Below are 70,140 nucleotides of genomic sequence, written 5' to 3'. Positions count from 1 at the left end.
CATTTAAACCATTCATAAGCTTTTACCTTTAATCTCTTTCCAAGGCCTGAAATACCAGCTCATTAGGCTGTTGGGAAACAGAGGGGATAGGCAATGTTGCATTGCTTCTATTTTCTTATTTCTTTTCCCCCTTTTTCTCTTTTCTCTCTCCTTCATTTTCTGCTATCTTTCAAGGTAAAGGATCAAGCACGATGTCAGAAACATTACAATCACTCATGGCATGGTAGCTGTCATAATATACTTTTTCTAATCATAAGCAACACTGCAATGAACATCTTTTTAATACAAATGTTTGAGTACATCTATGATTATTACTGTAGAGCCAAATTTACTGATTCAAAGAGTGTCAGTTTTTCAAAACCCACTTTTAATTTGTGTTCCAGAAAGATTCTATCAATAACAGTCCTTCAATATATGCATAGCACCTCTCAATTTATATTCATCAGCCACATATTTTTTTCTTGGACAATTAGTTGCAAAATGGAAAGTCACTATTATTTCATTTATTTGATTATAGACCATATTCATGCTAATTCAATAGAGTTACGACCGAGTTCTCTAATATATTTCTTATTATATATGTATTATTTTCTCCACTCTTTCTAGTTCTTTTTGGCTCAAACTCAGAATAATATCTTTTCATCCATAAAAGGGAAAATGTGTCTCCTCTTGAATAGCACCACAGTTGGCTTTCTGTAATATAAATCCGAATTAGCTCTATTTTCTGATACATTCTTAACACTACAGACCACAAAATAATTTTTTTTCTGGAAATTCCAATTTTCCTAGAGAATTTTCAAGTTGTTTGTTCCCCTACAACATAACAAAGATCAGTCACAACCCCCAAAATTGTCTTGGGAGCCACAGAATTCTCCTGTCCTCAACTACTGCTAATCAAGTGTCTGCTGAAATTTCCCTTACCTCCTTGGATCATCTACCCATTTTCCGCAGGCCTCTCTAAGTGTATTAAGCATGACTCCTTCACGCATTCAGATGTCCTCTTGGATGTCTGTGGCTGCCGAACAATGCTTATAACACCACACGCTGGCTAGCTTAATCAATCACTCCAGAAGCTAAGACGAGAGAGAGTGGTGGGTTTTGAAGTAAAGAAGGCCTAGGTGGACAGGAGCTGACATTACGGTTATAAATCAGAAACAAACGCAAAAATCCAAGTAGAAATTACCTGTGTAGTGCTGATGATTCTGAAGTTCTCCAGCCAGTAGGTGGAAGCAGACTCCTGTCTGTGAAGATGAATACTGCTAGTACGAACAGTTCACAGCTGAGTGGCTATTTAGTACTTTGCAGCAAAAGCAGCGTTCACTCTTCAGGAACCAGCGATTTCTGGCACACTATTTATGCGGTTACTAATCCCTAATCAAAGGAGATTAGGGGCCTTCACAAATTTAACCCATGCCTAGGACATGACAATATTTTTCCATGCAACTTCAGCTTAGGTGAAGTAAACATAATAACTAAAGAATAATACCTTCTCTGAGTAGGTTTTTCATTGCTAATAAGTTAATCATGTTACATGGTAAAAATGAATTCCGTTCTTGCCCCATTCTCCCAGAAAGACAGTGCTACTTGGCTTAGGGCCAGGAGGACAGGACTAGACTTGGAAGGGAAAATCCACAGGGAAAAGAGCAGGGTGTGTGTGTGTGTGTGTGTGTGTGTGTGTGAGAGAGAGAGAGAGAGAGAGAGAGAGATGCATTATTTAGTAATGGGATAATGTCCACTGAATTTCATGAGAGCAGAGATATATTTACAATGTTTGCTTCAAAGGTCAATACAATTGTGCTGGTGTAGTGGGTACCCCTTGAATATTTGTTGAATAAAATGGTGAATGATTAAATAGAAGGTGGAATTGTATCTCTTCTCAGGATTTGAGATTTCAGCAGTGTCCCTTTGTCAAATTAGGTAATATATAAAAGGAAGTTGAAGGGCAGTGGAGAATGATGATGTGGGAGGTGAATAATGGTCCCAAAGATATCCATGTTCTAATTCCTGGAACCTGTGAATGTTACATTACTAGTATATGGCAAAAGGGACCTTGCAAATGTGATTAAGAACTTAAAATGGGGAAAGTATCCTGGACAATCTGGATGGGTCCTAAATGTAGTCAGAAGTATCCTTTAAGAAGGAGGTAGAAGCAGATACGACTACAGTCAGAAGAGGAGGCGATGTGATGATAGGAACAGAGATTGGAGCTGTATATTTTGGACAGGGAAGAAGTGGCCCCTAGCCAAGGAATATAAGAGGCCACTAGAAGCTGAAAAAGGTAAGAAAAGAGATTCTCCTCCCGGAGCTTCCAGAGAAGGAACCAGCCTTGCTGACCTGTTGACATTAGTCTAGTGAAACTGATTTCAGACTGTGAACTCCAGAGCTGTAAGATAATACATTTGTGTTGTGTTAAGCTGCCAAGTTTGTGATACTCTGTACAACAGCAACTGGAAAATAAGACAAGTGGGAACTGCCTTCTCCATCACTCATCTCTCTTCTTGAGCCTAGAAGTTGGAGGAAGGGAGGTATGGGAACATCAGGTAGAAGGAAGAATGCAAGATTGGGGGGCACAGTAGCAGCAACTGTTGCCCCAGGCTGTTTGGGACATTTCTAGAGATTGTAGAATGTTTTGATGAAGGCAGAGAATCAAGGAGCCCCTGCCATGAGAGTGACTGGATTCCCTCTGGTAGGGTAAAGCGGGCATGAGTGTAGGTGACGTCCCAGCCCAGATGGGGCACTTTGTAAATTCCAAGCCCAGATTGAGAATTGCAAAGACTCCATTTGAAAGTGTACAATAACAAGCAGTCATCACAAGCAGAACTGCAGTAAACTACACACTTTCGAAATGGCCAGGGTTCTGGCAAGGTGGTATGGTTGTTGGTGTTGTTGTTTTTTAATGTGTGTTTCTGAATAAGGCAAAACAGATGCACTTGTCAGCCTCTTGAATACTTTTCTGTCTTGGGACTGGAATCTTTCACCACCAAAGTATTTTGTTTATGAAGCATGGAGTGTGTTCCAATCACATTGGCCTTAGGCATGAAATAAATCAATGCCTGGATTTTTAAAATATGGATTTAATCCAAGCCAGACCTGGCCTAAAGCACTGTAAAACCTAAGATTGAGTTTTACTGATGTTGGAGGATGAATGTTAGAAAATTCAATTTATTAAAGAGTCTTATGTGTAGATGCACCTGAATGACCTTGGTAGTAAAGTCCAATTAATTGTAAATAATACCTTAATAACGCCTTTCTATAAAGAGCCACTCATGTAACACTTGGGGTAGAAAGTTCATTAGCTTTTAGTCTGTGACATTTATGCACACACATTTTTTTAGGGATGTACTGATTCTTTCTTAATAGAGACAAAGCCTTCAACACCTCCAGTTACTGTCCTGCCTCTCTCAAATCTGGGATATTTTCTTCAGTCATTGGGTGTCTACTCTGTTCCAGGTTCGTTACAGTGGGGAATAACAACTATTTTTTGACACGGTCTAGAACTTGCAGACAGTGAATAAATCAGTAAGAAGATATATATTAAGGAGATGATAACTGCTATTGAGAAAAATAAATAAAGTTAATGGGATAGAGAGAGGGACAGCAGATGCTATTTTGGAGAGGGCTATCAGAAAAGGAAGGGTCTTCGAAAGGCTGATGTTTGAACAAAGGGGGAGTGAGGGATCAAGTGCTATGGGGCAAAATGTTGCAAGCAGAGGACTGAGGAAGTGCCAAGACTTTATATAGGGGTTGCTTGGTGTGTTGGGGAAACAGAAAGTAGACTGGAGTGGAGCAGAGTGAGTACAGGAGGAGTGGGAGGAAATGACATCAGCGAGTTAGCTGTGTTTCGATTAGGCAAGGCCTGGTAAGGCCATGGTAACATTTGATATATATAATTCCAAAAATTATGTGCTATATCATGTGAGCATTTGAATGCTTTATTGGAGTTCTTCAGACCTAGTTTTTATTCTAGGTTAGTCTACCTTGAACTTCACAGGCCTTGATTTTCAACCTAGTGTGGTCAATGACAGGTCTCACTGGAGAGGTCACAGGATAAGAAGTCAGGGCGTCCATCTAGCAATCGCAGCTTAACTAGTAAGTAATTTGTTTTTGTGGTCTAGGAAACTTTTCACTTCTGAAGTCTGGATCCTCTAACCTGTTAATTTATAACTTCTGAGATCTCCTGTGGGGTGATACTCTGATCACTAGGACAGCAGGGACTCTGTGTGCCTCAGTTAGAGCAACTGTCATTATGGAGTTATTAGCAAGGTATGAACTACCAAACTTTTTTATTCACAAGTCAATCATTTTAGCTAGCCCTGGGGCTTTAAGAAAGTTTCAACCAGATAAGGCGAATGAACAATGGACTAAGACTCCTGCTCTGTCAATAGCTGATTCTCTGACCTTTGCAAGCCAGGCTAATTCATATAATCCTTTTATGGTCTCAGATTATTCACATATAATCAGAAAAAAAATATTGATCTTTTGGATTATATAGAGAATTAAGAGGAAAAATGTATATGATTTAGATCCCCCACGTGATTCATAGACTCAATAAAGTTTAAGAAGTCCTAAACTGGGTAAAAGGTGAAAGAAGGAAACAAGTAAAGTGTTGTCTAGGTAGACATAGTAGCAGGTATGAACAGCAGCTTTAGGAAATTGCACATATTACAATGTGGCCAGAGGATCCAGGTGAATAATTTGAATTAGGGGTGTTGTGGGAGATGGAGCTGAGGAGACTGCCAGAGACCAGATCCTGAAAGGTCACACTTTATCAAAGAATTCGGAGGTTTCCTGAAAATGTTGGGAGTTGCTGGGTGATTTGAATAGTAGAATGTCATTAGCAGATTAAAAAAAAAATGTTTTTATTGATTTCAGAGAGATGTAGGGAGAGGAAGAGAGGAATAGAAACATCAACGATAAGAGAGAATCATTGATTGGCTGCCTCCTGCAGGCCCCCTACTGGGGGATCAAGCCCGCAACCTGGTCATGTGCCCTGACCTGGAACTGAACCATAACCTTCTGGTTCATGGGTGGACGCTCAACCACTAAGCCACACTGTCAGGGCCATAAGCAGATTTTAACTATAGATACATGATATAAATATCACTGGGTTTTGTAATATACAAGAAAAAATGGCAGAAAACGTATCAACTTTGAAAACTGATCTATAATAATAAAAGCACAATATGCTAATTAGACTGGATGGCTGAACGACCTTCCGGATGACCTTCCGGATGTAGCTGAGGCAGCTGCCACGGCTGTGAGGGCCAAGCCCCTTGCATGAATTTCGTGCATTGGGCCTCTAGTATTCTTATAATATTGAGTCTTCTCATCAGGAATATAGTTTGTGTTCCTCAGTAAAATGTTATCTTTAAATATATATATATCAATTATTTCTCATTCTAGTCCTCATAGTTGTGTTATTATAATTTGGAATGTATTATTCTATTTTATTTTCTAAAAAGGTTATTTAATATTTTTCATTCCATTTCATGTATAACAGATTTAGCTAAGTAGTTAGTTGCTTAATGTTTATGTTGTAACTAGCATTCTTTACCAAAGTCTGGTTTAGTTTGTTCAGCAGGCTCTCTAGATGTTTCTCAGGAGGTGATGGGAGTACCTGTGAATGATTATCATTTGACTCCTCCTTTTCAAAGTTGACACTTCTTTTTTTAAATTGTATTTATTGGTGTGACATTGGTTCACAAAACCATATAGGTTTCAAAAGCTGATACTTCTTATGTCATTTTTTTTTGTCTGTTACAAAACTCAGTGATATTTATATGTACCATATATTTTATGGTTTCTGGTCTTAAACCCTCAATAAATTTCCAAAAGGATAAATTGAGTAGGCTACACTACCACATTATAAATGTGAGTAATCTAAAAATTAAAAGATAAGCTTAAATTGAAATATCCACACATAGGGATATTTTAAATCATTCTTTTAGAGAAATAGGAATTTTGAAGCAAATAGGAAATCAAGGATGAATTTGTAAACAATTAGAAAAACATCATTGGTACTGCAGCATGGCAAACTTTTTGTGTTATAAACAAAGCTGCACGTTAAAGTATATTGTTTTCATTACTAAGCTAGAACATACAGTTATAAGAAAACAAATCAACATTTTAGGTAAATACTGTTTTAAGCATGCCTCAAGGAAACAGAAGGAAGAAAATAATTAAAGCAAAAAATAATCAGCAAAGAAACAGAATCCAAAAGCCATTTCTTTGAAAATTCCAATGATATGTTTCTGATAAACATAATACACAAAAAAGACAAACCCAAGTATACAATATCCTCTTTCTCTAAAATCAATAAAAACATATTTTTAAAAAGCAACATAACTAATCAAAACTTTTCAAGGTATTTCTTAAAAAGGTTAAAAACATTCTTTCAATTGTTAAAGGAACAGATAATTCCTATGCTATAAAATCTTTTTCAAAAACATTAAAAGAGAAATAGTTTTCTAGTTAATTTTATAAAACTGCATAATCCTGATACCAGAAGCCAATAAAGACTGCAAAATAATTAAAAAGGAGGATAAAATTGTGTTTTCCAAATACTTTCTTGCATCGAAAATTAATTAGATCCAAGACTTGCTAATAAAAAAGTGGATTTAATGCCAAATAAGTTTGAGGCACACATCCTCTTTAGGAGAATGTCATTGTATATCATCATAGTAAAGATTCCGAGAGATTCTGAAGTCATATGAGAGCATCACTAACTCAACATGTTCTAAAATTGTTTAAACATAAAACATATTTTACATCATATCTATTAACATTTAAATACATTAATGTACCTCTATTGCCTGATTCAGAGGAGGTCCTCCTTAATAAGTTTTTCCCCTTCTCTTATTCATTCTTTTTTATGTCTTTTTTATTCATTTTTTCAATTGCATTTTACATTCAATACTCATTCTTTTTTCTAATGGTGAAGTTTTATGGCTCCAACGGTAGATGGAGTCAATCTTAATCATAACCATTCAGGCTTTTCCTAGATCTAATGTTTACAGGGTCGACTAAAAATTTTATCATTGTTTCAGGCCTTTCCTAGATCTAATGTTTACAGAGTTGACTAAAAATGTTATCATTGTTGACAATGTAAAAGTAAAGGTAGAACTAACAGAAAGAGGGAGATGAACACAAGTTTGGACACTGGGAGGTAAGAGAGGGAACTCTAAGAACTTTATTTTTTAAAGTGAGAAAACACATGATACTTTTCATGCTTATTAAATAGGAAATGGATAGAGGTATTGATGTGACATTTGAAGAACTCATACTAGTGACCTCACTGTGTGCAGATAACAGAGGAAGAACAACAAAGGATGAGTGACATTAGTTGTAATCTATCAGAATCAATAGATAGTGCCCAAAATTAATAAATCAGAAAATGGTATGTGCATATTATTTAAAGATATGTAAGTAACCATCAGAAAAAGCTAACAAACCAAACTGGTTAGAAGTAATTGCTTTTGAGGAACAGAGAAGTTGGGGTAAAGGACTGTTACTTTTCGTTTTAAATCTTTTTGTACCATTTGATTTCTTTTAAAACATGGGTATGTTTTAGTATGCTAAAACATTTCTAATGTAGATATATAAGATTAACACTTAGTAAACTTAGAGGAAGACAGCAAATTTGGATATAGATTAACATAGACATAATGTGGCTATTTGGATGTGATAAACCTCAGTTTAAATCTTTGCTCTACCAACTACTAGAACTTGTTGACTTAGGACAGTCACTAAAACTCTCTAAGCCTCAGTTTCTTCCTCTGAAAACTCAGAAATTACTAGTATACCTAACACATAAGATTCTTTTGATCCTTGAAATTGAGATAATGTGTCTAACGCTCTCAGCACATCAGGAAAGTGCTTAATACTGTTTCATTGAAGAGTTGCTATAAAAATTATAAAAGCAATTATTATTCCCAAGAATATGTTAGAGTCAATTTATTCTTTCAGTCTCCCTTTATGGATGAGCGTATAATATGTAATATTTAAGTGGAGATTTCTTAAATGCTAATGGTCACAAATGTTCCTCCAGTTGTTTTTAGAAGTTTCAGATGATTTGTTTTTATTACCTGCTTTAGAGGCATAATGATGTAATGGAAGAACCCAGCATTAGTTTGACTGCCTCCACCCTGGGCAAATCATTTAACCCAATTTAAGTCACTCCATTTATAAAATGATATTGCTGGAGCCTTATTTGTCTGAAGGTTGTAGTGAATCAGATGTTCATTTGAGGCGCTAGTCAACTCTAGGGACCATGGCTATAGAAAAAGGAAATAAAGTGGCCCATTGAACATGGAGCAATTGTGGGATCCCACATGTCAGTCAAGGCCTGACCTCTAATGTTTGGCTCTGGGGCTGAGGGAATATTTCTGACCTCTGAAATGGGTTTGGTTTGTTAAAAAAAAAATCATGTGCTTTCTGAGGCATAATAAGCCTGCTTGCTTCTGTCAGATGAATTTACTCATCTAAAACATCAAGGTCCCGTTCAGTAAATTCAATTCCCCTCTTAGGCCACACGACTGAGTTTAGAATATATTTAATTCCACTGGTGAATTAATGGTTATGCATAAAATATGCTTTCTTTTCATTGACATTCACTGCTTTTATGAAAAAATATCATTTGATCATCCTTTATGCCAATTTTTATTTTTTTAACTTATTCAGGAGTAAATTGGATAGAATCCTGTTTAGAAATTTACTTGCAAAGTAGTTATTTTGCAGGATATTGCTACAAAAAGCTTTGAAAAATAAAGAGGATGTGGGAGACAGGATGAGGAACCTGAATTTTAATTGCACCTCTACAAAGCAAACTCTTGACAAGTGTACTCACTCACCCATTCAGTAAATATTTGCTATGGGTAAGATTGATATTCAGATGACAAAAAGGATTCCTGCTTGCAAGTTATTAGGGCAACAGCCGGTGTGAGGTAGGCCTGCTGGAAATAAAACATAAGTCTATTTTCATCTCAAAAATAGTAAAAATATGAAAAAAAAACCCTTGCATCACCAATTAAAATAAAATGACAAAATTAATAAATATTTAAAGGACATTTTTCTGCTCTTCATCCCCAAACTTTCCATCTCCAGCTTTTTCCGTTCATATTCACAGGACTGGTATATAAAAGAAAAATTAAAAGACCGCAAGCTGTTTCGTTTGCATTTAATTCTCCCAGTGTGTGAGTAAGGCTACTGTGTTTTTGAGCTGGACCTTTTTGTTGGATTTAGGCTCCATGACACGCCTCAAAAAGACTCCTTGTTTATTGTTCTATTTGTTCTAGAGGCTGCTGAGACTTGTACAATTTCAAGACTCCACTGGGGTAGACTCCACGTTAAGGTCTGCTTTTCTTGGGAGGGCCAGGCCCTCTTGTGCAGTAGTGATGGAGAAAGAAAAACACAGCACAGAATTGAGCACAAGATTAAAGATGGTGGACAGCCATGGCGACTATATCTAGTCAGAGAAGCACCGGGAAGCTGGCAAGGAGGAAATGCCTGGCTTGACTTTTTCATTTGCAGAGAAACAGAGAGCTCTCTGGCAGGCAGTACCGGCAGCAGCCCTCTGCCCAGAAGCCCTTAGGCCCTGTGATAGGTGCCAGGGAGAGCACCAAAAAGAACCACACCAATCAACCCATCCCTCTGATTCCTGTTATAACACCTACATTTACTGTACACTTTCAGAAATTCGACTTGCAAATATGTGTTAGGATGACATCATGTGCATAAGTCTGGAGCTGCTTACATACATTAAGATATGAGCAGGATTGTATTTAACATTATTTTTTAATTCATTGAATTCATAGAAGAACAATCAAGCATATGAATTTTAATTTGATTACTTTACAACCATGGTCACTTGAAATGTTGCACATAAAGCACAGGTAATGAATGGTAGAAGAGCTAATAATCCAAAATTTAAATCCCCCAAGATCATTTGCCTCTATACATTTTTAAAAATATATATTTTTATTGATTTCAGAGAGAGAGAGAAACATCAATGATGAGAGAATTGTTGATTGGCTGCCTCCTGCACGTCCTCTACTGGGGATTGAGCCCGCAACCCAGGCATGTGCCCTTGACTGGAATCGAATCCAGGATCCTTCAGTCCACAGGCTGAAGCGCTATCCATGGAGTCAAACCAGCTAGGGCACCTCTACCCATTTCTATATCAATTATTGCATTTCAAAAGAAAGGAGAAGCTTAAAATGAAATTTTCTTTTACATGTTTTGACTCCATCCAACATCATCATGATTAAGGTGATATTTGAAGGATGCCAAGATATGGTTCAAATTTTAACAGTATTCTCTTATCCTAGACAAGTATCTCCGTTTAAAAATTACTTTGCACATAGCTTTTACACTATGGGGACAATTGTTATACTAGTTATATAGCTAATATGTCAATGGGTATAAGGTAAAATTAAGCAGAATGACTAACGAATATAAGCGATTTGTATATACATTAAAAAGTTTCACTTCATCACCTATATTTTCTATAATATGATTAATCATATTCATTATCAGATGCATTATCTAATACCTAGGATAAAAAGCAAAGTAGACATTTTTAGAAAGGATAAAGAATGTTCACGTTGATTAAACTTTGCTTGCAGAATTTTCAGAAAATAGAAAAGGTGGCTCAAGGCATCATTTTTTCTAAAGCCGTGTTTCCTTGCCTGGCCAGCAGTTGGGCTGCAGTAAATGATCACTTGTGGTACAATTTTCCTTGCTGATTCTTGTAGACACCATTGTTCTTTCTCTCTTAGTTCTGAAGATTCTGTGTTTTGAAACATACTTTTTCTTCAAAGTGAACAGTACTGCAATACTTAAGAAAATGGACATTATTCCCAGCAGGAGAGTTAGTCCCAGATAGATGTGTCTAGAAGAAGACAGAATCAGTCTTAATTATTGTAACTATCCAACTTTAAATACAATGTGAAAGAAAGGTCATAATAGCATTTAATAAATATTAATACCAATGAAATCCATCAAGATCCACAAACATACCATGAGAATGGTTTCTTTAAGAATGCAGATTCAGTCGTTATAAAAGGCCTTTCTTTGAACATATGAGACTATTTAAGGCAGTATGCTTGCATCAAGTAACTTTTTAGTAGTATTGTCATTTTCAGTTACTACTAATTTCCTAATCATTTACATCCTCTCTGTAAATTAGTTCCTTAGACCATATCCCTATTTGCCAAAAACAGTGCCAATTTATTGCAAGGTTGTCCCAGGGCAATTTTTAATAGTGCCCCCTTTCACTCTCAAAAGTGTCTGGGTTGGAATAATAAATCACGTGGTTACTCTTGAACCTTGCCCAAAATTCACTTCTACAGAAAAATTGCAAAAAGCAACGTTAAGGGGGAATCAGAGCTCTCAGTAGAAAAATAATGGCGTAAGAATAAACCAGGTGTTTAAATCTATTTCTTCCGTGAGAAGCTTGGAGTTCTACATTCTGTCATAAGACGTGAGGGTGTGGAAGGACAGGCTGAATGATCCATTCGATCACCTTGTACAGACACTCACAGTCTCTGATTGAATGACACTGTCTTTACATTGAAATGAATATAGCCTGAGCAAATGTGGGTGAAGCTGAACTCTACTTGCAGATCAGGTCCCTTTCAAAGACCAAAGTACATTCTCACATGACATCAAAGCCTGTTAAATCAAACAAACTTATTTAAGAGGATTGGCTCACACATCCAACTTCCAACTTCCATGGCTCAGCACCAGGTTTCTTTCTCTAGAAAATGCTCAGATTTTAAATCTTAAAAAAAAAAAAATCCCTCTTGCTTCTAAGCCATTGAAGCATTGCTTTAAGCAATAAGGGGACTAAATGTTTGATGAATTGGACTGAATGACGCCATAGTGAAAAAGCCATGCCCCCAGCCCCATACACACTCACACTCAAAGAGAAAACCTTTTACTTTTATGCATTTCAAGTACTGGAATAATTGAACATCAGTTTGGCAATAAAAGCCGGATAGATTTAGAGCCAAATCCAACTCTGGCCCAGGGGGATGATAGCTGACGTAAATGGGACAGTTTGGCTCAGTGTGAAAAAGAATGGAAATAAAACCAAAATATGACCTAAATTTAAATGCCTCTGAGTTTCAGGGAATTACTCATTTGTGTGCATAAACTTTCAGAATTCTACTCTATTCTGGAATCTTATGTCATATTTTTTTTTAGTGATTACTCATTAAAAATGCAAGTTAAGATTAGGAATGGGGAAAATTAAAAGTATAGCCAAGTAATTAAATGGTAATAGAATTATTCTGTAAAACAGGCTCCTTGATTAGGCTATCCTTTTTCTTACAAGCAGTGAAATGACATAAGGAAGTTAGTGCTGATTGCCTGTGCAGACCTGAGAGGTGATAGCAGTAAGATGTGGGAATGAGTTTGATACGGTACCTAAATGCATGTGAATCATAAAATCTGCAGGATCCTCTACTTCCACATCTTTTAAATCCCCATTTGAGGCACGAAGTGTCAATCAAAACTCCAAAATATACGGGAGCTGGGATGCCTGCTGTGAGAAAAACAAATAATTGCTGCTAAAAATATATGCACATTTTTTTGATTACCCTAAAAATGAATGACTATCTGGAACCACTTCCTTTCAGTCCATAAATTACTGCTTTGGAGATACCAGGGCATCTGAAAGTGACCAGAACATGCCACCCCCAATATGCCTCAGGTATAAAGATTATTTTGAGCTGGTTATTTTGAGACACAGAAACACAGGAGAAGCTCTGAAGATAGAGCACATTTATTTTTTCCTTTTTAAAGGGAAATTTACATTTATAAGGAAATCTCCATTTGTAAGGGAATCTCCCTTCCTGGGAAGATAGGAAGAACTCTAGAATCTAGAAAGAATCTAGTGATTCTATTATGCATAAAATCTCATAAACATGAAGAGCAATTCGTTAAATATAGCTAACAGCCAATTTGGATTATTTGGTGTTTTAAATAAAATTTCACTCTTTATATGTATTGTCCAATTTAATAGGTTATTTACTACTTAAAAATACTTAGGTGATACCTAACTTCAATTGCTCTCAATAATGTAAAGAAAGGCCAAAAAAATCCAAATGCTGGCAAACTTCTGTATATGTTTTAAAATTTTCATAATAGCAAATTTTCAAACATTCACAAAATTAGAGAGGATGATATAATAAACCCTCATGTGATATCAATAACTTCAACAAAGCTTAATATTTTATCATTAATGTGTAGTCTACCTCCAGACCCACATCTCCCCTAACCCCCCAAAACTGTTTTTGTAAATATTTTAAGAGAAGTCTCAGACATCATGTCAGTTCCCTTCTATGTCTTTCAGTATGTATCTTTAACTGATGACATTTTTAATCATACCCCTTTACAATAACTCTTTAATCTTATCAGAGATTTATATTCATGCTAAGAGATATTAAGTCAGATCAGACAGAGAAAGACAAATACTGTATGATCTCACATGTGGAATCTAAAGACAACAACAAAAAACAAACAAACAAAAAATCCCCAAACTCATAGAAAAAGAGATCAGACTTGTGGTTATCAGAGGCAAAGATGGGGGAGGGGGTTGTTTCCCCAATTTTATCAGGATTATATTGTATCTTCATATATTATACCCACTTTATGTTAAGATTTATATAAACCAAAAAAACAGACTTTTTTTTTTTAAAGCTCTGAGTTTGTTTTTCTCCCTGGTAATTCTTTTCTGTTAAATTACAGAGAAGCATTTAGGATTGTTTCACTTTCTTCTTACTAAGAACAGAAAACTTATCTGACTCATTCACATTATTTCCTATGGGTTTTAATTAATGTATATTGAAAAATCTAGTAGTCAGAAAAAAGTTCCAAGTACATTTAAAAAACTGCTTTGATTGAATGATCTGATCTTTCTACCAAAATGATATATCCTAGCATTGAGAGTAGCCCAAAATAATTCCTTCCATTTTAATAACTGATAAAATTACATTTAGGCTTTAGCTTTTCTTATTGATTCACATTTTGGCTTTTCTCTCAGAGGGATCTTCCTATAACAGCAGTGTTTTTTGTTTGTTTTTGTTTTGTTTTGTTTACAATAGATCACTGCTGGAAGAGACAATATCGCTACACAAAAAATGGCATTATCTCACAGATTCATTTTATTATAACATGGTCCCAAGCACTGGCTCTCCATAGATACTTCTGAAACAAAGGAAGAGAGAAGTCAAGGAAAGAAAGGAGGGAAGGGAGGAAAAAAGGACGAAAGAAAGTAAAAAGAATAGGGACCTAACCACCTATATCATTCAGTTATGTGTGATAATTCTTTAAAAATATTTAGAAAAATATTCCAAATACACTTGTGATGGCCACCATACTTAAAACATAGATTATACTTACCAAGAACTCTTACTGCTAAGGTGTAGATACCCAAGGCAAAAGATTTAAGTTGTGGCTTAATGCACCTAAAAGCAAGAAAAGCACTATTACAAATATATATGTGTATTCCATTAAAGCAAGTAATAATATTAGTGACAATCTACTTAGCATATGTAAAGTGATACTGGAATTCAAGTAGCATTTATGGCGATCCCACTAGTGTCCTAGCATAGGGAAGGCAAATTAGGCAAAATTAAAGGCAATGCATCAAGGAGTTTATAGTTAACATTCCTAGAAGGTAAATCAGCCCTACATGACATATTCAAATGGTGTTGGGTAAAGTAAAATCATGTTTAATCAGAAAAATAATAAAGACACAAACCACACACCCCCCCACAAACTTCTAAGATAGTGCAAGAATTTGAGGTAACAATAAGGACTTAATAACCTACAATTAGTTTTTGTGGTTTTGATCTAAAAGCAAAGGATCATATTGATCTGGATTTATACAATCACAATCACTGTGGCATGTATTTGTGCTCAATAGTGGACACCTGAAATTTTCAGCCAAGGTCAAGAAAATCTAAAGTAACAAGAGCATCTTAATATGACTGAACAGCTTTAGCTGATTGGTCTGTGGTTTTTAATAGTAATAAAAATTATATAATAACTATTGAGTGTTAACCATGGTACTAGGTTCTTTATATGTATAATTTCATTTAGTCTCTTCTTTAAAAGAGGCAAAACCCACAACTTTTCTCCTTCAATCCAAGGACATCCATCTCCTCCTTACGTCAAAATACTGAGTGGTTCATTTGAGGAACTGGCAGTAAGGAAAACTCTTCCTCTAGTAGCCTGATTATTCGTTTAGCCCATTAACTACTTGGCACAGTATAAGAAGATGTTGAAGAAATAGCCACCCATGAAGAAAAATCCTGGCCTGAGAACTCTGGCTCAATGATTTCCCATCTTTTCGAACCCATGCTCCCATTTGAAAATGCAAACATCTCATGTTGTCTTTAAACTCTTTTCCAAAAAAACCTTTGTAGATGTTAGGTCCTATTTTCTATTTATCTTTTAAAATCAATTTCTATAATATAAACTGCAGGAAATTAAAGATGTATACAATCCCTTTGATTAGTTTCATTTTATAAAAACTAAATATTCATTTTCCTATATATTAGTCAATGTAAAATGTAAAATCATCTAATCTATCTCATTAAAGAATTGTTTCTAATAAAATTTGAATTTTGTTTAATAATTGTATAAAATTTATAATATTTTTAGGTTAGTTTGATTAATTGTATATTAGTAATATTTGCGAGGCTAATTAAATTAGGAAGAAAATTTTCTCATAGAATACTGGTTATAAAACATTTTAAAATTTGAATTTATGTACATTATAATGGAGATCTATGACAGGAGAGTAAATAACAAGTGTTTAAATATCTATATATATAAAAGGCTAATATGCAAAGTGTCCCCTTGGGAGTTTGACTGGGAGACTGGGAGTTCAATTGCTCGCTATGATGTGTGCTGACCACCAGGGGGCGCCCTGGAGAATTTCGTGCATCGGGCCTCTAGTAAATTATATTACAACAGAAAGAGAGTCTATAGGGAAGTTAAATGATGATATAAATTCAAAAAGAAAGAAATATGCAACATTTTGACTATTAAAAGATTTTTCATATGATTTTAAATTAGGTGATATTGGTTATCTAATTCATGTTCTTTAGATCCCATTGGTTACATTTAACAGAGTGACCTACATTTAAAATCATTATATTTTTAAATGCAAATATTTACAATATACTGGAAATCAATGCTTAGTTACTATTTGAACTTATGATAACAAGCTAGTGGCCTGGTGCATGAAATTCGTGCACTCAGGGGTGTCCCTTAGCCTGGCCTGCACCCTCTTACAGTCTGGGAGCCCATAGAGGATGTCTGACTGCCACAGAGGTGGGAGAGGCTCCCGCCACTGCTGCTGCGCTCACCAGCCATGAGCCTGACTTCTGGCTGAGCGGTGCTCCCCCTGTGGGAGCACACTGACCACCAGGGAGAGCTCTTGTGTTGAGTGGGATTGACCCGAAACTGGCTCTCCAAGATCCCCCGAGGGGTTCCAGATTGCAAGAGGGTACAGGCCAGGCTGAGGGACCCCACCGGTGCACGATTGGGACCGTGGAGGGACGTGGGAGGTTGGCCAGCCAAGGAGGGACCGTGAGAGGGCTCCAGGGTGTGTCTGGCCCATCTTGCTCAGTCCCAATTGGCCGGACCCCAGCAGCAAGCTAACCTACTGGTCAGAGCGTCTGCCCTCTGGTGGTCAGTGAACATCATAGCGAGTGGTTGAACGACCTTAGCATATCATTAGCATATTATGCTTTTACTAGAGGCCCTATGCACAAAATTCGTGCATGGGGGTGTGTGTCCCTCAGCCCAGCCTGCACCCTCTCCAATCTGGGACCCCTCGAGGGATGTCTGACTGCCCGTTTAGGCCCAATCCTACTGGATATCCCTCTCACAGTCCAGGACTGCTGGCTCCCAATTGCTCGCCTGCCTGCCTTCCTGATTGCCCCTAACCGCTTCTGCCTGCCAGCCTGATCACCCCCTAACCACTCCCCTGCCAGCCTGATTGATGCCTAATTGCTCCCCTGCTGGCCTGATTGCCCCTAACTGCCCTCCCCTGCAGGCCTGGTCCCTCCCCAACTGCCCTCCACTGCATGCCTGGTCCCCCCAACTGCTCTCCCCTGCAGGCCCGGGTCCCCCACAACTGCCCTTCCCTGCAGGCCCAGTCGCCCCCAACTTCCCTCTGCCAGCCTGGTCACCCCTAACTTCCCTCCCCTGCAGGCTTGATCGCCTCCAACTGCCCTCCCTTGCAGGCCTGGTCCCTCCCAACTGCCCTCCCTTGCTGGTCATCTTGTGGTGGCCATCTTGTGTCCACATGGGGGCAGCCATCTTTGACCACATGGGGGCAGCCATCTTGTGTGTTGGAGTGATGGTCAATTTGCATATTACTCTTTTATTAGATAGGATTGGTTAAAGGGATGACCAGATGACTGGATACTTAGCATATTAGGCTTTTATTATATAGGATTTTTTAAATGCCCACTTGAAATATGCAGAGGGGTGCACAGTATTAAAAATTATTTCAGGGTTTTAAAAGCAAAAATGTTTGGAGTCATTAGCACCATATTTGTGGATTAGAATCCACATACAAACACACACAGATATGCCAGTTAGAGTAATATTATATAGAAAAATAACCTACATATCAAAGTAATAAATATAAAACATTGTGAGCCTTTATAAAGCCATTAGATGAGCCTTTAAAGAGTCATATAAATACTACCATTCATAATTCAGTGAAACCACATTTAATCTAAAGCACATTTAGTTTATGCTGATTAATATCAATAGCATTAGAAATAGCAGACTGTATTGATTTAGTGGCTACAGTGATGCAGGCACTAACATTTCTTTCTAGACCAATGGTTTGCAAACATTTCTCACTCGGAAAACTTCTATTCAACCACATTTTTGTATAAGAACCTAATGTGGGAAAAGTATGAAAGTGGAAAGAGGATGTAGGATGTTTCCTGAGAGAGCTATAAGAAATCATGATGATTCCACTGTTCTAGATGACTACAGCATGTCTTATATTAAAATTGAGGAAGGAGAGTCAATGTTCACCTCAGAAGCAATATATATCCAGGTATGCCACCTAGAGATAAAGTATAGGACGTGATGACTGATATTACAAGGAAATACAGAAACATTTTGGGACATTCATTATCTTTTTGGCATCTGCCCACCATGCCTGAGGAATTTCCTGATATAGAGGCTTCAATTCCCACACAGGTGCAGTTATGAAATATCTGTAACAAGACAGGGAAAAGTCCAATTACTGAAGTTAAACTTAAATAAAGTTAAAAATAAATATTTATTTAAAAAGTCTTTTCAGTATAGTATACAGATATTATGCAAACAATAGGGAAATATTCTTCTATTTTTCTGTGTTTGAATATATCAAACAAAGCAAAATTTATAGAGATAACATTTCATTATCCCGACAGCTGATGGTTGGTCTACAAACTACTGACCCTACAGAATTATCTCCCAGCAAATCCTACTAAATCCAATTGTACCTTATCTCCTTCTCTGCCACTTCCAAGTCTAAACCATCACTATTTCTTGCCTTGATTATCTCAATGGTCTCTTTATGCTCAACTTATGTCCACTCTTAGCCAACTATTGTGTTTTCCACACAGTAACCGAAACGAGCCTTTAAAAAAAGGCAGTCAGATTGCATCATTGTTCTTAGCCTTCCAATGGCTTCTTATTATCCTACTAGAGGCCCGGTGCATGAAAATTCGTGCACTCGGGGGGATCCCTCAGCCGGGCCTGCATCCTCTCACAATCTGGGACCCCTCAGGTAGGGTCCTTAGGCCTGGCCTGAGATCAGGGCCTATCAGGGCATTCCTTCCCCTGGCTGCAGGCAGCTGGTCCACCCCCACCGTTGCCACTGCTTGCCATCTGTGCAGTGCTGCCCTCCACTACCCTGCCACCGGTGGCCTCCCTCTGCAGGCAACAGGTGTGATGTGAGATGGCTTGGCTGGCCTGAGCCTCCCTCTGTGGGGCGATCACTGGACAGCCGCACACCTGCCACAGAGTCACCGCTGGTGGCCTAAGCCTCCCTCTTTCTTTGCTGGGGGGCGGGGCCAGCCCTACAAGGGGTCATCTGCCTACCTGGTCACCCCTAACTGCTCGCCTGCCTACATGATCACCCCTAACCACTTGTCTGCCTACCTGATCACCCCTGGATCCCACTCAGAACTGACTGCTCAATGATTTTTCCCTTCTCCTCCTGCTTCAGCCACACACATGGGTTTCCATCATGCCCTTGTCAAGCCTCAAACATGGCGAGTTTACCCATGCTTCATTGCTGTTTTCTCTGCTGGGCAGCTCTTCTAGGTGGCTCCAGGGCTGGCATATACACCGCAGATCTCTGCTCAGATATTTCATTAAAGAGAGCTTCCATGATCACCCATTCAAAATAATACCCCCATCTTTCTACCCTTTTATCCTCACTCCTCTTTTCCTCACAGTGCTTATTGCTCCCTGTTAGAACATTATATAATCATTTATTTTCAACTATGTATCTTCACTAGAATGTCACCTTTGACAGAAACTGTCTGCTTTGTCATCATTTCACATCTACAGCCCCAAATAGGTTCTTCAGCACTCAATAACAATTTGTTAAATAAAGAGGCAAAATTTGAGGATATGACCTCATTTATAGTGGTTACTAGCAAAAAATCTTCTGAGAAATAAAACTCAACTTAATTGTGGACAGAAAAGCAACTTTAATAACCTCTCATCAGTTTATTTCTGTAAATTCATATATGAATGTATACATATAAGTTGTAATTTTTATCACAGAAAAGTTTGAATTTTTAGATAAACAGTAAAATAAAGATGGCATTTCCTTTTCAAAAAAGAGAAGTGATAGAGATTTTCTTAATGTCAGGTAAAAAGCTTTTTAATCTTGACTGTCTCTCACTAGATATGTGAGTTTTAGGCATCCCTTGTATTTCAGTGCCACAGTTCTCACATGAGGAAAACAAATAAAATAATACCCGTCTACTTGAGGAAATAATGTTTAAATGCGAGTTTGTTTTTAAAACACCTCTCTTAGTCCCTGGCATGCAATGTCTTCAATAAATGAAGCACTAATTAAATAACTGCTTTTGCTGAAGCAGTTGTTTGCAAAAAGTAGTGGCTGAAAGAAAAAAAAAATTAAAAGGAAAGAAAGATGAAAAGGGAGGGAAGGTAAAAACTGAGATTTCAGAAGGGAGGGTAGTCTTACTATTGCTAGAGACCAATCCTTTATGTTCTGAATAAAATGTCAAAATAGCAATAACCAGAGAAGAAATCAAAGTGTTACTCTGTGTCTGCAGAAGTGTTTGCCTAAGCATTCTCCTATTGTTGACAAGCATGTGTAAAAAATATATGTGTGTTTATTTTCAGCCCTCTAGGACTGTCAAATACAGGCAGATCTCATCAGCTACAGTACAAAGCCATCTGACCACTGTGCAGTATACACAGCGGATATGAGGAAGAGTCTGTGTTTGAGTAGGAATGTGAAGGTGTGACTAGGGGGATGAGTCTGTTAATAATGAAGTACATAAAACCCTTGATTTTCTATCTATAGTTCCAACCTCATCTTCCTCTTCCATCCTAGAGGAACCCTTCATTCCAGTCACCAACTCTTTATTACACAAATTGGCTTGATTTCTCAGGAGGAGCAGTCCCAGAACCATCAACCTTCTCAAAAACAGATTCCTGACCTTTGGGTCTAGACCTTGTAGGCTCGCCTTCCTAACACTGGCCTCTATTGGTCCCGTCCCTAAAACCATTGGTGGTGGGGTCAGCAGACATGGATCCCAATACAGATCTTATTATATGATCTTACGATTTAGACTTTCTCATTCAAGAATAATATTCCTTAAAAGCAAAATGAGAGAATTAGACTACATAACTACCAAGCTAATCCAGCCCATTCCATGATTTTAATTCTTAGCCTAATTCTTTCAACAGCTCTAGTTTCTTTATGATGATAATATTTCCTATCTCCACCCAAGAAAACAAGGGCACAGATAACAGATCTCAGTGAGGAGGTGGGTGGAGGGGACTGGAAGAGATTAACCAAGGAACATATACTCATAACCCATGGACACAGACAATAGTTTGGGAAAGGCCTGGGGTGGGGGGTCGGGGGGCAAAATGGGGAAAAATGAAGGTCATCTGTAATACTGTCAACAATTAAAAAAAAATAAAATGAATTAAAAAAAAAACAAGGGCAGAGTAAGAGCCAGGGTTCCTACCAGTGTGTCTCCATCTGGGTTGGCCCCTGAGCCCTACCCCCGTAGACTTGTATAGTTACGTATTGTTTCAGGCCCATGGGTACACACTTTAGAGAAGATTCCTTACAATAGTTTTGCCACTCCTGGTGGAGGTTTGACAGCCAGCAAGACAAGCTGATGCATATGTGATTCCATTTTCACCACACATGGGTTCCCACTTTGTCTCTGAACATTTGCATCTTGAGTTGCAATCTGAAAAGAGAGCTCGTTCATGATAAGAGACAGGTTTGGTTCTGAAAAGAAATGTAACAGTATAAAATATTACCTCTTAGCAGACAGTACCCCAATATTTTTAAAAATCAATGTTCTGGAGTGATATAAATGGCACTGCCGACAACGTTTCCCTTTTGGAAAAGTAATTCTCATTAGAAATATTAGCTTCTGATCATTAAATGTGAGTCCAGCCACTATGAATAGCATTCTTTTGAAAGTTATCTATAGAGATTTTTAACTCTACATAATATGGTTTTTTATTAATGTCTATTGCCTCTAGAATCTTCTCATATATTTCTATGCAAAGACGTATGAAAATGGCTACAAGGCAGAAAAGTAAACTTTAGAGCAATTTATGATAGTACTTAAATGCATTGTAAATGGAGTGTGTGTAAATTTCCTTCAGAGTTGTTTAAACATCAGTAGAATTGGCATTGCTAATGGCATGGTGAAGAAAACAAGAGTCGGGCAGTGAACATTTCAATAGACTTTTGACATCTGTAGGAGCTGCATATCTTATTAGTGTATATCTGACTAATAAATGCATGGCCAATTCATCTAACTTTTCTTTCTCCCACATATCCTCCCACCGTTTGGAGCTCTTTCAAATCTTTTGACTTTATTTCACATGCTTTTATAAATGACTTACCCATTCATTTATTCATAAAAAATTTATCGGAAGCCTTCCAAGCACTTGCTTTGGGAGAAGATGACTAAAAATATGAATGAGACGATCTCTGCCTCAAAAAGCTGGCTTTTTAAAAACAGTTAACATGACCTAATTTTTATTATCATCTCTTATTTTTCTCCCTCTCTTTTTTTCTCTCTCATTTATTGTATTTCCCCCTTAATCTCTCCCAGAATTCCTTCTCCCTCACTTCTATTTCTTCTCACTTGAATTACTGAATCCTTCTATACTTATTCTCCTTACCCTATTCATTTCTCTTTATTCTTCTATGGGTATACTTATACAACGGTATGTCTCTTCTATCTGTTCCTTAATTAGCATCCATTGGGCCTTCATAATTCATTTCTTCCTCTCCCAATTTGAATTTACTTATTTGCTTATTCTCTTCCCCCATTTTTTTTTTTACAAAAAAAAAAAAAAGATCAGAAACTTAAAAACACACACATAGGCTGTCATGTACACTCATTGATAACTATTTGTTTTATTCACTTCTATATCACTAACACCAAAAATAATTCCTGGTACATAGTAGGCTAAGAAACAAGATTTTGGTAAATCAGCCAATTAAAAAACTGGTAATCTATTTTGGAGAAAGAATCAATCATTTTGACCCTTCCCTCTGAAAGCTATTTCCTCTAATAATTGTAATCATAATTTCTTAATGGATGTAATATTCTATCTAGTAGGACTGCTATGGATTTGGTCACTTCAAATGTAAAAAGAGAGACCTCTGAGATGTCTCAAACAAAATGAGTTTTTAACTAGATCTCCTGACAAGTCATACAGGAATATTTCATTCTATTCCCTTCCATAAGGCATCACTTGTTAACTGAGACTGTTTGGTAGTATCTGAAAGTATAAATATGTGCCTCTGAAAGCCCAGAATCAGGGACTATCAATCCAGAGATCACAGAAGGATGGAGCTGAAAGGAATCTGGTTGAGATCTAGGACAATTTCACTTTTGGCAGATCAGAAAGTCAGGTCCACAGTGGGCAGATAATTTGCTCAAATTCCAAGGTTTATTAGTGACAAATTACAACCCTTACAAGTCTCTGGATTCTAAATTCTTGTCTCACAATAGATTTATTCTCATTATTGCAAAAGCAGCTTTTTTCCTTCCACTACCTCATCTAAAGGTTCTTGACAATGTTCCTGTTGAGTGTGCAGAATCACAGTGATTCAGAGTGATCCCTAGGGAGAAGGTTGTATTTTATAAAGCCAATTATTTTATACTAGAGGCCCCATGCATGAAATTCATGTACGGGGGAGGGGAGGAGGTCCCCTCAGCCCAGCCTGCACCTCTCGAATCCAGGATCCCTCTCACAATCTGATGGCTCCTAACTGCTCACCTGCCTCCCTGCCTGATCGCCCCTAACAGCTCCCCCTGCCAGCCTGATCACCCCTAACCGCCTCTGCCTGTGTTTCTCCATCAAGATTACCCTAGGTGATAAATTTAACCTACCTTCATTAATCTATACTAATAAAAGGGTAATGTGCAAATTGGTCAGGATGCCCTCACAGTAATGACTGAACAGCAGGCTGCATGGGGCCACCAGGCTGGCAGGGGCTTAGTGAGGGGCGACCAGCCTTAAATGAAAAGTAATAGATTCCACTTTGGAGTATTTATCTGAAGAAAATGAGAACACATACAGTAAAAGATATAAGCACCCTTAAGTGTATGGCAACATTATTTACAATAGCCAAGATTTGGAATCAACTTAGATATCCATCGATAAATGAATGAATGAATAAAGAGAATGTGAGATATATGGGAATGTTACTCAGTAATGAAAAAATAATGAAATATGTCATGTCTGACAATGTGGATGGACCTACAGGGAATTGTGCTAAGTAAAATGAGTCAGACAGAGAAAATAAATACCATATGACTTTACTTGTATATGGAATCTAAAAAAAAAAACAAACTCCATCAGAAACAAATGAACAAATAAAACAAAACAGAAATAGACTCATAGATGAGAGAACAAACTGATGGTTGACAGAGGGGAGGGAGGTAGGGAAATGGGTGAAAAAGGTGAAGGTGAAGGAGAATAAAAGGTAATAAATTTCCAGTGTTAAAATAAATAAGTCACAGAGATGTAATGTACAGCACAGGGAATATAGTCAATTATATAACTAGAGGCCCAATGCACAAAATTCATGCATGGAGGGGGGTGTCCCTCAGCCCAGCCTGCACACTCTCCAATCTGGGACCCCTTGGGAGATGTCTGACTGCCAGTTTAGGCCAGATTCTAAACCAGCTGTCGGACATCCCTCTCACAATCTGGGACTGCTGGCTCCCAACCACTCACCTGCCTGCCTATCTGAGGCCTGAGGTCCCCTGTCAATCCCTGCCGGGTGGGGCGGGGGGTGCAACCGGAGGTCCCCGTCAAGCTCCGCCAGGTGAGGGGCAGCCTGATGTCCCTGTCAAGCCCCACCAGGAGGGGGGTGTGGCCTGAGGTCCCCCGTCAAACCCTGCCAAGCGGGGGGCACAGCCTGAGATCCCCTGCCAAGCCCTGCTGGTGGGGGCCATAGCCTGTGGTCCCTTGCCTGGCCAGGTGCCATGCAGCCTCAGGTCCCTGTTGTTCAGTCGTGATGTTACCGCGTCCTGGCTAATTTGCATATTCCTCTATTTTATATATATAGATGACTTTGTAGGGTGACAAATGCTTACTAGATTTACCATGGTGATTAAATCATAAGGTATATAAATGTTGAATCACTATGTTGTACACCTGAAAACATATACTATTGTATGTCTACTATACTTTTAATTTAAACAAAAGAGTGATAGACTGTGGAAGCCAAGAAACTCAATCCCCCACCCATCGGGATGGCATAGGTCTGAGAGTATCAATAAGTTCTCTTGGCCAACTGCAAAGAACTAAAGAGAGCTGCCATGTGGGTCACTGGGTTGAGGAACAGCATTGTCTCCTAAAACTTTACCTGGTTTGAGTACAACAGATACCCCAAAGGTGGCATGGAGATGTTCCCAGTTATGGTCGTTATGGTCATAGAAAAAATACAATTGTTTCCATGAATGGCATATATATTTTGTACTAGGCAATACTGACCACTTTCACATATGCTATCTTGCTTAAGTCTTATAAAACCTTAAAAGGCAGTAATTACTTTTATTTTTAAATGGGAAAATTGAAGCTGGATTCTATTAAATAACCCATACAATGTCTTTCACTAAGAATGGGAAGAGGCAAGATTCAAGCCTTGAATTGTCCACTATCAGGTTGCTGCCCTAAAGTCAGAAGTAGGTTTGTCATTTTTTATATTTCTTTAAGACATTCAAATTCAAAAGAGATGACAGATTTTGGTGACAATTATAACTTTCATGTCATAAATATCATCAGTTATGGAACAATAGAACAATTATTCCCTTTCCATGGTGATGATGGTTAAAAATCAAATTATCTTATTATGAAACTCTATGAAAAATTAATTTGATTAAGCAAGCCAATCTCTTCAGATCATTTCATGAGTGAACATACCCTTGGTAGGAGACAGTTAATCCTGCCACATCAGAGTTTTCACAGCCCAGTGCAAATAGGGAAAGGAATAGGAGGTATCCAAGGACTGATGATCCCAGGTATATTTTTGCAGCTCCATATACACCGATTCTGAATTTTTTCATTACTATCCCTCCAGAGAATATTCCAAGGGCTACCGCAGGTATGTTGATGAGCCCTGAGGAATAAGAAAAAAATGTATCTATCATTTTGTGAATCTCTGAAAGAAATCTGAGTACAACCACACAAACTTTCTAAGCGATTATACAAAACTGTGCAATAGTTCATGACATACTATCAGGTGACTTTGTCATTTTATGTTACAGAAATATTCATTTACTATCATCTGCTGGCACATATCAAGAGATTTTGATGAATGTCCAGATTATAGTTTCATGATAGCACAGTCTCAGAGTTCTGATTATACAGTGTCTAGCATAGGGTGTGAAATTGATTAATACTGAATGAATCAATGAATCAATGTGTTTCTGGTCTAATCTTAGGTCTAACAGGTACAGTCAAGTAGAAACTAGGTGACTATTAATGTTCTTTAAGGTTGTGCATAAAAAATAATGGGCACAGGGAATGCAGAGAGTTTTTTTTTAAGTCTTTTTTCTATTTTCTGGCTCCCCTAAAATTTGTTTTCATTGAGGACCCAACTCTTAGCCTTTTAATTTGGTATCCTTTCTAACAAAACAATATTTATTTGATTACTTTTATATTTATTATTTGCTTATGATGTACCAGCCACTCAGTTAAGCATTCAATATTTTATCTATCACATTCACTCTTCACCATAACCTTAGGAGGTAGGGATATTATCATTTTCACTTTAGAGAGCAATTAGTTTGTGGTCGTGGTGACAACAGGTTGGAATACTGGGTGTCTGATGTCAAGTTCTATGCTTTCAATCACTACGTTATACTGTCTCTCCTTCAAGAAGTTTACATTCAACCTCTTTGGTAATCAAACAAATGTGGCTTAAAAACTACACGAGGAAGAGGTCTAACAAAGTGGTTGAAAGCTTGGACTCAGGAGACCTAACTGCCTGGGTTTATACTTCAGTTCTATAGCCTAATGGCTGTGTAACTACAGGTGATTCTCTGAACTTCTCTAAACCTGTCTGCTTACCTAGAGTATGGAGCTAGTAATAGTGGTTGAATGACAGGAATGCTTTTAGCACAGTATCTGACACAAAATATTATTCCATTAAGTTCTTCTTATTCCAGTCTATCAGATTCACAAAGATAAAATACTGTGATGGGGGGAGTGGAACACCTCTACGTCAGGAAAGAGAGAGAAAGGTGCTGTATTGGTTGGATTTAAATTGGGAAATAATGTTAGAGAACAGAAATCTGGCACTCAACAATCAACTATTTCTCTTTATATTGTGTACACACCAATCATTGATGTCCACATTACCTTGAGCTTTAGAGAGAAGGGCAGAAGCTTGTAGAAATCCCGGACAACAAAGGAGGTTTGAGCACAGCAGCTGCTGTGGTGAACAATGATCACGAGTCTCCTGCCTCTGACTCACAACCCGATGAGACATCATTAAATCAAAATTACAATGAGAAGCAAACTAACTTGCTTTTCCCCCTTTCTTTCTTTTTAGATTTATATATTCAGTCTCCTAAATAATTTCCTTAGAATCTAAAATATCAAATACATAACAATCTTTGGCTACGTATTGTATCACTTTATTTTAAAAATCTTTTCATCATGTACTAATAGATAATAAGGGCATTTTATTTCATCTCTTTTGCTTTGATTGTACATTAAGTTAACATTAAAATGATCACATTAGAAATCAACCCACCTTGAAGGGGCATGAGCATGAAATTAGTGAAACTGCAAAAAGAGGAGATGTTAATTTTTGCTTCCCCAGCTGAACAGAGGTTTGTGAGTTTGGCAAAAGGCTGAGATGAGCATATGGGCCCCTCAAGAGCCAAACATGAGCTAAGAGGCACCTGATTATTATTTTTTTAAAAAGAGAGCAGATAATATAAAATAATACACTAAACCTGGTTACTCATGACCCAAGTTAATAAATGCTAACATTTTCTCCCAATTTTTCTGATTGTTTAAATAGCGAATATGTAAAGCTGATTCTCTGTTTCAGGTTATGTCTTCCTTCCCAAGAACTAAGTGCTGTCATGATTTTCTGTGTATTATTTAAGTCCCTATTTTTACATATACATAGGACTTGGTTTTGCATCATTTTTCACAGGCCCAAGATTGACACAAAAAGAGGGTATATTTTTATTCTCTCTCTCAATTCTATCCCTTGAAAGAGGTTTATAAAAAAACAAACAAGAAACAAACAAACAAAAAAACACCTCCTGAAAACCAGGCTCTGAATGAAAACATTCAGAGAATGTGCTTAGGATTTTGTTTTATTTTGCAAAGTAAAGCTCAAACCTGGGACATAAGGCATCATAGCATTAAGAATACCCATTGTTTTGTAGCTCCATGATGGTGCTGGATTTCATTGACCTTTCCCTTCCCTATCTGACCCATCCCTTGAATTGAAATGGGGTTATTCTCAGGGCATTGCTCTCTCAATATGGATTGTTAAAAGTCAGGACCTTCATCTCTTAACTGACCTTTTAAAGGGCCAGGAAGTTCCATGTGCTCTCTTGCCTCCAAGTCCTTCTGCACAAAATATGTACTTTGTTGGATACAATGTCCTTCCAAAACCTCACCCCTCTTCTCATAATTTCATCTTTTAATACCTTTTTATACTTTTGCTCTTGACTTACCCTAGTAGTATCAATACCTTCTCCTAGAGATATTTTTCTGATTCCAAGATCAGGGTCTTTCTTGGGGAGGACTCTGGGCTTCGCCTAATTAGAGTATTTAAAACTGCCCCCACCAGCCCTGTGGTGCCTCCAGGAGACTCATCTGGAATCAGGGGGTACAAGATAGTCATCAAAAAACTATTTTTCCCCTTAGCCTGGGGCCTTTTGCAGGGTCCCATGGGCAGCAGCCTTGGTACTTATCACAATGACCTGTTAGCTTGTCTGGTTCACACTTCTCACCCTCCCATCTAACCTTCAAGGCAAGAACTGTGCTCATCATAGGATCCTGTGTTCCTTGCCCAGATAGTTTTCCACAAAGTACTACATAAATAAACTTAGTTGAGTAAACTAAGTTTATTCATTTATCACATTTCTCTGGATAGGTTAACTCTCATATTTTAAGATGACTAAATTATAACAGATTCCAAAAAAGATAAGTAGGATATTTCCAAATAGACTGTTTGATTCGCCCTTTCAAATTCCCTAGGCATCTATAAGCTGTCCATGCTGGACCAAGTTGATGGCAAATTTCTGGAATATCAGATAAGATGTACTTCTTGCCTCATGAAGCTTTTTTTCTTTCATCTTTGGTATTTTAAGTCATTTAATGAAATAGAATTTTTACTCTGATTTCATTAAATTACTCACTTTTCTTTTTACACTTACATCATACAACGTGTTGACCTTAAAATAGCTATCATGTAAATATTCTAAATGAAAATACTAGTTTCAATTTACACTAACATCTGCAATTTATTTCAAGTATTTTCTTTTGCATTAATATATTTACCCAATCAGTAAAGCTAAAAGAAATTTCAGCTAATTTGTTATTATTTCTTCTCACCCATTCAGAATAAATACCTATTCTTTGTTCCTGGCCTAAATAAAAGTTATGAGAGATATGTTAAATGTTTTGAGATGGTCAGTATAATTAACACAAAACTGGAAACTTTGATTCCCATACAGATGTATGATAGCCTTAGCCATTAAGATGAAATATGAATGAGTTATAATAACAGTACTTTGGGATGTTTTCAGAGCTTCTCTCCTAGTGAAGTAAAATTCATATTATATAATGGACCTTGACATGATTAATATTACTATACATAAATATTAAAATTTGAATTTTACAGAGAGAAAAATGCAAGAAAAAAATTATGGGACCTTTCACACTCTTACAGCCATTTGGGTGCAAAGAAGTAAAGCTAGCTATTATTCTTGGGCATAATAACATTCTTGGATAGTTTTTCTCACAAATTAAGATTATTTTCCATCATCTCACAGATTCTTAATATATCTTTACCTAATTCTGGAACACATCATACTATAATTATTCAATTTGCTATGCTAGCTTAGTCACCAAAAATTAATGTTTTCTATTGTAAGCACCTTTCTCCAAGTATTATATTAATTTTTCCCTTTCTGTGTGATGCCTCTAAGATTATCATTACCATTGATTATCTATTGTGTCTACTGGAAATTGTCTTATTTAATTTAAAAATTATAAGAAATTAAGCAAAAATGATTACTATCTATGTATTAAGAAGGAGAATAAAAGATAAAATCATTTGCATGGATGTAACTTAATAGTAATAGAGAGACTTAAATGGAAAATTCTACTGTCTACTCAAATTTCTTTCAGCCAAAATTGCAATGGAAAATTTTTTAAAACCCATAGAATTAAAAAAAGTAAAATCATTTTATGACATACGCTCTACTCCTTGAATTTGAAACATTTTTGTTGTTTATTTTCCTTGCAAAATTAAAGTAGTTAACATGAAAAATGCTATTTCTAAACTTTAGAAAGAATATGGCGAACATACAAAAATATGTAGAACAAAAATAAATTATCATTGTAACAGCTAGCCTTTGAACACATAGGGAAATTTCAGTTTATTTTTTCCTGTTTCATGTCAAATGCCTTCTCTGAGAGTAGAGAAATAATGTGCTTTCTTCTTGCCTCTCCCATATTTCATCACAGAAGGGATCATTATCCATAGCCCAAAGGAAAAAATGAAGGAGAAAAGAGAAAGGAGTAAGTCAGAAGAGAAAAAAATATTATATGACAGCTATGTAGATTTATGGTGCATTTTATATTTTTAAATATTTATTTCAACCAAATGATGTATTTATTTTCACCATTCTATAGATTATCAAAATAAATGTTAGGGATGTTGAATAATAAAATTAAATTATTTTGAACTGATTAATGTTGAAAGTAAAAGTTCTGTGATAAAGTTTGAATACTTACATTTTAGAGGAAGAATAGTCTAAACAGAGTTTATTAGATTAGCATCTGCTAAGTGCCCATTATTCCAGATTGTTACATATAAATTATATAACCTAAATAAGCTCAGGATGCCTCTCTCCCCCAGCCCCCCGCCCCCGCTCCCAAGTTTTCTTTCAGAGACAGATACATAGAGCAATTCTTTAAATATTTTAAAAAGAGTCAGTTATTTTAAACTATTGGAGTCTCCTATCATAAGGGGTATGTTAAAAAATAGAATATACTTTATGTATAAAAAATAGAATATACTTTATGCCTTGAAACAATACAATTAAATTAAAACTAAAGTAACTAATCCAGGTTTTCAAAGTATCCAGTTACTTGCAGGGTGGTATTCATGTATTTGTAGATTCTGGCTCTTCATTCTCTTTTTTTGCCCTTGATTATCTTATTATTTGACTGTACTGCCATGCTAGACACATGGCCCCTTTAAATAACTCAAATGCCAGGAACCAGAAGTCTTTTGACCGAGCAAATACAAACTTTGTTTTGTAATACTCACCTTTAACTGAATAAATGCCCCCTTTTTACAACTGTAGAGAGTGCTCAGGTAAAATGTCCACTGTTATGAGATTTTGGGTGCACTTGAAAGACATCTGTCCATTATTAAGAATCTCCAAATAAAATGCATGTGATCTATGTGATATTTTCATGGTCATTCACCCATAGTTGTGAACATTTTTTTTTGTTAGAAAGTTGTACCACAGACTATCTAAATATTTTATCTTGCTAGATTATTTTTACTCACTTTTAAAAAATATATATTTTATTGATTTTTTACAGGGGGAAGGGAGAGGGATTGAGAGTTAGAAACAGTGATGAGAGAGAAACATCAGTCAGCTGCCTCCTGCACAATCCCTACTGGGGATGTGCCCACAACCAAGGTACATGCCTTGACTGGAATCGAACCTGGGACCCTTGAGTCCGCAGGCCGACACTCTATCCACTGAGCCAAACCGGTCAGGGCTTACTCACTTTTTTTTAACTTCAGATCTAAAATACCATAAATTACCTTCAGTCTAAATATTGGAACATTTTTTTTCTAAAGGTACTAAGAGTTAACAGGATGCAGCTGGTAGTACCTATTGGAAAGCATGAAGGAAGATGAGCATACCGATAACAAAGTTGGCCTTGGAAGAGGACTGCCCATACTGTTGCTCAATGTACTTTGGTTTGTATGTCACCATGCCAAATAAAGAATTGAACTGAACGGTGCTTGCACACAAATATAAGAAGTACACTGGATTTCCTAAAAGATTCTTCAGCGATGGAAGAAAATCTGTAAGACAAAAACAACATGGAGTGATTAAAGACAGTCACACTTGGCAGAAGACAGAGCCATGGCTGCAGGGCTTAGGTGGCCGAGTCCCGTTGTCATATTATCAGCTGCAGTTACAGTGTGGTAGACATTCACACTACACATAGCAAGTCATTGGCATGAATCAAGGATGAGAGCTGGCTAGTTCAGAGCTAGACGTAGAGCATGCTTCTATGGGCAAAATAATCTATATCATAGTGCGAGGTATAAGTCAGACAAAAACAGACTCCTCTAACTGAAGTGGGTAAAGGGCAAGAAGAATTAACTACTCCCTCACTAAGAGCAGGGAGTCACAAGCAGGACATCAAGAACTTCAGTTTTCTGGTCAATTCTTCAAATTTGGGTCATGGTCACAGGAAAAGGCCTATGAACGTTGTCTCTATTTAATGTATGGGCTTTAGTTTAAGAAACGAACTTTGGCATGCTCCCTTCTTCCTATTATGTAGCCAAACAGTGAGAAAGGCAAAGACTTTCTAGAAATGCAAATATTGCTCACTGGGACCCTTCCAGGCCCATTGAGGGAAACTACTCTTGCTCATGGATACCCATTACCACATGTGGGGAATTCACTGGAACATGTGTGGTTTTGCCGCACACCATACTTGCTCCTTTCATCACTGGTAGGAGACATGCGCTGATACACATTTCTCAAATGGGTGGATGGCATCTGTTTTAAAGGCCGCAGCCCTGAAGATTCACTCTTTTTTTTCTGCCCACCCAGACTGGTATGTAACAGCAATCCTATTGTGGCAGTTGCAAGGTCTCCACTGAGGAGGTGTGTGGATGGATATGTCAGCAAGGAAGGTTACCACGACTTTGGGTCGTGTTCTTCAATTGTTTTCTAGTAATAATGCTGACTTTTAAATCTTCATTTCTGATTCCTACATAGTTTCTCATTTTTTTTATGAACACATGAAGGGGAGAGGGGGTATGACTTATACAACCCCTATAAAGTCAGAACAGGAAAACTGAAAATGTTTAAAAATCAAGGAGAATCTGGCTCACCTCTTGCCATTTCCATTATTTTTGCTTTTTCTCGATGGGGTGCTTGGTACTCTGTGTGATCCCCCATAATAAACGTGGATTTCTCAGAGGAGGAACTGGAATCCTCTTTACTTTGGGGTTTCAGGAGACTCTTTGGTAAACACCAGAAAGGCACAGCTGCAAGAAGACTTATGACTCCTGCAACTAGGTAACCAAGCCACCAGGCACCTACCCACTGGGGATCCTTTGGGGTAATGGTGATGTGATCTGAAAAAGAGACAGGATGGCTGAGTGGCGTATACAGCAAAGCTAATATGTTGAAATAAGTCTCGTTTTTTTTTGGGGTTGTTGTTGTTTTGTTTCTAAATCCTAGCATCAGCTCAATCACATCAAAATACCTAATCATTCATGCATCACTTTTTCTAACCTGAACATTATTATCATGCTTTTTGAATGAAGAGGGTGGGGCATGATGATTTATTTTGTTGTTCCTGAGATTATAAATATAGAGTCTAAATACTGGAAGGGAACCAGGGGGTTGTAAACTCTGCTCTGGGGTTCTGCAGGAGGAAAGTGACCTGTGAGGGAGAGTTAGGAGGGTCCAAAACCTTCCGCCAGCTATGCCACATCAGCACCATTTCCTGATGTACAAATGGAAGGTCTAAGATTTTACTCAAAGAAAAAGTTATATCCTGCACCCTGTGGCCCAAATCTAGTCTAAAGCACTATAAATGTTATTTTCTAAATGGCATTTAATAATACTTAGAGCCATTATAGCCCTGAAGCAAGATTTGCACATGTAAATAAAACAATATCATCTCATAGAAACTTTGTTTGACACCACTTCTTATTGGACTAAAATGTGGGAATTGATACAGTTTTTTAACCAGTTATTTTTCTTAAATATAAGAACCTATAAGACATATTACTATACTCTACCTGCACCACCCTCTATGAGAGCAACAAAAAAAAGCACATGTCTTTTGACAACTAGGCTCAATAGCCACTACATTCTACTCGGTAAAATGTTTCTATAAGTTTATCGCTACATCTTCGTTGCTTCCCCTTAACCATTTTCCTCTGTACCACTTATCACACCTATAATCCCTTGTCTATATCAGTCTCTGTGACTGGACTGTAAAATTCAAGGAGTCAATAAACTCAGCTATTTTGTTCACTGTGATAAAATCATACCTGGGATAAAGTAGATGTAAAGTAAAATTTGGAGGTTAATAAATTAACAAATGAATAAATAGGTAAAAATTTTGTAATATGCCTGCATTTTATTTGATTAAAGAAGAACAACTAGTACAAGAGTTTTGCATTCTATTTTAACACAATAATTTCAAAGTGTAATTCCAGAATTAAAAAAAAAAAACAGCATACTTTTTCTAAGTGCTTCCTTGGAATTCTTTTAAAAAACAAAACACAAAAATACTATATGTTTCTAGGGGGTCCACCTCACAAGGAACGAAATAAACTAATAGCTATGGGGAAAATGAGGACCACATTTATTCCCTACACAAGCACTCCCACAGAAGAAAAGCTAGTCTCATGACATCTGCCTCTGCCTAAGAGAGATTTGTACAGTAAAGAAGGGAATTTTGGTTGCCAGAAGACTTTCAACCCTTGGTTTTTCTGGCAATTCAATAAACACATTATCAATTGGTGTAACTATAATAAATGTTGATACACCTGAATCCAACAAGAGCCAACAAGTAGCCACCATGTGTAGTCATAGCTATGATGGAGTGCGTTTGAACTGGCTAACCGAAGTGAAAAAGCATACACCTGAATAACTAACCATGGGTCATCCAGTTCTAATTACCACCTATTTTTCATATTCCATTTATTAATGTGCATGATGATTCCATCAACAATAAATTTTTTCATGGCCTATTTTTATTTTATGAGAGATTACTATCCTATCATTTTATAAAAAGTCAAATTGCTATTTTCTACCCCATTCCATTATAAAATTGCAGTAAAACAAGTGAACAAATAACAATACATTCATTCCCTTACCTAGGTTTACAAAGCCAATGTCAACATACAGTTTGGCACATAATGAGCCTAACAGGAAGCCAAAGATCGGCCCTATAATTGCCACTGTCTGCACACACCCTGTACAAAAAAAAAAAAAATTAAAAACTTAAGTAATAAGGTACCATTTCTTTGCTTTTGTAAATTAATAAATTGTTATTAAACAAGACATGTGGAATGAGATCTGGTTAGTAACTGAAAATATTTCATCAACTCTTTATTTAAGTGTAGTCAATTTTTCAACCTCATTGAATTAGGAAATAAGTTCTTAGCTTTGGAAGAAGAATGAACACTTATAAGCCATTAATTACCTCTTAGTGAGAAAGTAACACGAGGACTGACTCTCTGATATATAAATATGTCACCTACATGCTTCTGCAGTCCATGAAGTCTGTGAAGATACTTACACAAGGTCATATATCATTGCCTTGGAGCTCAGTTATTTTCCTTTAATTTGATGTTCTTTCCCTAATGCAAGAGAGTCCTCTATTTGAAGTTTCTTTGCTATTCACATCCTGACTGTGGACTTCAGAAAGGTGTGAACTGAATAAAGGATTTGGGTATGAAGTAAAAAGCCTTCCACACCCAGTTTAGTCTATAATGGAGTTGAGAAAACCAGGTACCCTGCTTTCGGAGAAGATAAATGAGGTGGGCATTACCAATATAGAAAGCCGCATTGTCTTCACTGGCAAAATCATCAAGGTAGGTGATGCCTAGGGGCTGAATAGGAGTTTCTCCAATTCCACGAAGAAGGTTCCCCAGGAAAACATAAACCCACATGGAGGAGCTGGTGTCGATTTCACATTCTTGAAAGGAAAGAAAAAAAAAAAAAGAAAAGAAAAAGAAAAGAAAAGAAAAAGAAAGGAAAGCAAACAAGATGAATGAAATAAAGTTACAATTAAAAGTTAAATATTTATTCTGCTTTTCTACAAGTTGTCCTAAAATTGGATTAGAATGTAAAAGTAAAATAAGACAGACATAGTTTGAGAGGCTTGAGCAAGATTGGGAAATGTGTTTCGTAACTTCAATAGTTTAGGTAGTGTGTAAGTCCCCCAGAGACTTCAATCAAGAAACCCTACTGCTTCTTGTTTCTGTTCCTTCCTTCTTATTTTCTCTCTTCTTTTTATTTCATACTTAAACTAAGTTCTTGGAATTCCTACACTCCAATAACCTTCAATGTCCTCCTAAGACAAAACACAAAAATTTGAACAAAGACTTTTCTTGCCTTAATCTTTAAACCTTTTTATTTTTTTCCCCCGCAGAAATCATTTGTAATTTTATTGCTGACGAAGTTTTATCAGAAATTCAAAATTTTAGATGGCTGAGACTTCAACTTGGGGCAGCATTGCCTATAATTATAATTGTTTGATAATGAATAACAATCTTTAGAGCTCATGTTTAGAAAAATTCATCTAAAAATTAAAAACCCTATAAGCTTTAGTAGTATAGCTATTCCAACAAAAAGAACCTTGGATGTATTTTTAGAGTGAAATTCAAAGCTAACAATTTTCAAATGCTTTCATAAAAGCCATGTCTTAATATGAATATGTGAAGTTGGACAATTACTCCCATATCATAAATGAAATATTCGTTCAAGAGTTTAGTCACTTTAATAGAAAGGATATTCACCACCTCCAACAATCACCACTCTGAATGCTCCCTTTCTGTGAGGCACTGGGCTAAGTGTTCTGTGGGCATTTTTAAATCGAATTCCCCTAAGAATCCTATGAGGTAGGAGTTATTTTCACATATTAGTAATCCTTAAAACTATTTCTGAAGGTAAAGCATGGGTTACAAAGAACTGGGGGTAGCGGGGGGGTGCCCAGCCAATGTGGCTCAGTGGTTGAGCATCAATCCAGGAACCAAGAGGTCAGGGTTCGATTCTCAGTCAGGGCACATGCCCAGGTTGTGGGCTTGATCCCCCGTAGGGGGCAAGCAGGAGGCAGCCAATTGATGATGTTCTTCTCTTACTGATGTTTCTATCTCTCTCCCCCTCTCTCTTCCTCTCTCTCTAAATTCAATAAAAAACATTTAAAAAAAGAACTGAGGTGAACGCTTTCATGTAGTTGAATCTGACTGCAAGACACAAAAGAACTCTGTGCAGTCACGGAGCTTCCTGTCTTGATTCTGCCCCTTCGAGAAATGTAGCCGAGGGACCCTGGGTTTAACTTCTCTAGATTTCGCTTCCATTCCCCAAAATATATTTTCTGAATATACTGCCAGAATGGGAATTCCTTTACCAAAAATTGATTCTAATGTCAATTCTAGCCCTAACATTTATTATTGTTGTTCTAAGAAGCTTGTTTGGTAAGTCTTACAGATAAATGTAGACACCTTAGATCTGTGCTTTCCAATATAGTAGCCACAAGCCACCTGAGGCTGAGAAGGCTAAAAAGGGCTAATTCCAATGTAACCCTGATATTTGGGGGCTAGCAATTGGAATCCATGCCAGCAAGCTCAGTGTACATTCTTGATAACCTATAATTAAGTCACTACCTCCTTCCCGGATACTGGTCTTGCAGAACCTGTTACAGAGGCCATGGGGCTGTGAATAGTGCACTGCCCCGGAGGGAGGGTTATTAATGCTGGCACCAGGCCAGACTATCAGATATGGCCTGGAGACCCCCAACACCTGGGGGCCTGCTTGCAAGGCCCTCGAAAAGGACAGGAAGCATAATCCATATTTGCGGGACAAATACCACAGGGAGATATAAAGGAAAGCCCCATGCATGTTTCTTCACTCAGATTTGGAAAGTTATTCCCTGAGTCCGCTGGTGTATTAAACAGTGTCCCTCCTTTTCTTTTAAAGCATTGCTTGGTTTTCTTTGGTCTTCTGCAACAAGGCAATGGCAATTTAAATTGATTAAAATGACATAAAGGTAAAAATTCAGTCCTCAGTCACATTATCTCTATTTCCAGTACTTAATAGTCACATGTGGCTAATGGCTACTGTATTGGATAGCGTAGATATAGAGAATTTTCATCATCACAGAGAGTTCCGTGGAACACATCTGCTCTAGAGTATCATTGGGGGTGGGATTGGGGGTGGGGAACAGGGTCATGTGTGTTGAGAAGAGTCCTACATTTGCCCCACTAGCATCTTCAGGATGAGCCTTGTGTTCATCATATCTAATGCCCACATATGTCTATGACTTTAAAGAATTGAGTTGTGAGTCTTATACTCTGTGTCTGACTTAATAACTTGTCTCTTTACATTAAAAACATTTTCATTCCCCATCTCTAACCTTATGTTTCTTTTTTAAAATTAAAGGTTTAAATATTTCCTAATAGGCTATATTGTCATTTATGTCGTGTCTCTTCCCTGATTATCTAAAACAAAAAAACAAAATAAAGTATCTTCAATGACTGACCATAGTATGCAGATGAAAACTCAAACTCTTCAGCTCAGTTTCTTGTCTCTTTATGTGAACTAAATTTATTATCCATGATATTCTTTATGTCCAGCATGTCCTCCCTGACATTCTCTCCTCATATTTCCATATTTCTTTTAATCCTCTGCCCTTCCCCTTCATTCAAACAGCCAGACTGCTAGTGTTCACTGCCCAGAAAAGAGACATCTCAAAAGAAAGCATTAATAAGGACATTAGAGGAGTGAATGGGTTTTAAGATATAGATAAAAGATTTGGATGGGTAGAAGGTATATAAAAGGAATTCTTCCATACTTTGTAGAAATCGATTCCAATCTAGGAGTAGGGAGTGAGATGAGGGGTGTTGGGGAATAAGAGTTGACCTATTGATTCTGAAGGGGTAGGGAGGAAGGGGATGCCTTTGCAGTATCTCAGAGACAAACACCTGTGGGTAGCTTTTTGGATTCCATGAATGAGAAGAACCTGTGCCACCATGAGCAGGCAAAGTCCAGGGAGGTGGTAAGACCCAAAACATGAACTGGTTGCACAATGTAGCTAAGCATCCCCATCTTCAGCTCCTCACAGGGTTTCCACCATCTACATTAACACAGAAGAGATGATCCCCATGTCCCCAGGGGTGACTCATACATATCATTGCTGTATAATGTGCATCAGCCACATGGAACTCTATTATTCTAACAAAATTCCCCAACTCCTATCTTGTGTGGAAAGTAGAATTATATCCATGTTTCTAAGACAATCACTCCTGTAACAGAGAGAGCTGCTGGGCTAAAAGAACACAGACATGGTCACAAGATGACCCCAAGGTGACATGTATGACCAAACACCGTGGCCAGAAGGATTAGATGTCTAAGGGCACCAATAACACCAAACATCCTCTTCCCATAACTCCCCCTTTTACTATTATGTAACCTCCTTAGAATGTAAGCAGCCCCTGGGGAAAAGGGTGAAGATTAGGGGAAAATTGACAGAAATTAAGTTTTTGCCATTCTGATGAAGAGAGGCTGAACATAGAAATTAAATTGAGTTCTCAGGAAAAATATATTTCTTTCATATCTGAGCAATGGACTGAGATTTATAAATGCTAAACTAGCTTTACCCTAATTTCACTGCCTGCCTTATTTGAAACCACCAGAAGGCTTTCCGCAGTCACCAGCAAGTAATGTTCCTTGTCCCATAAGATTTTATTGTCTACTAGAGGCCCAGTGCATGAATTCATGCACAGGTGGGGGTCCCTCAGCCTGGCTGGCGACCAGGCCTGCTGAGGGGAGGGACCACGGGAGGTTGGCCAGGTGTGGGTGGTTGGCTGTGAGAATGCACTGACCACCAGGGGGCAGCTCCTGCATTGAGAGTCTGGCCCCTGGTGGTCAGTGCCCATCATAGCTCCCAGCCAGTTATCTGGTTGCCTGGTCAGAATGGTCGCTTAGGCTCTTATATATATACTAGCGTTCCCGTTGCAGGAAAAATCCTGCAATAGGGTTTCCTGCTGCACTCTACCCTGCCCCGCCTGCTCTCCTCCCTTCTCCCCTGCCCTGCCTTCTCTGCCAGCTTTTCTCCCTTCTCCCCCGGCCCCGCCTGGGCTCCTCCCTTCTCCCCCACCCCGCCTTCTCCGCCAGCCCGCCCGCTTTCCTTCCTTCTCCCCCGGCCCCACCTCCGCTCCTCCCTTCTCCTCCCCCTGGCTTGCTTGCTTCTCTGCAGCTTTGCTCCCTTCTGCAGCTCTTGGCTTCTTTCTACACTGTCTTGATATGCAAATTAGCCACCATCTTGGTTGTGGTGATTTGCATACTCATCCTGATTGGTTGGTGGGCGTGGCTTGGTTGGTGGGCGTGGCTTGGGCATAACAAAGGTGCGGTCAATTTGCATATTTGTCTATTATTAGGTAGGACTAGTGACCTGGTGCATGAAATTCATGCACATTTAAAGGGGATTAATTAGAGGAAATAATTTAATATTACTATTTTCCCTTTCTCTATAATAGAAGTGTCAGAGATGAAAGAAAATTAGTAAAATGTATATGAAAACCTTCCTCCTATAGAGTCTGGGGCACACCATGGGACCCAGAGTCAAGTCCCCGCCCACCCACATGCACCTCAAAATCGTGTGAGACCCAGACCCAGCCGCCCCCCGCCCCCCACATTGGCTAGATCCAGACCCGGCCAGTCCCACCCTTGTCAAGCCCTGCAGGACAGGGAATATAGCCTCAGTTCCCAACTGAGCTGAACAGTTTGAGTTTTCATCTGCGTACCATGGTCAGTCATTGAAGATACTTTATTTTGTTTTTTGTTTTAGATAATCAGGGAAGAGACACAACATAAATGACAATATAGCCTATTAGGAAATATTTAAACCTTTAATGTTAAAAAAGAAACATAAGGTTTAGAGATGGGGAATGAAAATGTTTTTAATGTAAAGAGACAAGTTATTAAGTCAGACACAGAGTATAAGACAAGTTATTAAGTCAGCCCAGACTGGGGTGGGGGGGTATGCCTTGAGGTCCTCCATCAAGCCCCACCAGGTGGGGGACATGGCCTGAGATCCCCTGTCAAGCCCCTGTGGGGGCGGGGGGCGGGCGCAGCCTCAGGTCCCCCGTCAAGCTCTGCAGGGCAGGGGGTGCAGTCTGAGGTCCTCTGGCCTGGTGCCTGGGTGGGGGTGTGTGGCCTGAAGTCCCCTGTCAAGCCCCACCTGGTGGTGGGGGCGCAGCCTGAGGTCCCCTGGCCTGGCGCTGGGGTGGGGGTAGCAGCCTGAGGTCCCCTAGCCCAGCACCAGGACAGGAAGCGCACCTTGAGGTCCCCCGTCAAGCCCCGCCAGGCAGGGGGCGTGGCCTCAGGTCCCCTGGCCTGGCACTGGGGCTGGGGGTGCAGCCTGAGGTCCCCCAGCCTGACGCCAGGTCGGGGGGCATAGCCTGAGGTCCCCTGTCAAGCCCTGCTGGGTGGGGGGGCGCGGACGGAAGTCCCCTGTTAAGCCATGCCGGATGGGGGACATGGCCTTAGGTCCCCTGTCAAGCCCCACAGGGGCAGGGGAGGGCATAGCTTCAGGTCCCTGCTGATTGCTTGTTAAGGCTCCTTATGGGAACTTGGCCTCAGCTGTGGGTGCAGCCATCTTTGTGACAGAGTGATGGTCAATTAGCATATTCCCTCTTTATTAAATAGAATAGATGCATTTTCTTAGGATCTCATCATATACTGCTTCATATTCTAGGATTTTTTTATGGCACTATAACATCTCAGTCTAAGTAGTAAAGCTTTTTTGTTGTTGTTGTTAATTCTCTCCAGAGGATAACTTTCCATTGATTTTTAAAGAGAGTGGAAGGAAGGGGGAGAGACAGAAAGTGAGAAATATTGATTGGTTGCCTCCTGCATGCACCCCAACCAGGACCCGGGATGGAGCCTGCAACCAGGTACATGCCCTTGACTGGAATTGAACTTGGGACCCTTCAGTCTGTGGACCGACACTCTATCCACTGAGCCAAACTGGCTAGGATGTAAGTAGTAAAGCTTTAGACAGCAAAAATTATATAGATATTTTGTCCATAATAAAGAATATATAGTCTTTTTAAAAAATCTTTATTGACTTTAGATCGAATCTGGGACCCTTCAGTCCACAGGCTGATGCTCTATTCACTAAGCCAAACCAGGTAGGGCAAAGTCTTTTTTTTTAAAGCTTGCCTAGTCCTTAAAGTAAAAACGAAATAATCTTACCATTATTTATTTTGGATTGTGATTTTTCCATAACTGAGGTTGTTAATTGACTGTTTGATTCCAGGAGACATGGAGAGGTGCTAAGAGTGGAATTGGAGAAAGAATACCTTTCATATCTGTACCTGTATAAAAAGAACATTTTCTTTACTACAGGCTCATTTAGCATCATGCAAAAAATATTGCATGTATACTACATGACTCATTAGGGTACTTGTTTGAGTTCTCAGCTATCCCTGAATCCCCAAACCAAACCAGTGTTTAATAGCAGAGTTTTCTGAATATACTTCCAGAAAATCCGGTACATAGGTGTTGCACCCTATTTGAACCCATCAATTATCCATTGTAATAAATAAAATAAAAGTAAGAATTATTCATAGAGGTTCATTTTAATATAAAATGACTGTAAATCACATGCTCTCTTGGTGGAAAAAAATATGCCTATTGAAGTTGGTTAGATAAGGAGACAAAGAAGTAATGGACAGGGGACCCAGGGTATAAATGCTTTTAAAGTAGGGATTTTAGTTCTAACATGGATTCAAACCATGGCTGACACAATCTTGATTCTGATGCCTGAAATTCTATAGTAGCTATGAAGAGCTATATCTCTATAGTGACTATTGTAAATAGTTTCCCTGCTTTCAAGTTTGCTCCACCAGAGTTATTTTTCCAAGCAGTAGTCAATGTGACCCTTTAAAATATGTCAGATCATGCCCCTCTGCTCAAAACTCCCACTGGTTTCTCATGTCATTCCAGATGAAGCTAAAGATCCTGCAATTGTTTGCCACGTTACTACTCAAGGTGTGGTGTGCAGACCAGCAGCATCAGCTGAGTCTCAAGTCTACATTTTACCAAGAGCCTCCAGCGAAATGTCCATCAAAATTTGAGAAACAACCTTGACACCTTCACCCATTTTTTTTTTACACTTTCTTCTTGCTCATCCTACTGGGTCACAAGGTTCCCTACAGTCCACCCACGCTCCCTCCTGCTGCAGAAACTTTGCATTCACTGCTCATTTTGCCTAGAATCTTCCTCCCCAGACATCTGTGTGGCTCTCCCTTTCATCTCTTTCAGTTGTTCCCAAATGTCACCATCTCAGTGAGCCATTCCCTGACAATCCTATGTTAAATAGCAACCTGCTACACACATACTCCTTCTGTGCCTTATTGGGTTTTCTCTAACATTATCTGACTTACTATATCATGATTTGTTGGTTCCTTGTCTATTCCTCATAAGATTTATGGAAGCAGAGATTTTTCACTACTTTATCCTTATTTCCTAGAACAATAATCAATATATATTTCTTAAATTCATGAGTTAGATGACCTACCATACATAAAGCTAAACACAGCCTCTTGGGGACAGGCCCTTAATAATTGATATCCATGATTAATATTATTTGTTGGACATTAAGGGTATTGCTGCTAGGCAGACAGAGCATATATAGTAGGTAGTCTTTTGGAGAACAAAAATTATATTTGGACAAGTACCCAATTAGTGACTCATCCTGTAGAAGGTTGAAAACAAGTTGTAATAATCCTCAGTAGATAGCAAACTTCATGAAGTGTGTGCATGTTTTGTTTCTTTCTTTTTTTTTTTCTTCAGTGAAGTAGTCCCATTACCTGACACAGCACCAGGCAAATGGCAGACACTAAATAATGAATAAACAAGTATATCTTTCAACATGTAAAAGGTGGTGAATATGAATCTCTTTGTGTCCCTTTGGCATCCTTTGTCAGCACTAGCCTGGCTGCCTGGCTGGCTTTCTCTTAGGAACACTCCTCGCAGGTGGATTGGAGACCCATTTCCTCAGTCTCTTCCTTTGCCTCTTCCTTAGGCATTGGCCCACATAAAACCTTTGTAGAACCTCAGTAATCCAAGGAAACTTCTGCCCCTGTGGAAAGGAGGCCCGAGATATGTCCAAAGAGCAGGCAGAAGCCCTGAAGCCATGAATCTCTCTCCAAGTAAAAGTGAAGGCAGAGGGAAACCGCCCAAACAGGTAGGAAAGATCCCACACAGAGGATTCTGTGCACCACCTTTACAGACTGGCCACAGAGGCCAAAATCTGACTCTAGGTATAGGAGTGACCTGGGAGTGTGAGGAAAAGTTTGGACCAGATCATTTCTAAGTCTCTCCAGCTCTAAAATGTCACAATGTATTGATCTATACTGGGCAATAATTAAAGTATTAATTGATATATAATTTTAAAATTATTCTCTTGTTTTTACACCTCTTGGAAGTCACTTCTCTCAGTCAGTAATAGGTAAGCACAGAGAAGGGAGGTAACATGGATATGCATAAAGAAGTCAGAATACATGTTTTAGGAGTTCAGTGCTATAATATAAGACACCTAAACAGGAGAAAGTCACCAGGCTCTTTAAGTCATGGCCCTTAGCTCTAAAGTAAAAAAGTATAAACTATGTTCTTCTACCCAATAGGTTATCATAAGGATGGAATCTATACTAATAAAAGGCCTGTGGCTGTCACGCCTTAACGCCGCCACGACCAAACGAACCGTGGCTCTTGCAGCAGGCTGGGCAAGGCGCGAGCTACGAGCAGCGGAGAGCTACCAGCGGAGATGCGCGGGGCATGAGCTACGAGTGGGGATGGACGGGGTGGCCAGCTCAGGCAAGCGGAAGCAAGCTACTCACGCAGGATTTTGTGCATGCTGGGACTTTAGTGATATAATAAAGATGAAAAACCTTTGGAACTACTAAAGTTGTATGCAGGTACTAACAAATGTACTAACAAAGTCCCAAAAGTAGATTTCAGAGTTCAAGGATACAGACATCCCACTTTTATTGAGGAAGTGCTATGAGGTAATATTTGTAAATTGAATACTCATTTTGAGTTGATAACATATCCTTATGTCAATGTCCTGCCAGTCAAGTGTATCATGATCCAGCATATTACCTGTAACACTCACTCATTTCCCACTTGACACCCACTTGACATTTATCAAATAATATATTAATTTCTTTTTGTTTATATATTTTGCATCCACAGATAAATGAAAGCATTTGAATGAAGGCATATAAGTGAAAATTTCCCTTTAATTTTGTTGACATCAATACATAGTAGTGTATCAAGGTTTTTTCTTACAGATTAAATTATAAGTAAAATTGCAAGTGCTCTGAAATTTTGCCCAAAGAGGATATAATAAAAATAGGATAGAATTTATCAGGGGCCATCTTATAACATTTAAATAATTAATTGTAACCATAAGAAGAGAAATGCAGCTGTTGGTTACAGCAAGAACAGGATGATTGCATTTGACTCACTGTTCCATGAAGAACTGAGGCAGTGCAATGAGCAACGTTCCGACTCCCATGATCAGGCAGCCCGCTCCAATTATTTTTGGCCTGTGAAGTCTGGCTCCAAAGTAGCTAACAAATGTTATAACTAAGAGATTCCCTTGGAAGAAAAGAATAAATGTTCATAAGTTAGAGAACTTAGAAAAAGTCAGCAGAATAACTAAACGAGGTTAAGTCAATGAATGAATGTCTATAGCAAGTCTAGCCATATTTTGTTGTGACTAAACTGTCTCCCACCATCATTCCTATCATTTGACTTTCTTTCCTTTAAACTGAGATGACTGTTGAAATTGTCTTTTTACTCATTACTTCAATCACCTTACCCCTTTGTCAGAATATTTTAATGACCAAGCCTTCTCCTTCATTTTCACACATCCTAATGATTTGTCCTTTTAAAGTGTTTTATCATTAGTCAAATTGTAGAAGGCATCCTTCAGCTGTTCTCTTAAATTTTCTTTGCTGATTTGGAAGTAAACTTGATTATTGTTTCTTCATTTATTAAAGTTTTCTAATAAAACTTATTATAGTTTCCCATTTGCTCTTGAAACACACATCACATATTCTTGCTTTAGCTGAATATAAACTAGTAAGAAAAAGTGAAACAACTGCACCTCACTTTAAATGAAATCAAATTATAAAATTCATATTTTTACAAATGATATTTAGAATTTGTTTATATCCTTTTTACAAAAAGATAAGATTCAAAATAGAAGTACAAATTACACTACCCAAACAACTGTAGGACCATATCAATTATATAACTTCCATGTATATTTATAATACAAATTTTATGAAATATAAAATCTCACAAATTATACACAGCAATCTCTTTATAAAAAATAATTAAGAAATATTTTTTGAAGGTTGAATTAGGCCTTTCTAAAATGTCTCTGAAGACGCGTGTGATGATGAAGACAACTGACTAACCATGCTTTAGGGATGATGTCCTCGTGCTTTCCTCTGCACAAAATTCCTGGAACAAGGTGGTAAGGGATATAGAAATATTAAAAATGCAGAATCTCGGTAGCTCCTGACAGTTTCTGAGTCCACGGATCCAAGGGCAGGCCAAGAAATCTGCATTTTTAATCCTAGCTCAAATGTGTTGGTGAAGATGGTTCCTGGAACATATTTTGATAAACCACTGTTTAGAGTATTGGATATCAAGGGGCTTTAAAGTTTTAACTATTTGCATTTTGAATATTTAATTTCCTAAGTACTAGAGTGCTAGATAGAGCAAGAATTTAGCAATAATGCAGCACTTGATTGTGATAGCTGATGGGTCGCCTTGCATTCAAGTCCTTCTTGATGTTTCCAATTTTTTTTTAGCAGAGTTTTCCTTACATCTGCAAGCAATCATCTAATTTACTACTGTTTATTCACATTGCCAGCGTTAGTCAAGTGCAAAAAGAACAGCAATTTTTCTAGCCTTGAGGACAATAATGATAGTGAGAAAAGTAGATTACATAGTGGCTCCAGGCTTTATGGCTCTCAGAAGATTTAACCTCCTTTTAATTTTCATATTAAAAAACATTGAGTATGAGATTTCTCATTTGACATCTAAGTATTTAGTAGAGGAAATTTTGTGTTGCATATATTGTTAATTATGTCTATATTTTTGTTAAAGTGTCACAGTAAAAACAAAACAAACAAAAGTTTGTTTTCAGTTTATAAATAATGTGTCTCCCCTTCCTACTTCCCACACCACCACCCTCACAATAGAGGACTCAATGTTTACAGTCTGTTTTGTGTTACATTAATGGGTATGCCAAATACTGCATGATATCATTTCAGCATCTGTGATACATAGATGTCTTATGTTCTTTTACTTAGTATCCTTTCTGAATTCTCAGAAGATACACTTGAAGAATAAATGGTGATAACTGGTCTTTAAAAGATTGAATTGGATATCAAAATTCTTTCACATCTACCATCACTAGCCTCTCAAAAAACAACAGTTCCACAGAGTTTTAAAAATATGTTTTACCAAACTTTCAGGTAACAGATTCCACATACACACCGCATTTTAGATAATAGAAAACTCCTCAACTCACCTTATAAGACTAATATTTTTTGAAATCAAGGCTACACAAGAACAATAAAAGAAAAGACCAAATATAGTTTATTCCAGGAGTACGGAGGTATTACAAAAAAAGAAAATTAATAAATTAACTATGGTTATCTTAACATATGTAGAAAAGCATTCAACCTAATTAGCCACTCATTTATAATAAGAAAAAAATATCTGAGCAAATTAATGTTTAAGGCATATATATCAAAACCTCTATCAAACATATTGCTTATCTGTAAACTTTTAAAAGCATTTTTATTAAGGTCAGATATGAGAGAAGGATGCCCATTTTCACTGCTTTTATTCACCCTAATACTGAGGCCAAAGAAATAAGGCAAAACCAATAAATTACAGATCTATGAATTTAGAAAGAATAGTATTAATCACCTTATGTTTCAAACAATATAACTGTCTATTCAGGAAACTCTACACCATCTATAGACAATCAATTAAAATGAACAAAAATTAAACAAGGTTGCTCCATACAGATAACATTTAGAAATCAATGTTGTATTGAGATGGTCTAACCTACTGCACACCCAGGCTGTTTGGTGTGGCCTATTGCTCCTAGGCTACAAACCTGCACAGCATGGTTACTGTACTGAATACTGTAGGCAACTGTGACACAATGGTAAGTACTTGTGTATCTAAACACAGGAAAGGCACAGTAAAAATACACTATACCAGAGACAAAAGTGGTATAGGGCGCTTACCATTAATGGGAGCTTGAAGGACTAGAAGTTGTTTTGGGGAAGTTAGTTAGTTGTGAGTGAATGTAAAGGCCCAAGACATTGGTGTGCACTACTGTAGATTTCACAAACACTGTCCCACAAGCCCCCGCCCAGCATCAGCATCACCTGGGGTTTCTTAGAAATGCAGAATCTTATTTCCCTTCCTACAGAATCAGTATCTGCATATTAACAAGCTGGCCTAGTCATGTGTATGAACATTACCATAGAATTAGCACTAAACCTAGACATTTCATTCTGGTAGAATGATGAAAGATTTAAGTAGCAAATGCCCAAAAGCAAGAGGTTAACTATTCATTCTTTTAATTCTTTCTGTGATATTCAGAGTTAAAAACTGGAATATGTAGTATGAATTCAAAAAAGCAATTGTTGAAGAGTTAAAATATTCCTTCGCTGTCCTGAAAGTTATCAAGTGAAGCTGAAACTGTAGCCATTGAAGATTTTACTATAGCATATATGTATCTGAGTTCCAGTTGGCAGTAATAACCACAGAGCTACTATTCTCCATTAACAAAGAATTAATGCCTCTTAGTTTATCAATTCAAGAAGCTGACTAACTGGGATTATACCTCTTAAATTACTTCTAAAACTTTGACTAAACTCAACTGGTCTTTTCAAATTCTAAGAGGTTGTCTACAGTCAATTGCTAACTGAAGACACCTGAGTGTAGAATTTTTTTTTTAAAGTATATTTCTTTATTGATTTCAGAGGAAAAGGGCAAAGGAGAGAGAGAGAGGTAGAAACATCAATGATGAGAGAGAATCATTGATCGGCTGCCTCCTGCACACCCCCTACTGGGGATCAAGCCCGCAACCCAGGCATGTGCCTTTGGCCGGAATCGAACCTGGGACCCTTCAGTCCGCAGGCTGATGCTCTATCCACTGGCCAAGCCGGATAGCTGAGTGTAGAATTTTATTATCTGCTTTGCTCTTCTAGTCTTGTCAACAGAATTCCTCTCTCTTCTTTCTAGGCTACTGGGCAGAAACCCCCTCTCATGGTTTAACTTCTTCTTCAATAATTACAATGATTTTTCATACAGCCCATTTGGATTCTTCTGAATTTTGAACCACGGAGCTTCCAGGATAAATGACTTCTGTAAAGACACTCCCCACATACTTTTAAACTCAAAATACTGAGAGCATCTCACCCTCTCCTCCGGGAAAGTCTCTCACTCTGATTGAGAACTCTGAAATGGATGAGTCGTATAATATTGAACACCTGGAATACATTGCTGGTTGCTCAGAGAGAACAAATTACAGTGAAGATGTCCTTCACTCAGGCCTAGAAGACCTTGTGCTTAAAAGCCAGGCATCTGCAATACCTACCAATTTCAAAACTTCCATCAATAACGCCCACCAGGGAGGAAGGGATTTCAAACCTTCTCTCTATTTGAGTGATGGTGCTCTTCAGATAGCCTTCAGACAGTGCTTTGGCAAAGTAAACAAAAGATAAGGCGCCCAAGAACACCTGGAAAATATGACAGGTCACACTTAGTCTGACTCCAGCTTGATACACAACTGGAAACTTACTAAACAAATAAATGAACAAACAAACAAAACCCCAAACCAAGAACAATGTAGCAAGCTTGTTATCATCGAACATTTTATTCAAGCATGTCAGCCTCAAGCTCATGTAAATTTCTAAAAAAAATTCAATTTCTTTTGGAAATAACAGATTTTTACTCAGAATATAAGTTGAACTCCTTTTTTTCCTCTCCTTTCTTCCTCTTTCCTCCAAAGGACATTGAAAAGAATTGTGGCTTTGAAAAGAAAATTTATTCTATGGTAAAGCAAAAAGAGTTTGGAGCCATTCATAGTTAAGAAAATAAGAAACCATAAACCAAACACTTAACATCTTATCACAAATCTAGCACCCATGATTGTATGATTCATAGTGATGGTGCATGAATTTTTTTTGCTATCTGGCATATGTATTTTGCTAGACCCAGGGGTAGGGTATCCATAGGGTAGGTTATCATTTATATCAAAAAGACATATTTGTTGGTGGATATGTGGTACAAAGAAAGAATAGGAAGTTGGAGTAAAAAAAAAAAAAGCACCATTTAACCCTATCCCCTCCACTGACCATACCGTGCAGCAAGAAAGGCCAAATTTTTTATTTTTAAAATGGGAATAAAGTAGATATTTCATAGATTAAATATTATAACTGTGCATAGTATAATATCTGGTATCTGGAACATGGTAGATATTTAGTAACTATTCGTTTCCCCCCCCCCTCTCATTTTCTCTCTTTCTCTCTCTCTCTCTCTCTCTCTCTCTCTCTCTCTCTCTCTCTCTCCCTCTCTCTCTTTCTGTTAAGAACGGGCATGCAAATGGGCCAGGAAAGTAGTACTTAGCAATTTAATCTACACGGTCAGGCAGAGATTTCTTTCACTACCTGGCACACTGTGATTTCAATAAATTGCATCTAAGGTCATTTTTAAAGGAGGAAACACATTTTTGCTTCTAGTTATATTGCATAGAAAAAAAAGTTTCTGATCAGAGAGCCAAGAGTATCAACTCCATTTAATTTGCTGTTATTCTTCTGTTCACTATTTACAGTTTTTAGCATTTGATTGTTTGTTACCTTTAGTTCACCACAGCAGGGCTGTTTTTTCTCTGGGGAGGAATATTCTGTTTTGAAGGAAGGCCTCTCAACAGGTTGCATTGAATTTTTGCAGAATAACTGGATATTTTCTTTGGATGAAGTGTCCATTATGAAAATGTTCTTTGACTCTGATCTGTCAAAGTTGATTTTAAAAGTAAAAAACAAAAACATTTCATTCAAACCCACACGGTTTATTAAATAATATTTTTATTTCACAATAGATCACAATTCTGTAGACATAATTTGACCTGAGAGTACCTTATTGTACCACAGTAAATTGGCAAAGTTTTTCAATTAAAATTGACCAGGATGTTTGATTAAATAATCCTGCTATCGGGAGTTGGGTGCCAGCATTTCTCTCCAGTTTAAGCCTCATTATGGCAAAGAATAAATTTAAATGTTGCCTTTGGAATAAATAATGAGGCAGAATTTTGCTAACTTTGTGGTCTTGCCAGCTTAAACTAGAAGCAGTCAGGAAAGGAAGAAGAGGAATTCGGTCATTTGAATATTGCTTCATTAGAATTAAGTCTTTAAAGCCTTTAAATCTATCCTCTTAGCAGAAGAGTCCTAGAATACCACATTGTGACTCCTATAAGTCCCCAACATCCAAAGCCTTAAAACATGGAGGAAAAAAAATAAGAAAGGACCAATTTGTGTTATCATTTTAGTTTGACAAATAAGGAAACCACAGTAAAATTTGTATCTCAGATTTAATTCAGTAGAAAGTAGTCTCTGGCCTCCCTTTCTGTGTTTAATTTCCCACCCTTCCTGTCCTTACCGAGTCTTGGACATGTTCACATACTCTGAACCTATATTATCCCTGTTCATATCAATATTTACATATCAGATGCCCCATTTCTTTAGGATTCCTCATGGCTCGCTCAGTGACTGCCTGAGAAAGAAATCTAAGTGAAAGAATTCAAAAATAAAATAATTTCTGAGTCACCCTAATGTTTATCAGAAGATGCATTGTATATTAATAGAGGTCTTACATATTTTCATCATTCTTACTAAAGAAATAAAGTTAGGGGCAAAGTTCCAAGTACTGTGGTAGAAATTTAGGTTTCTTCTGCCAATATGCATGTTACTGAGTTAAATATCAAAAGAGAGACCTAAACAATTTGAAAGTGGAAGGGATTCCTCCAGGGAGTGTGAATTGAGTCGAGAAGTGTAGAGCAAAGGCCTAGTTTTAAAGCAATAATTATTAAACTTTTAGATTACTTGATTTCATGAATGTGCATAACATTAACGTTCAAAATACAGACAAAGGAAAGTGAGTAAAACAGAAAAAGATTTAAAAATCCTAAAAACAAAAGTAAATGAAGAGGTGATAATGCTAAACAAAATCAAAAGACAAAAACACAAGGATACAATATTAATAAGATGGAAATATTAGGAGTATAAAGCATAAAACTATGCACAATGTAAATAATTAAAATCTTGACAAAATGGATAACTTTCTAGCAAATATTAATTATCTGTATTGATATAAACCAGAAGAGGAAAATAGCCAAGGAAGCCTTAACAAAAATACTCTAAAACTAGCTCTTAAACAAAAATACTAAGGACAGATGATGTAATAGGAGTGTTTTGCCAAGAGATGTCTTTCAAGGAAAGACAGCAAATAATGGAAACAGATGATAATAGTGTCCATTCACTTGACAAAGTTAAAATTATCTTTATAATAAAATTTCATTAAGATAGCACAAAAAGGAAAACTTCAGACCAAATCTAGACATGCTAAAATACAAAAAACCCAGTAAATTCAAATTAATTAATATTTTATAATTAATATCTAGTTTTAAAATGTAATAATATTAGGAACTATATTCACCTAAATCACCACATTAAAAATTCAAAGATACATTGTACACCTTAAATATATACTTTTTATTTGGCAATCATACTTCAAGTTGTAAAAGGAGAATTAAAATAGAAAAATAATAAAATCTCAGTTGATGCAAAACATCAAGTAACAAAATTCAACATCATTTCTGATTTTAAAAAGACACATTCTAAGAAATTAAAAAATTGAAATTCTTCATATCAACTATCAGATAACAACAACCAACTTTATATATTGATTGGATCACTGAAACTACTTTTCCAGAACAATATTTTTCAAAAACAATGAAAACAGGGTCTGGGGAAAAATGGGGTTATACAATGTTAAATAGGTTTCTTTAGTACAAAACTACTGAGTACCTTTAAGTAAAATCCTAGAGAAACCCATTGCTTATAATGATTAAATAAAACTAACTAAATGTCCAGTAAATTATGGTATACTTATGCAATGAAATCTTTTGAAGCCCTTAGAAATTAGTGTAAAGAAGTAAATATGTATATATAGAACTATTTTCATTATAGAGTTGGTTTTAAAAACACATGCTCCTAAACAGTATAAACATTCTATTTTTATAAAAGAAACACCTATACATTCACATATACAGTATATGCATAGAAACAAAGCTTAGGAAATTCCATTAAGAAAATTTTAACACTCATTATTTCTGGTTGGTGATATTGTAGATGATCTTTAAAAATGTTTTGTGTGTCTATATTGTCTAAGTTTTCTATAACAAATACCAATTTCTTATATAAAAATACTTTAAAATAATAAAAATATCACCAAGCAAAAAAAAAAAAAGTATGAACCTGAAAGGTTTTAAAATATAAAATAAATAATATTAAAAGTACAGTTTAAAATGCAGTCTTCTTCCAAGAACTAAACTATACAATTCAAACTGACCTACTGTTTTAGGAGTCTAGCAATATTATTTCCCATCAGCCAGTGACTGGGAAATGAAAAGAAATTGTTTAATAAGAAAATTACTATCACTTACATATTGAATTCCCTGTTCACATGGGTTTGAAAACATTAAAAGGGTTACATTTAGAATATAAATGCTGAGGAGAAAAAAACAACCATTTTGAAAAGAATATTAAAAACTTAAGACACCAAAATAGATCGTCTTCTCACATTTGGAGATGTTGACACAAAAATCTCTCTAACTAGTCTCCAGGAGTGATATCAAAACAAGAGAACCATAGTCATCCTCGTTGATGCTGTGTTAGGGCAAAATGATATCCCACTTAAAATACTGACACTGAATAGCTTTAGTAAAAATATAATTTTATTTTGATGGCTGATTTGCCCTATCATCATCTCAAGTACAGCATGTTTCAAGGAGCATGCGTTTTTCATCCCTCTGTGAAAAGAGCGGGAAGAAGCTCAATGACATGAACAGAAAGATCCTTGGGGCCTGCAGGTGCTCGTTCTATTTTGCTCTTGATTTGCTATTGCAGACGTAGAGCAACAGCACAGATATTTAGAAAAATTTGCACTTGGAAAATTCTTAATTGTTCTTCTACCACTTAGAGAGATTATTCCAGGAAAGAGGCATGGCAAGGTTCTCATCCAACACCATGGGTTAAAGTAGAACTTATTCTAGAGAGGGAAAAATTAACCAAGCAGAGTTTCTTCATTGTAGTCTGAAAGAAAAAGAAAAAGGAATTCCCTGTTCCCATAGGTTTGAAAATCAATCCTCTGGTCTTTAACGAGCTCAAGTGGCCTTAGAAGGTTATAGTTAGAGTACACAAATGCCCTGATCCGGTGACCAACCATCCAGCCATCAGCTTCCAAAGACTGCCCCAAGTCAGAAAGGCAGCCACTTCCCAACACTCTTCTCTCAGTCATCTCACAGGAAGATGGACACCAAGATCCCTCCCTTTAGGAATGTGTGTTCTCTAGAAAGCTGATCTCCCAATAAAAATAACTGTGTCAGATTCAGATTTAATAGGTACTGTTTATGTGCCAGGTGATTTATATATTTTTGGCTATTTTCTAAAACAACTGAACAAGTTTAGCATTATCATTCCCATTTCATGGAAAATGATATGGCCCAGAACAGTCAAACATCTTGTCAAAAACTTCCCAAGTAATAAACATCAGAGTCAAAATGGGAACCTAGATCTGATGTGTCTGACTTCTTTAACCAGTCTCGTCTCCTGTTTCCACCAGCTTAACAAAGGGGCCCAACACCTTCCATGGAAAAGTGTTATAGATAAGACGCTATGCAGAACTCAAGGGTTAATTAACCTCTCCCCTGCGAGGATCCCACGTGATAGTCACAAAACAGGAATGCAGAAACCAAATCTTACCTGGAGGTGGAGATCAAAGACAGCCACTTCCTCTCAATGTGCTCAGCAAGAAGTTGGACCACACTCCACAGGCTGAGAGAGCAGACTGGGGTGGATGGTACAGCAGCTCTGAGGAGTTTTGCCAGGTGGGGAGCGCCTGGATGGATACAGACGGTGCAGATTAGGAGGGAGAAGAGATGAAGGGCATGGCCTCACCCCTGGGCAATCTCTTTTCTTTCCTCTTTCCTCTTGGCCTCTTTTCCCTGGCAGTCGGCAGAGAACAGGCCAGGCTGGCAACGCCACTGACGTGCATCTCAGCTCCCAGGGCACAGAAAGAGCCGAAGCCTTTGAGCCATTTCTTTGCAATTTGCTGCAAGTTTAAGGCCACACGTGATAAAGCTTTCTTTATGGGAGAGAGTGAAAAAAAGAAAAGACCACTTGTGATCCTGCTTGCTGATTCCCAGAAAACACAACTCTGCAGGGGGCAGAGGGTAAGGGAACAGAAGCAGGAGGAGGGAAGGAAGTTTGTAACAAAGATCCCTCCTTCTCCTTCCAAGAAGTTTTTAAGCCAGCTGCTCCTTGAGGACATCACTGGGATCCTGTAAAAAAAAAAAAAGAAGAAGAAGAAAAAGGTGGGGGTGGGGAGCTCCTGGGCTAAATCTCTGCATGGTTCCTTTTCCCATTGGGAATCTAGACTCTACAGGGACTATATATCAGGTCAGGATCCAGACTGCAGAGTTTTCTTCAGAAAGAGTTGATTCTCAGAGACACGATCCGTTACTCACATCCACAATTTCTGAGTCTTAAAAATAGAAAAAACAACCACTGAATTTTTGGCATTTAATTGTTTATCCTATCTAAATTCCAAGAAAAGATAACTCCTTGCACTTAGAAATTCTACAATTCTAATAAACTCTTTTCCCAAGAGTACCATTATAGGGGATTTTGAGCAGCATTAGCTTGCACTTGGCTTATTACTAATGAATTTGCTATCAGAATTATCCAAGATGTACCATATTCTTAAATGACTGTGACTGTGGCCTGGTCACTTAACTTTTCTAAGTCTCAACTTCCTCCTTTGTAAAGCAGAAATTTTATTTTTTTTAAAAAAGAGAGAGAGATTCACTGGATTATTTTAAGGATTAAATTATATCATGTATTCAAATATACGGTTGGGGGAAAGCCTAAATCTAGGATTGGTTCCGAAGAACTGACGTGTAGCCTTATTCAAGTTCATAAGAGCTTTAATAGGAGAAACTTACATAGACGGGCAAAGCGGCTGCTTGCTCCCAGGGGGAAGAATCCATTGCCCGCCTCTCAGGACAGGGTCTCTTTTTTATAGGGATTAATAGTAAAAGAATATGGTGGATAGTCACATAGACCACCAGAAAGAACAATGCATTTCTTCTTTGTTTATTTTTACTTTTGTACAACCCAGTGACCAGACATTGCATAACTTAAACAATGCATTTCTAAGTTAACAGATAACATCGCGCAGTTATTCACACTCTACACATTCATTAACCTCCTGGTTGGGGCCTGATGATTATCTTTGGGCAGCATTCTGCTTTCTGGGTAGTCAGCCAAACCTGAGGCCACAGAGAGTTAAACAGTCACAGAAAGTTAAACAGAGAGTCCAACATTTCCTAGACACCTTTGCTTCTGGAGCCATATGACATCTCTAAAGCGAGTACCCCTACACTCCACTCCAGATTAATATGGATCCTTCCGTTCTAAGCATCAACCTTCCACAAATTCCCTCGGAGCCTTTTCACCACAATGGTTTGGAGTCGGAAGGCACAGCAAAAATATAATCCATAGATGCCCAGTATCATTAACAAACAAACAATAATAATGCTGAACAGAGCCCCCTTCCAAGGTAGGGATGAAGACTGAACAGAGGACCAAGTGGACAGAGGATCAATTCCTAATTGCTGAATAGTTGAGATTTGTTTGGTCATTTGGGTCAGAGCAAGGGATATGTCATGATGATTATCAGGAATATATATACAGTAAGCAGTACATATAAGAGTGCATGTTCCTCCCTGGGCAGCAGTAAGTATATCTAAAGCTATGTGGTCATGCAACACTATTTTTCTCATTTGTGCTGTTCTAAAAAAATTATAGCATACTTGGAACTATTTTTTTAATATATTTTATTGATTTTTTACAGAGAGGAAGGGGAGGGATAGAGAGTTAGAAACATCAATCAGCTGCCTCCTCCACACACCCTATTGGGGATGTGCCTGCAACCAAGGTACATGCCCTTGACTGGAATTGAACCTGGGACCCTTCAGGCCGCAGGCCGACACTCTATCCACTGAGCCAAACCAGTTAGGGCCATACTTGGAACTATTAAGGATTTGGGCAGTATGATTAGCTAATGGGTAAGCTGCCATTCTAAACTAACAGCAGCTGAGGTTGGGAAGAAAAATGATAAAAGATCTATGCACCATGCCGCACACTATGGCCAGAAAGACAAAGAAGTTACAGGCACAAGCAAAGATTAATCATAAGCTTCAGGCAAAATACAGGCTTTTTTGTCATTTGCCTGGGAGTGGTTTCTGCCCTGGTTTACAATGCCACCCTGAGTTCCCAGCAGGGGATGGGGCAGTTGGAGGCACTGAGTTAAGGGGGTGGAATGATAATACTCCAAACCCTTAGTGTTTGGTCTGATGGGTTCTGCACCACCAGCTGACAAGGGGTTACTGGAAGCAACCAAGGAGTTATCTGCATGTTAAGATTTTTGCCCTCCCCATGGGCTCCAATGAGCCCTACCCATCTGGAGGGAATCTGCCACACCCAAGGTACTTTTAGGTGACTGGTCCCTGGCCCTAGGTCGTATGGATCCATCAACAATATGGCATAATGTGGCCCCAGTTTTGGAGTCCATTCAGCTGTCAAGCTCTCCAACTGAATCCTCATTGTTGTCAGTGGTCTGCTGGTTAAGAGCTGCTATAGAGTAGGACGTGCTTGTCTGGTGTAGCTATTGAGTTCCATCAGAGCTTCTGACAACCTATGCATCCAACCCTTAAAAGAATGGATTTCTCTTCGCAGAGCCTGTTTCAACAGTCTGTCTATCCCCCCTCCATCAATCCAGCGGCTTTAGGAGGGTAGGGCAGATGGAAGGGCCATATTATATCGATCTCATTGGCCCATTCCTGCACCTGGTGGCCAGTGAAATTAGTGTCCTGGTTGATGTTTGTGGGCCGTCCATAGGTAGCATACAGTTGCCTAAGTCTCTGCATGGTAGCCTGAAGTGTTGCTTTCTTACTAGGATATGCTTGCAACAGGCCAGTGGCAGCACATCAATGGATATCTGCAGTTCTGAGACAGGGGCAAGGGTCTGATGTAGCCCACCTGCCATTGCATGGCTGGTGCTCCTGCCCTTGCTATCTGTCCAAGATGCCATGGCCATTGTCTCTTACATTCGAGAGGACAAGAAGAACTCTCCTGGCATGCCTCCTTACTACGCGCATGGGTGAGTTCACGCCCATTTGTTTGGCAATTTCCCAGAGTATGTACCCCCTTGTGGCTAGTCTTTAGATGTGGCCAGCAGGCCACTTCTTGAGGGTCACTGCTTTCCTCTATGTATCAGACCTGGGTCCACTGATCCACCTCCTGATTTTCTGGAAGGGATGTAACTGTGGGCCAGTACATGGTACTGAGACCTCCAAGCCTTTTGTCCTTTCCCAGATCTCATTCCACATTTCAGCTCCCATAAAGGGCGGTGCAGAACTTCCTAGCTGTCCTCTTTCCATTGTCGTATTCACAAGGTGAGGTCTTTGTAGACCGCCCAGCTATCAGTCACCAGAGTGATAGGGCTTGATTCATGGATTAGTATCATCCAAGTCGCTTGCAGCTCTGCCAATAAATTGCTTTGCTGGCTTCCTCCATCCAGCCATAGCATGTCTGTACTCAGCTGTATGGCCACTGCAGTCCAGTGGGGCAGACTGCCCTTAGTAGACCCATCTGTGTACCAGGCAGTGGCAGGGATTGGAGAAACAACTCTATTAAACTCCCAGTAGTCCACAGTCATCACCAGGACCCGACTGGTGTACAGACTAACCAGACAGGTCTGCTAAAGGGATTCTGGGTGGCACGAATTATGCCCACTCTATATAGTTCTTTTATCATATAGGTGATCTCTGCATGCCCCCCAGGTAAGAAATACTGTCTCACCGATATATCCTGCCTCAGTGCAGGGAGCTTCACAGGTGTCCATTTCACCTTTCCCCTAAGCATGGGCTTCATTGCTCACATCCCCAAACAGAACTCTCTGATTGTTGTGGATATTTTACCTAATTGAGCTAAGATGTTGATGCCCAATATATATTCGGGTAGGGACAAGATAAACATCTGATAGGACCTCAGGGGCAACTGGCAATCTACCTGCAGAGCACGACTTGCTCCAGCTTTATGGAACTACCCCATAACCATCTATAGCAGTAACATAGCCTGTAAACATATGGATATAACCATAGATCAGTGTGCATTCTGCTCCAGTATCTACCAGGGCCAAGACTTCTATTTATTTTGTGGTGTCCAGGGGATTGTTAGCTCTATATGGGGCCTCTGATCCCCATTCACCATCCTTATCCCTAGTCCAGATTCTCAGGCTCCTTCCATCAAGGGGGAGCTGACAGCACCACCTGGTTCCCCTGGTGCATAGTCCCTTCTTAGTTGGCAGTTCCTGAAATTGCTGTTTAGGCTTGAGTTTCTGCCACAATTGTACCAAAACAGCTTTAGGCTGTTTGTCAATTTGTAACTGGACAACCAATGGGTCTGGGCTGCCTGTCACAACTTAAGCCAACTAAGCAGAGACAGGATCGAATCATATGTGAGTGTTTATTCCAATACTGCCAGCAGCATGGGAGAGCAGCAGGTCATCCATAAATATCTGCTCTGCCCCTCTCCACAAGCCAGCTGCTTATATTGGGTAGAGGGACAAGGATTATATGGGAAAGTAGGCAAAGCATAATGGTTACTGGCAATGTGGGCTGGGGTATGGCAGAGGGCAGGTGCCTCCAGGTGTCTCAGGGACCAGATTACAGGCCATAGGGGCTTGTGATTGCAAAGGGCAGATGCCTCTGGGACCAGATTGTTTCATCAACAAGGTTGTTAATCTATGCAGTTCTCAGAAAAGGAGGATGGACTGCATTCCTATAGTAGCTCCCATGTTCCAGGGCATACAACGCTCAGCCAGGTTAGAATGTGCTTTCTCTAGTCAGCACAGAACAATCAGGTTAACAGAGCATGATTAATATGTCTTATAATTATAGTTAGTCCCCAATATTCCGTTTTTGCCCCTAGTGTTCCCCACTGCTATTTCTATCATTTCATATATATGAGATTAGTTTTAGGTGAAAACTCTCATCCTGCTGGACTGCCTTTGCTTCTGTCTTGAAAGTAGTTCATGAAGATGGAATACAGGAAATACAGTATCTAAAAAGAGGAAGACACTGAATGCAGCAGCAAGCAGTTAGACTGTAAAAATAAACAGGAGATAAGTCAGGTCAGATTCTATAGAACTGCCTCTCTGACCTGGCTCAGCTTTTGATTTGTCCCATGTATAGTCTGGAAGTGGCCTTCAGGGCTTTTACCATGCTACAAGTCAGCTGGGTCACTTCTCCATTAAGGGAGCCTACCATCACCAGCACAACAAAAATGGTTGAAGCAATATATTCAGCAGAGCTCCGAGGTAGAGATCGGCAGTCTGGTGCCACAGCTGTGAGAAGGTCTCTTTTGGTCTGGATCCTGTGATATTTCTGGGGCATAAAGACAGTCATCCTAAGGAACAAGGCCTCCCTGTGCTACTGGCAGGGATATATGAATAAACAGTTACCCCACATATCAGAAACTAAACCATCAGCAGCTTAGCATGTCCATTACTGTAAGGGAGGGTGAAATTATCAGAACATTTCATATTGTGATTATTAGATACTGAAAGACAATAACTAGAACAGCCAGTAAAGCTACTGCAGCAACCTTTAGAGATAACATCTCTGCACCCTTTTCCCGGACAGTGGGTCCCAATGCACAAAGGTCCTTGTATGTGACTTTCTTTCCCAGATGAATAGAATGAGTATAATTCTGTATATTAGCAATAGGTGTCCCAACTCTTACTAGGCAGGATATAAAGGTCTGTTCTACATAGGTTCCTCTAAAAAGGCAAAAGTCAGAGATATTAAAAGTATTTCTTTTGTTAAATATACCCAAATATTTTCATCTCTTCTGAATGCAATTGTCAAGAGTGCAATTATAACAAATGTTGCCTTCAAAAGATGCCCTTGAGGTATTCCTTGAGCCTGGTCACCCATTCTTCCCTTTCTGGCACCCTCTTCACACTGGAGTGATGGCCCTTGCTAGGCACCTGGGGCTTTCCACCCTGGTGACCTTCTGTACCTGGCCCATTGTCCTTGCTCTGCTCATGTCTGTCTAACTGCCTATCTCATCCCCCCTCAAGGATCTTGGCTCTGAATCCTTTCAGAGAAAAAGGGTTCAGGTCTCTTCTGTAGTTGCTTCATGCTGAGGAGGAACAAAGTTAACCTCCAGCGCCAAGAGATCCTTGCTCTTTGTCAGAGGAATGATGAAGCCTGGGCGTGGAAAGAGGTAAAAATGGTGTCTAGAGGTGTATTCCCTGAGTATGAGTAGGGCTTATAACCTGGTAGGGCTTATAACTGTGTTATAAATTTTAGTATTATTGGGGCAAGAGCTAGAGATAAATCAGGAAATCCAGTTCAATTCATAGGTGACAAACAAAGCTTAGAGTCTAATATTCACAACTGTGTGTTATAGAGTCTACTGAACTCACTAGTCTACTGAAAAACAATCTTCCCCTCCCCCGCAAAAAAAAAATCACCCTCATTTTTATTAAGGAACCAAATTAAGACCAATTTATTTACTGTAGTAAGTCTAGTTTCAATTTGGCCTGATTGTTTTGCACGAACATAATAAGAATAGCAATTGATCATAGGCTTTTTTAAACATCTGCTTTGCTGGAATTTCATGATTGAATTTTAATTAGCCCCTCAGGGCTAAGAAGCTGAGCCATCTAGTTGCCATCAGGTTTTCCTTCAATACCTATAGACTTGGGTAAATTCCTCACATTCTTGAGGTTTTTACCTTGCCATCTCCCAGGAAAGCAACCTTTGTTCTTTACCTGGAAGGACTGGCATGAACCACATGACCAAGCAAGATACCAGCTATTTCTCCAAGGTGCTTTTATTGGCTTCAAAGTCAGTTTTCTGGTGACATCCAGAGTCTGGGTATGTCTCTCTAAGACATGATATTCCAGTCAAAGTCTTAGTTAATAAAACTACAGTTGGAAACTGATCTTGTTGAATTTATGGAAAGAAACATATTGCCATGACTCACTCATCAAGAACTGCCAAATTCTGGAGAGATAAGGTAGGGAGAAAAATATATAATTTACCAAATTGATTTAAGAAAAGAAACAAGTTTCCTTATGTTTGGAGAAAAAAAGATGAAAAATCAGCAATACTTTCAACAAAAATTACAAAGACCATATAATTATTTTCAGTTCATGCAGTCCCATAATCCATTTTTTAAAAATTTCTTTATTGATTAAAGTATCACATATTTGTCCTCATCCCCCCATTCCCATCCCACACCCCTCCCCACACATGCCCCCACCCCCCTGTTGTCCTTAACCGCTGGTTAGGCTCATATGCTTGCACACAAGTCCTTTGGTTGATCTCTCCCCTTTACTCCCACCCTCCCCTACCCTCCCTCTGAGGCCTGACAGTCTGATCCATGCCTCCTTGTTTCTGGGTCTGTTCTTGTTCATCAGTCTATGTTGTTCATTATTTCCCCTAGATGAGTGAGATCATGTGCTATTAGAAATACACTTATAAGAACCGAAAATGAGACAAGCAATAATGGTTATGGTGACAGGCAAATGAATCACTCTGTAGTGAGTTTCTTTCTGGGCCAACAGTTCTTTTGAGACTCAATTTCAATGTCCAACAGTTCCTTATGTGTACATGTCAGCACTGACATTACAGTTCTGGATGGTGGACAAATGGTGGTAATGCAGGTCCGACTCTCTCTGGTTTGGTCCTGGGCAACCTGCAGTGATGCACAGCTGCTAACTGCTAGTATCCCATAATCCATTTTTGGTTTTCCTGATTTTTCCTGCCAGTACTTCTATAAATCCAGATACTCTATAAGTGCTAATAATTTTTATCCAGTTCGAAGGGGATGATCTGATTTTTTTATTATCAGATATGTAATTTAAAATAAGTTGGAATTATTTCCATGGATCCCTCAGAAGATGTAACACTTTTGCAAATGCTTTATACTTTAGATCCATTTATCTAATTAAATTTGTTATTCAGATAATCTATAATTTCCTTTTAAGATTTTCTTCACAATCTTGCTATAACTTCCACAAACTTTTCTTCAACTTTCACAAACCTTCTTATCCATCCAGGAAAAAACACACACAGCTTTATAACTCTTTTTCCTTCAAAATACATCTCTATGCCTTCTATTATCAAAACTACACAATTTCTTTCCAATTAGTTAGTATTCTTAACTTGCAGAAACCTTAATTTTTAGGTGAGAAGGAAATAATTAACATTCCTCATATTAGCAATACATTCAGATTTTTAAGAGATATATTTCAAATAAAGTATGATACACATTAATTAGCAGATTCAAATCCATCCTCTAGATTCTCTGTAATAAGAAGTCAAGACAAAGGAAGACCAAGATGGAGGCATAGGGCAGACACCTGATTGTTGCCTACCACAACAATTTTGAAACTACAACGGGAAAACAGAGCAGACACCATCCAGAACCACCGGAGGGCTGGCTGAGCAGATGCTCTACAACTAGAATAAAAGAGAGGGGTACACGGGATGATGCTGATGCCGGTGAGCCAAAGATCACACTTTAAGAACTACGGCTCTGGCGACACAATGGTGGCCTGGAACGTGCTCGGCGCAGTTCCCCTGGCGGTCTCCGGCTGAGGGGACGGCTCCACTCGCTGCCGAGCATGAACAGATGAGCCCTTGGGAGACATGGGGTGGGAGACCCCGCGCTTGCTGACCCCCGAGTCCTTCGAGAATCTCAGCGCCCTGGAAGCGGCCAGGTGCGCACGCCCGGCGACCAGCCGCCGCTGCAGACCCGAGAGCCGACGCAGCGATCCCGGACCAGTCCGCCACCGCGCACCGGGCGCACCGGAGCTTCGCCGAGCCTGCTGCCCGGTGAGTTCCGCGGCAGCCACCGCGGAGCTTTGAGAAAATGGCCGGAGGAATTGCTAAGAAGGAATTGACAGATGAGAGTTGGAATCGGGAAGACGAGGCCCCGCTGGGTCCTGGATCCAGGAGCGCTCGCCCGGCAACTAGTCACCGCTGCAGACCCGAGTGCCGCCGCAACAACCTCGGACCAGCCCGTCGCCGCGCACCGGGCACACCGGAGCTTCGCCGAGCCCGCTGCCCAACGAATTCCGCGGCAGCCGCCCCGGAGCTTTGAGAAAATGGCCTAAGGAATTGCTGAGAGGGAATTGACCGACAGGAATTGGAATCAAGAAGATGAAGCCCCGCTGGGTCCTGGGTCCGGGTGAGGCCGCGCGCCCCTGGGTCCGGGCGAGGCTGGGACCCGGGTCAGGGTGAGGCTGAGTCCCAGGTCCGGGTGAAGCTGCGTGCCCCTGGGTCCGGGCGAGGCCACGCGCCCCTGGATCCGGGTGAGGCCGCACGCCCCTGGGTCCGGGTGAGGCTGGGTCCTGGGTCCGGGTGAGGCTGCGCGCCCCTGGGCCCGGGTGAGGCCACACGCACCTGGGTCTGGGGGAGGCCTCACGCCCATGGGTCTGGGTAAGGCTGGGTCCCGGGTCCGGGTGAGGCCACGCCCCTGGGTCCGGGAGAGGCCACGCGCCCCTGGGTCCGGATGAGGCTGGGTCCCGGGCCCGGGTGAGGCCGTGCACCCCTGGGTCCAGGAGAGGCCACGCGCCCCTGGGTCTGGGTAAGGCCACGCGCCCCTGGGTCCGGGTAAGGCCACGCGCCCCTGGGTCCGGGTGAGGCTGGGTCCCGGGTCCGGGTGAGGCCGCGCCCCTGGGTCCGGGAGAGGCCGCGTGCCCCTGGGTCCTGGTGAGGCCACGCGTCCCTGGGTCCGGGTGTAGCTGGATCCCGGGTCCGGGTGAGGCCGTGTGCCCCTGGATCCGGGTGAGGCTGGGTCCCGGGTCCGGGCAAGGCCGCGCCCCTGGGCCCGGGTGAAGCTGGATCCCGGGTCCGGGTGAGGCCGTGCGCCCCTGGATCCGGGTGAGGCCACATGCCCCTGGGTCTGGGTGAGGCCACGCGCCCCTGGGTCCGGGTGTAGCTGGATCCCGGGTTCGGGTGAGGCCGTGTGCCCCTGGATCCGGGTGAAGCCACATGCCCCTGGGTCTGGGTGAGGCCACGCGCCCCTGCGTCCGGGTGTAGCTGGATCCCGGGTCCGGGTGAGGCCGCGCCCCTGGGTCCGGGAGAGGCCACGCGCCCCTGGGTCCAGGTGAGGCCACGCACCCCTGGGTCTGGGTGAAACTGGATCCCGGGTCCGGGTGAGGCCGTGCGGCCCTGGGCCCGGGTGAGGCTGGATCCTGGGTCCGGGTGAGGCCACGTGCCCCTGGGTCCGGGTGAAACTGGACCCCGGGTCCGGGTGAGGCCGTGCGCCCCTGGGCCCAGGTGAGGCTGGGTCCTGGGTCCGGGTGAGGCCACGTGCCCCTGGGTCTGGGTGATGCTGGATCCCGGGTCCAGGTGAGGCCGTGCGCCCCTGGATCTGGGTGAGGGCTGGGTCCTGGGTCCGGGTGAGGCCGCCCCCCTGGGTCCGGGAGAGGCCACACGCCCCTGGGTCCGGGTGAGGCCACGCGCCCCTGGGTCTGGGTGAAGCTGGATCTTGGTTCCGGGTGAGGCCGTGCGCCCCTGGATCCGGGCGAGGCTGGGTCCTGGGTCCAGGTGAGACCACGCCCCTGGGTCCGGGAGAGGCCACGCGCCCCTGGGTCTGGGTGAAGCTGGATCTCGGGCCCGGGTGAGGCCACGCGCCCCTGTGTCCAGATGAGGCCGTGTGCCCCTGGATCCGGGTGAGGCTGGGTCCCGGGTCCGGGTGAGGCCACGCGCCCCTGGGTTCAGGTGAGGCCACGCGCCTGTGGGTCCGGGTGAGGCCACGCACCCCTGAGTCCGGGTGAAGCCGTGCCCTTGGGTCCGGGCAAGACCAAACCAGAGGGAGTCGGACCTGCATTACCACCATTTGTCCACCATCCAGAGCTGAAAAGTCAGTGCCGACATGTACACATAAGGAATGTTGGACATTGAAATTGGGTCTCAAAAGAACTGTTGGTCCAGAAAGAAACTCACTACAGACTGATTCATTTGCCTGTCAGCATAACTATTATTGCTCGTCTCACATTCGGTTCTTATAAGTATATTTATAGTAACACATGATCTCACTCATCTAGGGGAAATGATGAACAACATAGACTGATGAACAAGAACAGACCCAGAAACAAGGAGGCATCGATCGGACTGTCGGGCCTCAGAGGGAGGGTAGGGGAAGGTGGGGGTAGAGGGGAGAGATCAACCAAAGGACTTGTGTGCATGCATACGAGCCTAACCAATGGTTAAGGACAATAGGGGGGTGGGGGCATCCGTGGGGAGGGGTGTGGGATGGGAATGGGGGGATGAGGACAAATATGTGACACCTTAATCAATAAAGAAATTAAAAAAAAAAGAAGTCAAAAGTAGGCAAACTCAGATTGATACTTCAGCATCCTGTTATTTTAAAATACCTAGATATTTAATAATTTTTATTATTTAACCCAGCAGAACTCCAGAGGTTTAAGTTACCAAAGACTTAACTATTTTTTTTTTTCCTTTACAAAGTGGGAGTGGCCCCCTGCCCTTAGGGCATTTCTGCAGCTCCAGTCCTTCCAGGAGAAAAACTTGGGTGGGGAGGGGGGGGGGGGGATTAGAAGGTTTATTTCCCACATTTTTCTTTCTGAATAGACTGTAACAACATGAAATCTTGCTTGTAAGAAGAGATCTTATCCTATTGCAAAACAGGAACAAACCTTAAAGTAAATAGATGAATACTCTTCAAAAGGAAGGACTGGTACATTAGCTTTAGACTCTTATCACACAGTAAGCCAGCACAACAAAGGACCTTTGGTCTGAGTAGCGCAAAGACTAACAGCAGAGACAGAGGATTCCCTATGTGCATAAAACAGTTGTGAGAAGCAAATTAAGTCCCCAAAAGATTAAAAAAAAAAAAGCAAGCGAAGAACATCTGTAACCAAAGTTACATTATAGACAGATAAGAACTCTCACTAGCTAAGCATATGGGTGGCTGATGCCTTGAGAGGGAGAGCAGGGAGGGTCCCCAAGATTAAGAATTCTGGGAAGTTCCTGCAATCCCTGCCACAAGTTCAGCCTGCCACAAGCAGCTGGGGCCCCCAGCAAAGTGGGATATGCCCGCATTTTTAAACAAATTAAACCAAACAACAGACACAAAATTACCATCAACAGAGACACTCTCATATACAATATTTATAAGTGTGCACAACAGACAGATAACCACTGTGGCTTACCTGCACAGCCAGACAGAATACCAGACAGACGTCCTGCACCACGCAGGGCCGTGCCTCGACCCTAAGTTGATCAGGCTTGGGTGTGGAGACCAGGCAAGAACGGTGAGAGGCTGCTTGCAACCAAGAGCTGATCAGGCTCACACCAGATTGGGGTGCAGCAGACAACAGACAACAGATGCTCCTCGTTACAGAGTTATAGAACATTCAATTCAACTTAGGTCTTAGGTGAGATGACAGGGATTGCTGAGGCTGCAGCTGGGACTCAAAACAGGAAAATTCCTGGCAGCATTACAAATAAAAGATTCCAGGCCTCAGCCCCGGGAACCCCTGGTCCAGGCAGCAAGTGGGATCCCTGGTACTCACCCCAGAGGACTCTCTGCTTGTGGTCCCACCGGAGTAGCTAGAATATGTAACCAGACAACCAATGGGTCTGGGCTGCCTGTCACAACTTGAGCCAATTGAGCAGAGTCAGGGTTGAATCATATGTGAGTGTTTATTCCAATACTGCCAGCAGCATGGGAGAGCAGCAGGTCATCCACGAAAATCTTCTCTGCTCATCCCCACAAGCCAACTCCTTATATTGGGTAAAGGGACCATGATTACACAGGAAAGTAGGAATTACAGGCATGAGAAAGTAGGCAAGGCATAATGGTTACAGGCAATGTGGGCTGGTGGTTGCAGAGGGCAGGTGCCCCCAGGTACCTCCGTGACCAGATTACAGGCCATAGGGGCTTGTGATTGCAAAGGGCAGATGCCTCTGGGACCAGATTGGTTCATCAACAAGGTTGGTAATCTATGCAGTTCTCAGAAAAGGAGGATGGACTGCATTCCTATGTTAGCTCTCATGTCCCAGGGCATACAACACTCAGCCAGGTTAGAATGTGCTTTCTCTAGTCAGAACAGGACAATCAGGTTAACAGAGCATGATTAATATGACTTACAATTATAGCTAGTCCCCAATATTCTATTTATGCCTCTACCAAATTCTCTCTACTGGCGTGCCACTTTCATTGACTCCAACTATAGTTGTTGGTGGGAGACCCTGACCAGGCCTTTCCGCACCTGCCACCCTTCTTGGCTATTGCCCAAATATTAGCTGATCTTCTGGCTCTCTTAGTTTCTCCTGAATCTGCAATAGCCTGGGCCACTTGGTTTACCAGCAGTCTAACCCTGGGGTTCAGAATCAACAGCAGAGGTCCATACCACTGATTGGGGGAAGACTGTAGTATAGTATCTTTCATGCCAAGGTAAATAGCTCGTTATCAGACCCCCAGACATGCTGCACATAAATAGCATTCCTTATTTCTAGCTCTCTAATCAATTCCTGAAGTTCTTCTATGATCTACCATCAGGGTGGGGAGGAGGGCAGGTCGCCCACAGTCGGCCAGGCTCCCCGGCATGCACCCAGAGATTTCTGCCCTTGTCAGGAGGACGCCTTTGGCACACAAGTACCATAAACACAGCATCCAGACTCCTTTCTGCCTATACCTGTTTCCTAACCCTCCTAACTCAGCTGAGGTGTGTTCCCTCACAGAAGTTAACTGGCGCCTCTCGCAGGGAGATCCCCCAAGTTCACTCCCTGTGGCCACGGCTGCTCTGTCTTAAACTTGGTTATCAGTACTGGTCGTGTTTGTAAGTCTGGTATCTCTGTCATGTCCCCCTCTTCCTTCTCCTCTGAGAGAAAGAAAGGGTTGAATCCTCCATGGGGTCCCATGTCTTAGGGGTCCCAATTTGCCCTGACCAGGACCACCCGGACCTGGCTGCACAGCACCCAGTTTCCTTTCGCACCCCTACAGGCTAAGGTTTCTACCTTCTTGTCACCATCACGAAGGCGTAGTGAGAGCCCTTCAGCTGTAGCCAGGCGGGCTTCCCTTTCTAACTACAAGTCCCCTTCTAAATGGCGATTCCTAGCGGCCAGTGCTCATGCCTCTTCCCAAGAGAACCCCCAGGCACAAAGAAGGGGCCCGGCTACCAAGGCCACTGTGGCCTTAACATCTTTCTTTTCCTTCTCTATCTTCAGCCTCCCCCATCACTCTGCCACTCAGGCAGGTGTCTTCAGCCCGTTCCTATACCCACGCAGTGGCCCCCAATGCTTGTGCCAACTGGCCCAAAGCATGAGTACTTGGCCATCCTGGGACTTCCCCCAGCAGAGCCTGTTCTCCCCTCATTTCCCCCTGGCTTTCGTGGGTTCCTTGGAATCCTGCTCACAGCAGCAATTGTTGGGGGGAAAGGCCCAAAAGTCTAAATTCTGGATTAATTCCAAGGAACTGACATGCAGCCTTATTCAAAGTCACAAGAGCTTTAATTGGAGAAACTTATATACACAGGCAAAGCAGCTGCTTGCTGCCAGTGCTGGCCAGTGGGAAGAATCTACCCCATCCCAGGACAGGGTCTCTTTTTTACAGGGGATAACAGTAAAAACATATGGTGGGTAGTC

General features: G+C 39.9%; 1 protein-coding gene across 3 annotated transcripts; it reads right to left on the bottom strand.

Annotated features, from left to right (window-relative positions):
• Positions 1 to 9,781: 9,781 nt before the first annotated feature.
• Positions 9,782 to 68,183, bottom strand: SLCO1C1 (solute carrier organic anion transporter family member 1C1). 3 transcript variants are annotated; one of them, XM_079775802.1, is made up of 16 exons: positions 68,067 to 68,183; positions 55,145 to 55,280; positions 50,963 to 51,116; positions 49,702 to 49,843; positions 45,527 to 45,659; positions 42,249 to 42,370; positions 35,821 to 35,967; positions 35,144 to 35,242; positions 33,140 to 33,385; positions 31,931 to 32,095; positions 25,711 to 25,906; positions 21,373 to 21,538; positions 18,073 to 18,257; positions 14,404 to 14,468; positions 12,427 to 12,544; positions 9,782 to 10,888 (listed from the first exon to the last, which is right to left on the bottom strand). In XM_079775802.1, the coding sequence occupies exons 3-16, from the start codon at positions 51,089 to 51,091 to the stop codon at positions 10,666 to 10,668; spliced, it is 2,136 nt and encodes a 711-aa protein (XP_079631928.1). In that variant the 5' UTR covers positions 51,092 to 51,116; positions 55,145 to 55,280; positions 68,067 to 68,183; the 3' UTR covers positions 9,782 to 10,665. The 3 variants fall into 3 exon arrangements, with proteins under 3 accessions (XP_079631928.1, XP_079631929.1, XP_079631930.1); XM_079775803.1 differs by lacking the exon at positions 68,067 to 68,183 and adding an exon at positions 67,704 to 67,893; XM_079775804.1 differs by lacking the exon at positions 68,067 to 68,183 and having other exon boundaries at positions 55,145 to 55,296.
• Positions 68,184 to 70,140: the final 1,957 nt, after the last annotated feature.

The sequence above is a fragment of the Cnephaeus nilssonii genome, assembly GCF_951640355.1.
Source record: "Cnephaeus nilssonii genome assembly, chromosome: 6".
Lineage (NCBI taxonomy): Eukaryota > Metazoa > Chordata > Mammalia > Chiroptera > Vespertilionidae > Cnephaeus > Cnephaeus nilssonii.
Note: the sequence above shows the minus strand (reverse complement) of the source record. Positions and strands in the feature narration are given on the sequence as shown.

Bases quoted from the DNA above. Each gene is read 5' to 3' on its own strand.
- SLCO1C1 (XM_079775802.1), bottom strand. From the start codon at position 51,091: ATGGACACTTCATCCAAAGAAAATATCCAGTTATTCTGCAAAAATTCA. The intron at 42,371-45,526 runs GTGAGTCAAATG...CTTTTTATACAG, and splicing joins CCTCAGTTCTTCATGGAACA to GTACAGATATGAAAGGTATT. The intron at 35,968-42,248 runs GTAAGATTATTT...TTTCCTTTCAAG, and splicing joins ACAATCCAAAATAAATAATG to AATGTGAAATCGACACCAGC.